General features: G+C 31.6%; 5 protein-coding genes across 7 annotated transcripts; 1 reads left to right on the top strand and 4 right to left on the bottom strand.

The window, feature by feature from the left end:
- Nucleotides 1-11,967: 11,967 nt before the first annotated feature.
- LOC134687644 (transmembrane protein 181-like) lies at nt 11,968-29,097 on the bottom strand. Of its 2 annotated transcripts, none has more exons than XM_063548096.1 (14): nt 28,775-29,097; nt 26,417-26,520; nt 24,388-24,458; nt 23,291-23,381; nt 22,823-22,962; nt 22,126-22,245; nt 21,606-21,686; nt 20,937-21,036; nt 19,879-20,006; nt 18,740-18,889; nt 14,808-14,910; nt 13,724-13,948; nt 12,930-12,996; nt 11,968-12,463 (listed from the first exon to the last, which is right to left on the bottom strand). In XM_063548096.1, exons 1-14 carry the CDS (start codon nt 28,909-28,911, stop codon nt 12,379-12,381), a joined length of 1,602 nt encoding a protein of 533 aa, XP_063404166.1. In that variant the 5' UTR covers nt 28,912-29,097; the 3' UTR covers nt 11,968-12,378. The 2 variants fall into 2 exon arrangements, with proteins under 2 accessions (XP_063404166.1, XP_063404167.1); XM_063548097.1 differs by lacking the exon at nt 28,775-29,097 and adding an exon at nt 27,785-27,845.
- On the top strand, nt 17,047-18,009 carry LOC134686403 (uncharacterized). The gene has a single exon (XM_063546075.1). The coding sequence runs from the start codon at nt 17,047-17,049 to the stop codon at nt 18,007-18,009; it is 963 nt and encodes a 320-aa protein (XP_063402145.1).
- A 2,015-nt stretch (nt 29,098-31,112) lies between the features above and the next one.
- LOC134687643 (uncharacterized) lies at nt 31,113-39,116 on the bottom strand. Of its 2 annotated transcripts, none has more exons than XM_063548095.1 (5): nt 38,844-39,116; nt 36,691-37,265; nt 35,933-36,302; nt 33,567-34,057; nt 31,113-32,028 (listed from the first exon to the last, which is right to left on the bottom strand). In XM_063548095.1, exons 1-5 carry the CDS (start codon nt 39,043-39,045, stop codon nt 31,177-31,179), a joined length of 2,490 nt encoding a protein of 829 aa, XP_063404165.1. In that variant the 5' UTR covers nt 39,046-39,116; the 3' UTR covers nt 31,113-31,176. The 2 variants fall into 2 exon arrangements, with proteins under 2 accessions (XP_063404165.1, XP_063404164.1); XM_063548094.1 differs by lacking the exon at nt 38,844-39,116 and adding an exon at nt 38,449-38,697.
- A 7,258-nt stretch (nt 39,117-46,374) lies between these two features.
- LOC134687642 (kelch-like ECH-associated protein 1B) lies at nt 46,375-55,785 on the bottom strand. The gene is made up of 8 exons (XM_063548093.1): nt 55,733-55,785; nt 53,678-53,781; nt 52,487-52,775; nt 51,708-51,857; nt 51,073-51,372; nt 50,143-50,344; nt 48,686-48,916; nt 46,375-47,439 (listed from the first exon to the last, which is right to left on the bottom strand). Exons 3-8 carry the CDS (start codon nt 52,763-52,765, stop codon nt 46,925-46,927), a joined length of 1,677 nt encoding a protein of 558 aa, XP_063404163.1. The 5' UTR covers nt 52,766-52,775; nt 53,678-53,781; nt 55,733-55,785; the 3' UTR covers nt 46,375-46,924.
- A 7,626-nt stretch (nt 55,786-63,411) lies between these two features.
- On the bottom strand, nt 63,412-66,951 carry LOC134687641 (uncharacterized). The gene is made up of 4 exons (XM_063548092.1): nt 66,812-66,951; nt 65,516-65,756; nt 64,470-64,834; nt 63,412-63,954 (listed from the first exon to the last, which is right to left on the bottom strand). Exons 2-4 carry the CDS (start codon nt 65,752-65,754, stop codon nt 63,599-63,601), a joined length of 960 nt encoding a protein of 319 aa, XP_063404162.1. The 5' UTR covers nt 65,755-65,756; nt 66,812-66,951; the 3' UTR covers nt 63,412-63,598.
- Nucleotides 66,952-72,089: the final 5,138 nt, after the last annotated feature.

Here is a 72,089-nt window from a genome sequence, read left to right as displayed (position 1 = left end):
CTGAGACAGTTAATTTATTGTAAAGTTCAAAATATGTACCAACTGCACAAAATTGTTAATATTGTAAAAATGTAATCAAAACAGGGTTCAATAATAATAAAGTAAAGTTTCATCACCAAAGTATGTATATACCAGAATACATATATGTATTTCTTACAAGCTAAGTCAAAAGTTATCATTTGCATACATTGTAGAAACTCATATACAGTAAAACCTGCTTTAGAGACCACATGTATTAAGACGGCTATTAAGCAAAAGCTGGTGTTATATGACCATTAATTGAGGTGGTACTCAACACTTTCATTAAAATTAATTTGGCTCGTTTAATTTTCATAAAATTTTGTCAAAGTATTTAATCTGACACTTAATCAAAAGCGTAAAAAGTTTAAAAACTTTGAACCAACCGTTTTGTCAAAAAATTATACTGGTTATATAGCAATTTGACAAACACCAATTTTGATCATTGAGAAGCTTAATATTCCTTTACAACACAACGTTATTAAAACATTAAGCTGACATTACAGAGTTATCTCCCTGTAGTGTTAGGTACCACCTTAAGTTCATCTGTAACACATTTTATATAAATTGCACACATGTTAGTTTTAATATACTTCATATATATATTTATATGTTTTCCACTATGTAATGTTAAATACAATGTTTTATATGTATATTGGAATGCATAATATCATACAAGTGGTGAAGCTTTAATATGATATTGAATCATATAAAAGAAAGCTTAACTGTCTCATGAGAACACTTTGTGCTCTTCTCCTTAAGGTGGTACCCAACACTTCAGGGGGATAACTCTGTAAAATCAGCTAAATATTTAATTAGGTTGTGTTGTTAAGGGAAAATTGAGCTTTTTAAAGATCAAAATAAGTTTTTGTCAAACTGCTAAATAACCAGTGTAATTTTTCTGATAAAACGGTTGGTTCAAATTTTTTGAAATTTTTATATTTTTGTCAAAGGGTTAAAGTAAATACTTTGTCAAAATTTTAAGAAAATAAAACAAGCCAAATTAATTTTAGTTAAAGTGTTAAGTACCACCTTAAGTAGTCTAAAAACAAGGTTTTACTGTATTATGTCGTGCTTATATCCTGTGATTATCTGAATGCTGAAGGATGATCATTACTTATGGATTACTTTTTTGTATAACTTCTATCTTTTACAATATTTAACAATAGGATAAAACAAAATAACCTATTCATATGTTGAATACAAAATCATAACATTGTAAATATGACTGAGAGACTAATAAAACATAACATTTCAATCTGCAAAATAAAAATAAACAATAAAAAAAAATCACAACAAAAATATCACAGTGAAGAAAATAGGATTTCACCTTGACCTTTTATCTTTGTTCATGTCTTGTTTAAGACTGATATTTATTTTTCCCTTATCAGTGGTGTATCAGGAAATTATCATAAGGGGGGCCCACTGACTGCTAAAGAAGGGACCCACTCCAGTCATGCTCAATTGATTCCTAAATAATCAACCATATTTTTCTCACAAAAGGGGGGGGGGTGCCTGGGTACCTCAGGAAAACCCACTTAATCTGCCTCTTCTTATCAAGTGGCATTTGTCTGATACATAGGTATCATTCTAGTATACTTTCTAAATTTAACTCATCCCTCATAACTTGAATGGTTTCATGGCAAGTTTACACAATCCAGTATATAATATAAATATGTGAATAAATGAATATGCTTATAGTCTTAAAAAAATTGGGTTTTTTTTGTTTGAAAGGAAATAAAACAATAGGATTCAGTTATTGTGAATAGCAAATCTTTCCTTGCTCCTATTTTTTTCCCCAAAAACTTAGCAACCAACCTATTAATTGACTATTTTGATCTCATACCTAAATTCTATTGTTTAGCTTACTAATGACATTGCTGTATTTGAGACATTGAGTGAGAAGTTGACTTCAACTCTTCACAAGAGACCAAATGACAAAAAATATAACATATATAGATCACTGTATGACCTTCAACAATGAGCAATGCCCATACCACATTGGCTCATTTAGTTGGGAAAAATAATTAAACAGCCAAGTAAAGATATATTGATAAAAAACATTTTCAAAGGATATAAATAATAAAAATAATAAAAATAATAAAAATGAAACAAAATTGTTAAAAAATGATACCATTACCCTTTATTCAATGAGTCAAATTAGAACAAATATTTCTAAATAAAAAGTGATTTTTTTTCTTTAGTCTGTTAGACTTTGAAAAAAACCACAGATAACATAAACCAAATAAATATTCTTCAAAAAACAATAAAGGCGACTAGCTTTGAGTATACAACTATCCTTTTTTGAACTAAAACATATGAAAGACCAGTAATTTTTTAAATTGTTTTAGTATTCATCATAACAGATTCTTGAGGCATGAATTCCAATGAATTATTTAAATATATATTTAACTTTGAAATATTGTGTATGATTTAATCCTGCAGTTAATCTTTCTACTTGACGAATACAAGTGGTAAACTACTTGAACTTAAAACTTAAACCCATGAATGTACTTGTTAATATTTTTGGTCTCTTACTTATATAATATGTACATGTATTTATCTATCATACATCGTTAAAATGAGTTACATTTTTAATTCTGCATATTTCTAAAAAGAATGCCAAGACAGAATGCTTTAAATGAGAAAATATAAAATTCCCAGTATGTACACATATTCAAAGACTTTGATAAAAGTTTTCATTGTAGAAATTCAGACTATGGATATTGGATTTAATCAGTAATAATTTAAAGCTGAAATTTTTAAAATACTGTTTCAACAAAGAAAGCAAAACATATTTTCTGTATAAAGCATGTTGCATTTTAAAGCTGCTCACAAGCCAATAAAGAAAAATTAAATCCATACAAATTGTAAATAAAAATGTGTAGAAGCATACCACAGAGGGGGTTCAATTTTTCTTAATCAAACCATTACAGTTCTTAACTGATCAAATTCTCTGTTTTGAACATTTAACTAGGTCAAGGGTCCATATTCCAAATCAATTTTGACTATGTAGCTGTAGGGTCCACACAGAGTGAGGAAAGTAAAAAAATAATTTCAAATGGGAAAACATTTGACCTTTGGTTATCTATTACTATATGTGTTCGGGATCTTCTTCACCCTTTATGGTACAAAAGGTCATTAAAATTTTATGAATCAATTAAGTTAAAAATGTGGTATATATGATTAATATTATATAATTCTTATATAAACCAGCTGTTTCTTTTTTGAATATATCTCGATATATATGACTTTAATTTTCAAAATGGCTTCACAGACATTATATAAACTATTTCTTAGCTACATAAACATTTCTTGATCATGAAGCATAAATGTAAAGTCTAAAAAATATTTAAACTTCTTTTTGCTTTAATACTTGTTATCACAGTGTAGATACTATTCTGTACGCTATCCGGAAGTCGCGATTTTCGAAGCGAGAACTTTTTGGATCACATTCTAAATTTGTTGGATATACTATATTAAACGGTAAGATGTTCATCTGTACATTGCTTAATGCTTAATTCAGCTGACATCGATATTCACAAATGGTTTATAATTAAATTTAGCACATTCATTATTCGTATCTTTGCCTTAATCAAGAGATTTTCAAGTGCATCACTAAGGAAAATCAGTCGGTGAACCTAAAAACAATCTTTTGGCACCCTTACTGTACAATTAACGTAAAACCCAGACTTAATTAACTAAATAAAGTATATTTTAAGTGGTGGTAAAAGTTTCAGCCAGATCTTTGAAGCCAGAAATAAGAAAATTACACTTGTTTGAATATCTCACTGTACGATCAGTCTCGCTTGTATATTTTGAAACTGTATGATCAGTCGTTATTTTACTGTATTCTAGTGGTGATTTCAAAGTTATTTACGATACATTAGAAGGGGGCAATTTTTATAAATAACACAAATATATTTCAATAAATTCACATCCTGAAAACTTATGAATCATGTTTAAGCTTGATAGGGTGTACTCGACTTACTTCATTAAGTATAAGGATGTTTGAATGTTGCTGAGATAAGAGGAAGTTTTGTTTGTTTATATAAGTTCCAGAAATGTCCTCCGTTATACTTAAAATTGTACAAACACACAGATTTAATTGTTATACAAACATTCGAGGCCGTACTGTAGCCTATAATTGATCACAGTTCCTTCACTTTGTTTTGGATGTAGATCTGTCTCTTTCACACGCAATTGTACACCTCTTTGTAAAGCGGTGGTTTATAGTGATAATGAAGTCCGTCTTTCCGTTCGTCCGTTGGACCAGTACAACATGTTTCGCGGTTTTGTAAGCGCATCTCCTATAAACCACTTAATATACATTGTGTTTCCAGACATTTTTAAATGGAGAGGGTGTCCAATCCAGGAGAATAGAGGATTACAAATATATGTTCACATACAAATGCATTGAAAGTTAAAAATGATTTTCAAACCGCCGGATCCCAATTGTCAATAAAAGACCCCGAAATGACAATGTTAAACAATTCAAACGAGAAAATTAACGGCCTTATTTATATAAAAAAAAGGAATGTATTTCGAATTTTATTAAAAATCTTTTATGGGGAGATTAAGATGGCCGCCGAGCTGAAAACACTGTAAAAAGTCAGCTCCCAGTTTTTTGCAGTTTTTTGTGTTTTATATGAATTGTTGCATGATGAAAAGTGGATAGACTGATAGATAACATTTTGCTGAATCATTGGATGCCAACTTATGAGAAAAATTTGGTGGAACTTTTGTGATATTTACAGATAACCATTTTTTTGGATTCAAGTGTTCACCTATTATTGATTATATTTACTTGATAACAAAGGATTTAATTCAACATGCCTGGAGGCAATAGCCTTACAAGTAACAAATCTGTGAAAAGTGGAAAATGTGGAAACACTGTTCAGACTTTACTAGCTGCCAAATTAGATAAAGTTGACAAAGAAAAAACTGAAAAACCTAATAAACAACCAAAAAGGACTCACTCTGAAGTGTCAAATGAATCAAATACAAGTGTTGATCTGACTGGTATAATTAGTATACAAAGGGACATAGAAGAAATTAAACAAAACCTGGAGGGTGGATTAAAAAAGATAGACCTTGAAAATGCAACAAAAGACCTTGTTAAGTCAAGTGATCTGGAAGTCATTGTAACTACTATAGTGAAGAATTTATTTAAAGAATTTACTTCATCCATAGAGACAAAAATTGATAAAAAAGTATCAGAAGTAATAGAGGAAATGCAAGAGAAAATAGATGCATTATCAATAGAAAATGAGAACTTGAGGGAGAAAGCGGAGGTAGCTATGAAAAGCCTATCTGCAACAAAGAAAGAACTACACCAAAATGAACAACTGACAAGAGAAGCTATTACCAGCAGCAACTACAATGAACAATATTCTCGCAAAAACAACATAAGAGTTATAAACTTTCCATGGCGAGAGCGACAAGATCTGCGTGCGGACTTTATTAGTAAAGTGAAAAGGGACATGAATGTTGAACTTGAGGAAAGAGATGTTGTCGCCATCCATAGAATTCCATCTGACAAATTAGGACCAAAACCTCTTATTGTGAGACTATTCAGTAGTGATGTCAAACGAAGAGTGATGCGAGAAAAGAAGAATTTACAAGACCATGTAAGATTTTATGATGACATTTCCAAAAGGAACATTGAACTGATGAAAAGACTAAATGAGACTGAATGGTTCAGCGACGTATGGTACTTCAACTGTGGTGTATATGGAAGGATATCTGATGGTCTACAGCTGAAGTTCAATATATTTGATGACATTTTTCTTAGATTGAGACAAAGGAAATAAGTAGTTAACTTAGTACTTGACTCTCATTGTTACATGTACATTATGTCTTGATGAACTTTGATCTATTTTTTAAACATGTTAAAAGTGCCATTCTTATTTTCATGGGACAAATCTTAATACTATAAAAGTTGTCTCCACTTTGTAAAATAGTTGACTATGTCATAACTGATAAATCATATACAGGATATATAAAATTGAAAGAACAATTATACTGCAAAAAACTAGAATTTTGTTTTGACATTAATTCAATCAAAAATGTCTGCCATTTTGATGCTAAATTCTTGTTTTTATCTCTTTCTTTTTCTTTCCAGTCCTTTATTCTTTTTATTAATTATTGCATTTCTGCAATATCATTCCATTACATTTTGTTTTGGTTTAGTTTATGGTGAGTTATCCTGTTTATCATTTTTATGCATCTTTATGTTGGTGAAATGTTTTTCTTTAGTATTTTTACACACATTGAGAATAATCAGATATTACTGTTAGATTTTTTTAAGGTCATATTATGTGCTAGTGTATTTACTGACATCATATCATGTGTGCCCTGAAGGTATTAACTGTTAATTGTCAAGGTTTAGGAGATAGTGTTAAAAGAAGAGATGTTTTTAACTATTTAAGAACAAAGAATTACAATATTTACTGTTTACAAGATACTCATTTCTTATGTGAAAATGAAAATAATATAAGAGCTATGTGGGGATATGATAGTTATTTTTCATCTTATAGCTCAAATTCAAGAGGTGTAGCAGTTATGTTTAATAACAACTTTGAGTTAAAGGTCCTAAAAGAAAAAAAAGATGTTGGTGGTAATTATTTAGTATTAGACTTAGTTGTTGATACTTTACATTTTACATTTGTAACTATTTATGGACCAAATATAGATACTCCTATTTTTTATGATCAAATTATGTCAATTATAGATGATTTTGGTAATGATAGCTATATGATATGTGGTGATTTTAATCTTGTTCTCAACCCTGATATAGACTATTATAATTATTTACATGTAAATAACCCAAATGCTCGGGAGAAAGTTTTAGAAATCATTCAGGAAAGGTGTCTCATTGACCCTTTCCGTGAACTTTACCCAGATTTGAAGCGTTTCACATGGAGAAAAAGAACCCCCTTTAAACAAGCAAGGCTAGATTTTTTTCTTTTATCTGAAGATTTACTATGCTGTTTGAAAAATTGTAATATCGAGCCTAGCTATCGCTCTGATCATTCTATGGTTGTATTAAATCTAGAATTTAATCCTTTTGATCGAGGTAGAGGATTGTGGAAATTTAATAATTCATTATTGTATGATCCAGAATATATAAAGATTGTTAAAGAAAAAATAGTAGAAGTTAAAAAACAATATGTAATTTATGATATAGATAGAATTGAAGACATGAATAATGAAGATCTCCATTTTAATATTAATAGTCACTTATTTCTTGAGACAATGTTGATGGAAATTAGAGGTAAAACTATATCTTATTCAAGTTATAAGAAAAAGGTAAAAGAAAAACAAGAGAAAGATCTTAGAAATGAAATTCTTATTTTGGAAGAAAAGGTAGATGAAGGTTCAATACAGATTTTGGAAAATAAAAAATGTGAATTAGAAAATATAAGAAAAGAAAAAATTAAAGGGAAGATAATTCGATCAAGAATACAATGGGTAGAAGAGGGTGAAAAACCTACTAGCTATTTTTGTGGGCTAGAATCAAAAAATTTTACAAATAAGATAATACCAAAAGTAGTAAAAGAAAATGGAGATGTAATTTCAAAACAAAAAGATATTTTAAAAGAAGTAAAATCTTTTTATGAAAATTTGTACAAGAATAAAGACAAGTCAAAGGGAGATAAATTCAGTAAACTTAAAGAAGGATTGAAAGATATAAAATTAAAAAAACTAACTGATGATGAGAAAAAAAATCTTGAAGGTGAAATAACAATTGAAGAAGCTGGTTTGATATTGAAAAATATGAAAAATAATAAAACACCAGGATCTGATGGTTTCTCCACAGAGTTCTTTAAATTTTTTTGGAAAGATTTGAAAATTTTTGTTGTAAACTCCTTGAACTACAGTACTGAGATTGGTGAACTATCTGTTACGCAAAAACAAGGAATCATTACATGCCTGCCGAAGGGAAATAAGCCTAGACATTTCTTAAAAAATTGGCGACCTATATCTTTATTAAATACAGTATATAAAATTGGCTCTGGAGTTATAGCAAAACGCTTTAAAACAGTTTTAGATAAACTGATAGATTTCGATCAAACTGGATTTATAAGTGGGAGATATATTGGAGAAAATCTTCGTTTAATTTATGATATTATGCAATTTACTGAGGAAAAAGATATTCCAGGACTTTTGCTGCTCATAGATTTCGAAAAGGCATTTGATTCGATTTCTTGGGAATTTTTAACCAGTGTCTTGAAGTTGTTCAATTTTGGAGAATCAATAATTAATTGGGTTAAAGTTTTTTATAACAATATCAAATCAGCTGTAAACCAGGGAGGACATCTATCAGAATTTTTTTCTATAGAACGAGGCTGTAGACAAGGTGATCCCTTGTCGCCTTATATTTTTATTCTCTGTGCTGAGATATTAGCATTAAAAATACGAAATAATGATAAAATAAATGGTATTACAATTACACAAGTTGAGCACAAACTTTCACAATTTGCTGATGACACATCTCTTATTTTAGATGGTAAAGAAGAATCTCTGAATGAAGCATTAAATGAATTAGATTGGTTTGGAAATATATCTGGTTTAAATATTAATTTTTCTAAAACACAAGTTATTTGGATAGGAAATAAAAAGTATAGTAATGAGGTATTATGCCAAAATAGAAACCTTACATGGGGAGAAACATGTTTTAAGGTACTAGGTATAAGCTTTGATGTTAATCTTGATAGAATTGTAAAAATTAATTATGATGAAAAAATTGTACAAATTAAATGTGTAATAAGACAATGGTCAAAACGAAATCTTACTGTTATTGGTAGAATTACTGTAGTAAAGACATTGATATTGCCTATTTTAAATCATTTGTTTATATCCTTACCAAATCCAAGTGATGATATTTTAAAAAATGTTATTCAACTTATGTACAATTTTATATGGAGTTCACCAATTGATAGAATTAAGAGAGATGTTTTACAAAATGATATTGAAGATGGTGGACTCAAAATGATAAATCTTAGTGCATTTATTTTAGCACTGAAGTGTACATGGATAAGGAGATTATTTAAAACAGACAACAAATGGCAGAATGTTTTTTTGTCAAATGTTCATGTAGAACTTGAAAAATTTTATGGTTGTGGAAGTGTTTATATCCAAAAATTACAGCAACATATCAAAAATAAATTTTGGCTAGATGTTCTGAAAGCATGGCAACTTCTTAGAGAAAAAGATGAATATGACAGTTGGGAATGCTTTCTTGCTAGTCCAATCTGGCTTAACAATAATATAAAGGTAGCAAATAAACCTATTTTTTATAAAGACTGTTTTGAAAATGGTATAAGATTTATAAATGATATTGTAAATGAAGATGGGACCTTTTTCTCTCATCAAAAGATAGAAGAAATGTATCAGATAAATGTGAATTTCATGAGATATAATAGTATTATATCTGCTATACATCAAGCATCAAAATCATTTGTGGGAAAAAATCACAAATTAGAACTACCTTTAATTCCATCTGCTATTAAAAGACTTGTTAAAAGTTCAAAAGGATCTAAAGATATGTATATTGTTTTGAATAAAAATGGAAGTGTTCCCACTAGTCAGTTAAGATGGACTGAAATTTTTGGCTTTGATCAAAATCATTGGAAAAAAATTTATAAACTGCCATTTGTTGTCACAAATAATACTAAGTTACAGTGGCTACAGTTTAGATTCAATCATCGAATCTTAGCTACAAACAAATTTCTTCATAAAATTAAGATTTATGATAATCCAAATTGTACATTTTGTAATAGAGAAATTGAAACATTAGAACATTTATTTTGGGAATGTGAACATACACAATTATTATTAGAACAGATTGAAAATTGGTTTCTAACCAATGGAATTAGTGTACTTTTTAAAAAAGAAGTTTTTTTGTTTGGTAACACTGCAAAAATATCAAAAGGCAATGCAGAAAATACTATTTTTCTTACCATAAAGCAATATATTTATAATTCCAGATGTTTTAAAAAACAACTGACAATAAACTCAGTAAAAGAAAAGATAAAATATGTGTATGCAATGGACAAAAATATTGCTATGAAAAACAAATGTGAACATCAGTTTCTCAGAGAATGGAATGCTTTTGATATATTACTTAGCATGCTTAGTTAAGTACAAAAATGTATATACATGTTATAAATGAAAATGCTGTATTTACTATACTAAAATAGAATTCAATTTCTAGATGAATTATATTGAAAACTCACCACACTATTCTCTCTCGCTCTCTTTCTCTTTCTATCTCTCTCTCTCCGGTGTTCAAACTGCTTTACTCTTTATCTTATATTTGTATATTTAAAAAAAAAATAAAAAAAAAATTGCTTCCTAATAGAAAGATGTATTGATTAGATAATATCTATAGATTTATATATTATATATTGCTATTATATTTGTGTATATTATGTTGTAAATTGGAAGTTATAAATAATAAAAATAAAAAATAAAAAATCTTTTATGGGGTTTCTTTGTATAAGATACGGACTTGAACATTGCATTCTATGGGGGCACCCAGCAGGTATTTCCAACCGTCACCCCAAAAACCAATTGTTAAACTATTCTAAAATTGCTCCATTTTTAATCAATTAATGTATTATGGACCTTCTATTTCGAATTTTTGGTTAAAATATTTTTGATGTTTCTATATCTAAAATACGGACTTTGTCATAACCTTATATTGGGCGTACCTATTTTATATCCACAACTTCCTTCAGACACTTGTCATAACTTAATTAATCTTTTTCAGTGTCCTTATCATTTAATTAAATTGTGCACCCCTTTTTTTTATTTTTCGAAAATTCAGCAGTTTTCTAGTTCCATGATAAGGACTTTTCCACTACTTTATTGGGTGATACCAATTTACTAAACGCAACTTTCAAAAACTTACCATATATTAATAAAACTTCCACATATTCGTTATTGAATGATGCCCCTGTGCACCTATAATTTAGTTTTTTTGGTGGTCTATTTTTTTTCCAAAACATGGACTATAGAAGTGGCGGGATATAATTTCGTCAATTCTTTGCTCAATACCCAAAGTTTTTAAACAAAGCTTTCTCTTTCTATTTTTTGTCATTTTAAAAGAGAAAAGCTTGATGGATGTTATCACCAATTGGTCAACGACAGACGGTGTCTTTAAAAATGTAATAGTTAAACAGATTACTGCAACGACACACTAATACAAAGTCCACAAGCGAATCATGTATCGCTTTTTATGTATTTGATTTTAAATAAGACTGACGGAACAAAATATAATTATTTTGCAGTCTACAAAAATCATCAGAAATATATTTGTATTGTCTGATGAAAGAAATTACACGTTATAGTTCCATGGACACAATCATAATATCACATAGACACGTATATACCTTCAAATTGCCGTTGTTTTTTTTCTTCAAAATCACGACTGGTCATACAGACAAAAAATATGAAATCGCTACTAGAATACAGTTACTTTTAGACTGATCGTACAGTTATTTATTTTGGGATCCTCACGGAAAGCATATTTTTTATTTGAAATACGAACATTCTACTTATATACGGTAAGAATATTGAAACAGTATATATTTAACTGTAAACTGATGCAAATATTTGCAATAAAAGATCATTTGATTTGTACTACGGGAGCAAAATTGTCCCTCGATTTCACTTTTTTCTATGAAGTTGGTGTGATGCACACGTATATTTTATATTCTACTGCATGTTTTTTGTTACAGTTACTAATATTAATGATGCTATACATACATTTAAGATGTGCAAAACACTTTATAGATATAGGAGTAAACAAATGATGAGAAAATGCACCAAAACAAAACCGTTCTGTTAGCCAGTTTGAAAGTCCTCGCTTCGAAAATCTCGACTTCCGGATAGCGTACAGAATAGTATCTACACTGTGGTTATGCCTGTTCCAGAAATTCGACTTTTTCCTATGATTGTTCAAGCCATCTTTATAACATAACTACCAACCCTCAAACTGTAAAAGAAGTGTCATCTGACCACTTAATACATTAATTCAGGAACAGCCCCATTACTATCAAACTTTAAACATAACATTTAACAACAAATTATAACAAACAAACAATTTCGGTCTGAAGACTTTTTGGCAGTTTTACTTTGAGATATAACTGGTCTTCACTGTAATAAAATCATTGTCATGTTGACTGAAAACTTGTTCAACATTCAATGTAAAATCACATTAATATAAGTAATCTATATTGCACTACTAATAAATGCCATCTTTTATCACAATCCCATCCAAAATGGCCTCTACAAGTACCCTTGACCACAGATCAGATCTACTGTCCCATAATTCTTCAGTATCTATGATAATCACCGTCGGAATATTTCTTCATCACTGTCATGGTAACGACTGACGTGTCGACTTGTTGTCAGTGTCGTTTCTTCTTGATCTGACCTACATTAGATATTGAAATGAGTTTGTCAAAATAATTTATTAACTAAAGAAAACTGTAGTTCTTCTTATGTTTATTACTTAAACTGCATTGCAATCTGGTTAATTTGAATTTATAAACTAGACTACGAAATCAAAACCAAATCCTCAACTCAACTCAAGTAAAACAAGAGTGCAAACGCTGAAATGTCTTGCCTGCTTCACCATGTCTATGACCGTTGATTTTAAGTTGAAAGTCATAAATATGAAGATGTAACTACAAGTATCACATAAACTTAACATTTATAAATACCAATGACAATGAGGTCAAAGTCAGATAAATTCTGTCAAACAGATGTTTACACCTTACAATTAAAAAATAATGAATTATTCCATACATGAACTGCATATCGTAATTAACAGAATTAAAAAATGATAAGGTAAAATAGCTGCAACTTTTTCACTAATCATAGTCAATTATAAAACCTACCCATAATGCACATCTTCATCAGAGTCGTTCAACATGCTCATACCAGGATTATCTTTAAAATTGCTCTCTGTAAAAGAAAGTTTTGTTATCATTAAAAAATGTCGAATGCAATATTTTGGGCTACTACTATTTCTTTCTCCATTAAAACCACAAATCAATAGTCATAAGCAACATTTCTTAACATGGAGACATTTTTTGTCTTCAAATTACCAGATCAAGAAAATGATTCTGCTCACCAATGATATCTTGCCCAAATACTTGACAGTAAACAGGAAGTTGTTGAGTGATGAATCTGAAAACGCATCACACTGTATAGCTAACTTATATAAATTCTGAAACCAAATTTCAGAAATCATTGTTATGAAGTTCCTGAGAAAAATATGACGTAAAATATTCATGGAAAGGACAGGCAAAAGAACGGATGGACGGACAGAGGTAAAACAGTACGCCCAACCTTTTTAAAGGGGTAGCATTATTATGGAATTTTCAAAATTTCTTCTGCTTGAAAATTTTAAATAAATTACATGTTTATTCTGTAATTTAATGTCTTGTGGGGCGCACAACACTTCTATTACAAAGAAGATAGCACATTTAAAATAGAATGTACTGTGCCGCGCACAACATTATCTATACAAAATACATTGTATGGAAAGTGGTGTGCACCGCTCAAAACATTATAGTACAGAATAAACATGGAATTTATTAAAAATTTCAAGCACAAGAAATTATGCAAATTCCATAACTAAAAATAATAGCCTGTTATATTTTATTCATAATCAGCGGAATATGCTTACCATATATAGCATTTTTGGAAGGCGAATACACAAATGCCATTGTGTACATATAGAAATTGAGCAGACCATAAATGGCAACAAATTCTGCTGAATTTTTGTAGTTTGTGGACAATTCTGCTACAAAATTATCTTGTAAAGCCGCAGCACCATATCTCATCACTGTTATTGTAATACTGATTGTCAACACAATTAACATTAAAAACGTCATGAACTTCAACCTCAAATCTGAAAATAAAACAATTTTAGTGAAAACGTGTAGAAACACAGATATAAAGTCACAGTTACAGGAACAAAAGCTTATTGTTTTAAAAACATTCACTTATTTTATTGTGTCTGTAACAAGCAAGCTATGCTACATTTTTCTGGACCATGTGTTTTTATTGTTTGTTGTTTGTCCTTTGTTCTTGGTAGGTCTGGATTCAGTTGTAGATGAGTTGATATGATCTGATATAATGTGCAGTATTTTTGGCTTTTTCTGGTGGTTATCTCTTTTAATAGAATACCAAAAAGTTTTGAATGTAAACTTAATCATTCACCATGGGTATACAGCCAATGATGTTATTTTTATTTTTGTGAACCAGAAATGAAGTTACACATGAACCAATATCTACTTTCTTAGATTCTGAAACAGTACATTTGATAGCATAGCTGATTAATTTGAAATTCATTTTAAGAAATCTCATTAGAACACAAGTCAATATAATGATTTTTTTTATAATTTTGAGGTCAAACTACATGAGGCATTGCAGCAAACAAACTAATGAGCTAAATATATACGAAATATGTCTGGATTTTCTAGCTCTTTAATTTTCTGATATATGATTTTTTCATCAATTTTTTTATTCACTTGTAGCCACGGCCTGACTATTATAACAACCTCTAACACTGTAATTATGACAGCAGCCAAGATAAAAACTGTAACATCTTTTGTGAGTATTGATATTCAACTGCCATATTAAACACAATATATGCATTCTCTGACACTTTCAATATAGTCATGCAATTTTACTCTTAATATCACAGAAATAACTTTCCCTGTCATGGTTTCATAAAATCCTGGATATGAACTCGGGCATGCTCTTACCAAAATATGGCATAGATCTCAGCTCTGCATACGCTCTGATTAACAGATACCCTAGATACAGAAGATACAGTCCTCCAACAATGAAGAAAAATATTTTAAAACCCTGCAAATAAAAAAAGATACATTGTAGCACATTGTAGAACTATATACACAAAAAGGCTGAAATAGACAAGAAAATTTTATTGTAAAAAACTTAAAAGAGAAAATTTTAGTGCAAGTATTTAGCAATTGTTCCTCCCTATTTTATCCAGGGAAAGACAACTATAAACAATAATACCTCATCTTAATAAAGAGACAAGAACAGTAAGTCTAGCACAATACTATTTTATGTTAATAAATCACCTATTTGTAGTTCAAGTCACATACAATCATTTGTACACGCACTGCTTATTATAATGTACAAGCACTTTTGATGTCAAGAAGTATGACTTTGCTGTGTTATTGGGTTGCTGTCTCATGGACATGTAAGCCACATCCCCTTATAGTTATACATGTATTGTATACGAAAACATCCTAAGTATCACCCAAAACAAGAAAAAGACCAATAATTTTAGATTATGTTTTTTAAAAGTTTAATATAGCAGTATCTATTGAGGACTTGATTGGATGTAGATCTTAATCATCTGATTTATACCGAACATGGAAGACTCTCAAGGGTATTCAAGGTTGTTTGAAACTCCTCTATTCGTTGTCTGATTTATTCCCAAAAGTTGTAAATAATGAAAGCTACTATTAGAACATAAGTGGGCAGATACAAGTTCTCATCTTGTAACTGATATTGTGAATTTGTTCAAATTCTGTATGGTCAAGGTCAAACAATATATATTATAATGTACAAGCACTTCTGATATAACGAATCATCACTTCACACAATTTTTTTCAATTTAAGTGTGCTGTTCAGTAACTATCTAAAGGACATGCATATCATATCATTTCCTTGATTCATAAATTTTCAATGATCTAATCTGGTGAAATATCAGGAGCTAAATGTAATATGATGTATTATTGCTATTTTACGAAACTTTACTTTGATCTTGCTGACAGATAATTTCCTTTCTCAGCAGAGTCAAGTGATATGAAAAATTGTCACTAGAAATTAAGGAGGCATGTGGCGTTGCTAATGAAATTGACATGAAATGGCCACGTCGTCATAGGTAAAATAGCAATTAACAGATTATTATTTGTCATCTCAACTAGATTGCTTTTTACACTTTCGCTGTACAGATACAAGTGGGAAAATCAATCTCTTTGAGATGATCAACAATTTATCTATTTATAAATATCTGCTGTTCAAAAACTTTATTTGATGAAATCTAAATCTGTGTTGGTTGAATTGATTGGCACAGCATTAAAAAAAAAGAAAAATAGAAAAGTCTTTTTTCTGTTGGCTTAATGTTGAATACATGCAGAAATGTTACATCCTTGCTTTTTGTCATCCTTGATTTATGAACACTTAACATCTTTTGACAGACAAGGCAATACATTTTTTCTTCTTCTCATACTATAAAATAGTAGAATATGACATGGAAGTTTGGAATGAGTGAAAATTGCAATAATTTCTTTAAATGAATCATATTATGGTAACAACTCGTTTCAGCCATAGAACTAAAATAACTCACTATTGACCCTCTTTCAATTGAATAAATTAAGGAATAAAAAGGTTTAAGTTAATAGTGATAAACCAAAATTTAATAACACTTTAAATGTATATATACAGTTTTTTAAAAGGAGTTTTATTTAAGAAGAACTGCACTGGACAGCAAGTGGCAATTGAATAGTACTCCCGATAGTAGTACAGAGGATCAGATTTTGTAACAGTCATGTGATGATGTTCTTCACTTCTTCCTTGTTCAGTTTAGATTGTCCTGTGGTTCCTATTACTCAAAGTTTATGCTTCCTTTACACACTGATATTACATAGTTATTGAGTTGATGTGCTTAAATAAAATGCTTATATGTTTCTTGTTGCAAGGATATTATAAGTATACCAAAGGGTCCATTAAAAATTATATGAAGAAGAATAAAAAGAAAACTGATAAAAATGCACAAAATTATTGTGTAAGTATTATACAAAAAAACCTTATATGTCACATGGAAAAGGACTCTACTTCAACTTATATATAAAGTATATACTTTGTAATAAGCAGAGATATTATTACTTTATAATTTAAAGTGAATCATACAGCTGGGTGTTAGAGTTTAATTTACTAAAAGTCAGTAGTATATTGAAACAGCTCAGAATGAAAAGATTATTTGTGACTTTCATTATTCATGTTATTCTAGTGGACACTATCTTGTCCTTATCTGAATCTGACTCCTGTGATGGAGAACACTGTGGTAGTGTTATATCTATGCCAATAATGGACAATATGAAAGCTTCTTTGAAAGCTGACTTGGATGTGTCTATAATGAATAAGCATATAAAGGCATACATTGAACAGGAGATTAAAAAGGGTGTGAAGACGGCCATGGAAAGCATGATGCAACAAATGATAGAAAACAAAACAGATAAGATGAATTCAGAAATAACAGAAAAGTTTAAAGATGCTGAGGAAAGACAAAAAGTAAAAGCAGATCAGATGGAATTGCTCATTAAAAACAAAAGTGAAGAAATGTTGACATTATTTCAAGACAATAAGGAAAAACAAACAATTGAAACAGTTCAGATGGAACTTCTCATTAAAAACAAAACTAAACAAATGTTAACAATAATTAAAGATAATGAGGACATAAGTATGGCAAACTTTGAGGTAAAAATGGAAGAATTAAAACAGAAATTTGAACAAAAGGATAGATTGAAGTATGCATTCTTCTCCCATTTGTCTTCTTCCAAGACAAACTTAACACCAAACACAATAGTTATATTTGATGTTGTACCACTGAACATTGGTAGTGCTTACGATGGTACCACAGGAAAGTTTACATGTAAAGAAGATGGGATATATACATTCTCCTGGACTACACTGTCTGGCTCTAATCAAGATTTCACCAGTGCTCTTGTAGTCGATGGAACACCAATAGCTAGTAATGTAGTAGACAATGAGTCAACTGGCGATGCTTTGACAGGATCTATGAGTGTAATTGTTAAAATGAGAAAGGGACAACAGGCATGGATTAAATGTGTCGGACCATCAAAGAATTATTTATATAGTTCATGGACTGGTAATGCACCATCTTCAGTGTTCTCAGGATTTAAAATTTAACTGCTGATGCTCTAGCAGTAGTAAGATAATATCAAGTGATCAGATCATAAAATTACATTTTCTTTTCCTTCAGATGTTTTATCAGATGGTTTAATGCACAGCATCTGATCAGGTTCATCTGAATGAATAAGGTTTTCTTACAAGTTTTATCGGACTGTTTACTTGCACCCGCAAAGTGGAAAGGGATTTATATAAGTTGCAAAACTTGTTTCCCAATCCACTATAAATAAATATGTTTTAACTAAACTTTCAGTTAGGCACTATTACAGACATCAGGCTCCACCTTGATTGGTAGCTTTAGTAAATAAATCAACTTCCTATCTGTCAATTTTTATTTTCAAAAGTAATATAAATTCACCTTGGATTTCTAACATTCATTTAATGTTAAGGCATTTTTTTCATTTTCATGTAAAGACATTTTAGGGCAGAAATAATTTATTAATTATGAACTGAAGTGAAGTGAAATCATTAATGTAGTAGAACGATCTAATAATTATTTAAGACTTTTTAGAGATTTTTTTTTGTTCAAAACAAACCATGCTTATTTTTATCCATCACTTAGCTTGATGCTCCATGAAAAGCTCAATTTTAGGGTATGATTACAGGTAAGAAGATAAATGAACCTTTCTATATTTTAAAATTGATACAACACTTGTTCTTATTTGCTTAAAATATTGGTTAATGAATGTTGAGAAATAAACAATGTTATGACAGCAGAGTAATTACATACCATAAAATTAGTAGTATCTAGTCTGTAATAATATGTAGGATCTTGTATTTCATTATACTCCTGCCAGGAGGATAAAGTTACTGCTGATATCCAAATCAGTCCTACTATAAATAACTTTGGTATGTAGAACTTCACAAATCTTCTGTCAGTCTGAAAATAAAATCATACAACAATTAAAAATGACACATCAATATGCAGACTGAAAGCATACTTGCAAACTTTCTTCAGATGGAACAAAGTAGATTTTATAAAAAAAGAAGATGTGGTATGATTGCCAATGAGACAACTATCCACAAAAGACCAAAATGACACAAACATTAACAACTATAGGTCACCGTACAGCCTTAACTATATTAAAATTTATCAACATACAAAAGATGGGATATTGTCTGATTTATATTTCATTTTTTTGTTTAAATCACAAAAGATGATTGGGGTGTATAAAATTATCTGTAGCATATTTTTTTATTAAGATATATCCATGATGAGAGGTGTGTGGGATGCATTAACCCACAACCACATTCAGTTGGGGCTGAGGGAGGGAAGTCACCTTCTAAAAAGGATAAGAATCAAAGCAAAGCCGAGTTCAATATAATTTTAGACTATTTTAGAGATTATTGGACAGTGTTTATAGGATAGATTTGTTTAATTATATAAATACAAAGTGTCTTCTCAACTATACTAATCTTCATACAAGACAGTTTAAAAAAAAATCCATGAATATGAAATATATTGTTAGAATTATTTGTCATTGGCTTATGCAAATACTGTTTCAACACTATTAAAAGAATACTTTTATGTTACTGCTCTTTATTGTGTAATATAAGGAGAGAAGAATAAAACAAATATATTTTGAAATATTCAATGATTTTTTTTTCCATTTTGCTGAAATAAACTACTTTACACATAATCATCAACCAGTTGTTTTTTGTCATTTAGGACATACAGTGTAACCTGCCTTATTATAAAATCTTGCTTAAACGAGCACGTTTTCATGGTCCCAAAAAATGCCTATCCTTGTAGAAAAAAAATCCGGAGTTTTCTGGCACCCTCCTAAATATGTCACTTTTTTCTGGCCCCCCAGTGTGTCTGATAACACAATTTACACTGTATCAACAAATATATAAATACATATTTACCTGTCTGACACCATGATATAAACACAACCAGAATAATAAGAGACCACATAAGAAAGAGGCTTGGAACAAGGCATCAAACATTCCAGGAACCCAACTGTTTACTAGGAATGTCAGTGGAAATATTGGATCTGAAAAATAAAACATTGAAAATACAACAAAGAAAAGCATCAGACATTCCTGGCACCCAACTGTTTACTAGGAATGTCAGCAGAAATATTAGATCTGAAAAATAAAACATTTCAAATACAACAGAGAAAACAATTGTATATTTCTCAGAAAATAAATAACCATAATGATTAGGGTTTTAAGAAAAAACAGCTCTTCTTGTTTCCCTCATGACTATCATTGATATTTAGATAAATAAAATTGAGAATGGAAATGGGGAATGTGTCAAAGAGACAACAACCCGTTTGCCTTAATGATTTTGAAGTGAATTGTTTTCTTATCACTACTTTTTTCAGTAATTTGAGAATTCTTTAGAGGTATCAAGCAACAATTCTGATTTTAGTTGGACATTCAAGAGGTGTTGTACTCTTGGTTCAATATCTAAATCATTGGTGTGTTTGGTAGACTTTTATCTTATACATGTATTTTTTATTGCCATTTCTTCAATAGTACTTGTATTTGTCCCTTTTATAAAATTGAGAATGGGAATGGGGAATGTGTCTAAGAGACAACAACCCGACTATAGAAAAAACAACAGCAGACGGTCACAAACAGGTCTTCAATGTAGCGAGAAATTCCAGCACTAGGAGGCGTTCTTTAGCTGGCCCCTAAACAAATATATACTAATTCAGTGATAATGAACGTATCAATTGAAACACATACATGTACAAATAAACATTTGTAGACATTCAAATTAACTATAAACCATTTTAAAATTAAGTTTAAGGTGTACTGACTGATAAAGAGAAAGATTTCAATTTTTGTTTATATAAAGAACAAGCTATGAATTGTAGTCACGACTGCAATATAAATGTATTACTGACAGATAGACACCAAGTGGTATTAAACCCATTACCCCCTCCTTGGGAACTGAGTTATAACAAACATCTTACCATTATACAATAACAGTAGAGGTAGAAGTAAAGACATCCATCTTTGTTCTATTGACCAATCTCGTATAGTAAACTTTCTCAAAGAATGACCAAATACACACTGAAAAGATAAAGTACTTTAAACTGAAACACAACAACACATTTATAGAGAGGCAGGTGTCAGAGAATATTTATAATAAAATGTGTGCATGTCTCTACAAGTGGAATCTCCCATGTGAGAGTTTGTGATTATTTGATTAAGAAATAATTCCTTCGTGTCATGCTCTATGCTCATTTTAACATGGGTAGGCATTATATTTGTCGATATTTTACACTGAGCGTTAGCAACTTTTGTATTAAAATAAACAATGAAATATATCAACATAAGTAGATGATGTCACCCTTAAAATTAATGATAACATCAAACCGTGATGTGACAAAAGTCAATGTGTTAGGGTTATAAAATATTTTTAAATGTTTACAGTTTAACTGCAGTAGCACAAAACTAATGATACTTTACACACTACATTTATATGTTTTCTGTATAGTGCTTTGGGGGTTGTTGTTGGTCGTTTTCTTTTGTTTTCTTTTGTGTGGCCATGGTATTGTCTGAATTTTGACTTATGGTATTTGATTGGCCCATAGTATCTTTTACCTCTCGAAGTTTACTTGATAATTGACAATACTTACTGTTGCTACAAACGTCATGAATAAAAACACAAATCTGATCCAGATTTCAATCTGTGTGAATGAAGAGTTATAAGTCTTAAACTGAAAAATAAAACAATAAAAGATAATTTTCCATATTTTCAGAAAATTAATCATAAGTAAACAACACTATGATATGATTAAAACATCAATTTCATTAGTAAAAAAAACGTGTTTTGTTGCTTTTAATGTTTATTCTGAACTTTAAAAAAAATCATAACTTTAGGTTGTTTTAGAATTGATTGTGGTGGAAGGAAATTGGGTCAGAACGCACTTATATCAAAATTTAACAGCTGGTGATTATTTAAGAAAGATAGCCTGAACAATTAAAGGAACAATGGAAGTAAAAATTTCATTGATGGCTGGATTAAATAAAAAAAATCATTTTGGCCCATCCTAATTTTGTTCCTGGAAAGGTCCTCATTTCCCCAGTAAAATAAAAAAAAATCTAATGCAAAATATTAACGATCAATTCCTATATATTTGTTGGCAAAATACTTACATAAAATACTATGTCTTTAAAATCAAACTTTGTGTTCTCTAGTCCATAGAAATTGATTTTAATTCTATAGTAGTTGTAATCTAAGTATCCAAGATGTAATAAGATCAAGTCATCACATTGCTGAAATTATATAACCAAATAATTAATGGTTCAACATCTAGATTGTATATTAATGAGGAGACTGAATGTACCAAGGATCATGCTAGTGGGCTTATACAAATATTTGTAAAACTTTAAATACATTTTCTTTCTTGGTGATGTAAACTTGCATTTTCATGGATATTTGATTTTCTGGTTTTGCTGATTTCTGTGTACAAAGACTATAGAAAATATGAATTGTGGTTCATCTGTACCAATGTAAATAGGTATCTAATGAATAATACTGAATCCATAGTAATAATGTCAGTTGTGAATACCTACCTGACAAAAACATCTTTAATTCAGAATAACCAAAATGAATTTAAGTCAGAAGAGAGATACAATCAAACTGCTTGTAAGCACTGAAGCGTAAATATTGCTTTAATTTATCAGTGGTAAGTAAAATTAAACATTATACTGTATCAAGCACTGTAGACGCTAATTCAGCTAAAATTCTTGACAAAGGAAGATAACTCCAATTGTAAATATTACTTCAATAAAGATAATTTGAGTGACTGTATTATAAGATCAAATTTTTATATTTTCTTTTGTAAACTACCTTTGAACACTTGAGAATTCTTGTTCTGTTATGTATTTGTGAACTTAGTTGGGGATTATCTGCCTGTATGACCCCCTCGTCGTCAGCTTTCATACCACGGATCTGTACACTCACTGTAAACTTTTCTTCAAACCTTGAGTCTAAAAAAATAATTATCTTATGTTTAGAATATTCATAACATTTAAAAACAACTATTGTAAATTCAGAAATTGTTGCTTGCATTGATTATTGCAATTTCATTATTTTAGATTGAATCACAATTTTAAATTTTGCGATATTGAGAACAATCCTATTTTAATTCATATATAAAATTTCAAAATAAAAGTTTGAATTATTGCGATTATAAATAACCCTGTTGCATTTTTCACATTAATAAAACCATTTTCAAATTTTTTGATAAACATAAAAATATGACGAGGATGATTATGCAGAAGATAACAAAATGGATAAGAAAATAAAATATATTACGTGTTTCTGAGTCTGTAGTTATTCTTGCTATAAGCCAGAGTTGTTGGTGATATGTCGTCAGTGGATCAGACTTCAGTATGAATGGTCCTGTCTATAAAATGTAAAACAAAACAACAATTGATTAAATTTTAAAAAGTTATTATATAAATACTCTTTAATGTAGCGGTTTAAGTCAGTTTTCATTGCATAACATTTATATGCAAAAATTATTTTTCGGGTCAAAACCTTTTCGGGTCAAAACCTTTTTTGGTCATGTTTTTTTTATTTCCTCATGTTATAAAGAACATTGTTAGTTTATGTCTGTCCTATTCATGGTTTGTTTGTAGATTTTAGACTATGAAAAATGCTGTTAGTTTTCTTTTTCCCTTTTTCAAATTATTTATATGGCATGTATCTTGCTAATTTTATATAATTGTTGAAGTCATTCAGTGCCCTAATTATTGCTTATATCCTTGATCTTTTGTCTCTGGTGGATAGTTGAGTCATTGATAAACATACCATATCTCTATGCTAAGATGACCACAACTTGGTCAAACTACACAAACACCACACCTTTTATTTGTCTTTCACTTGTTCTGTTGATCAATAGCATTGCTTTTGTAAGTAATTATGGACTTTCTATTTTTGAATTTGCTTTCGGTTTCGAAATTTTCGTAATGTTTTTAGTTCTGATAAAGAACAGTCAGTTGGATAATTATTCAAAAAACCATTCCCTTTTTTTTATAAATTTCGTTGGATTTGAGTACTGTGGATTCATTTAATTTCGAGGGTATCAATTTTCGTTGCTTGATGAAAAATTGTATTTTCATGGATATTTGATTTTAAGGTTTTACCAATCTGTGCTAACAAACCCTAAGAAAATTTGTTATTTCTTGAACATTTCAATTTGTGGTTCACCTGTATATATCAACGAAGATTGGTATCCAACGAATTATAATAATGAATCCACAGTATTTTCATTATACTTATTTTCTGATACAAAACAGACAGATGGACACATTATCGACACACACCTGAAACCATAATGATATCTTATATGATAGTCATATCATATGAAAACTATCATAAATAAATGCCAAAATAACTAATTTATTTACCTTTAAATCTTTAGGTTTATGTGGCCCAAATGATGACCCATTCTTCGAGACTGTTTCAATATTTGGTGGTCCTAAATATAAAACAGACAAATATCAATATATGCTGTTTAGAATATAAGGTAAAAAAAACGCCTAGACCACAATGAAGTTCAGGATTACGGTAGTCCAGTCAAACTTAGTTTTAACCTCAAACTAATTGCAACAGAAAATGATTTAGTTCTAATCTAAAGCATTAAGGCTAAATATTCACAGAAAAAAAGTCCCATAAGAACTTACTTGAGGAAAACTCAAAATCAGCATTTTAATTTCCTGTGGAAATTTACATTGAAAAGGGAGATAACTCGGCAAAAAATCGTCTTTTTTTGGTCAGTTTTTGACTGATTTTCTTAAAACTTATGTAAAAGTATATATGATACTTTGATTGGAGTATAAATTTGTATTGGACTATATTATATAATCATCTGCTCATACAATACACAAAACTAGGTGTTTTTATTTTTATTTGTGCAATTTTCATTATTAGAAGAAAGTGCAAATTTGTGGCTTTGTGACCGTTTTGAAAAAATAGTGAAAATTTGGTATTGTTTATATCTGTAAATAATATTTGTTCAGCATCTACCTTGTTTAATGAAGCTTTAAACCACAAAATGAAGAATAAATGCTTAATTATTTTAATTAAATTTGAAATTATTTACCTTGACATGTTGAAATTCAATAAAAGGTCAACTAATGAATTATGAAATGTAGATTGTTACTGATAAAAGATATGAAAACACCTTTAGAGTTGTTTGTTATATTCTAAAGATGGCTTAAATATCAAGAATCAATACATTCTGTTGAATAGAAGCGGTAAAGATATTATATTGTATCAATTTTTTTATTGACATTCCTACCTTTTTTTGAAAGTTATCTCCCTTTTTCAATGCAAATCTCCATAAGAATTCAAAATCATGATTTTTTAGTTTTTCTCAAGCAAGATTTTATGGGACTTTTTCCTGTGTATATTTGGGTTATAATGCTAAAGATTAAAACCTTAAAATCTTCTGTTGCAAGTACTTTAAGGTTAGGTTCAAATTTATGCTAGATTGACTGGACTAAGGTTATAGATCAGCGAGACAACCAAACAATGACTTAATAAAGCAAGACATTTTGAGGTCAACATTCAGTTGTAACATAATACGCCATTTTTCCTTTAAAATTTTTACGCGATAATCTGCTCAATAGTTTGGTTTCTGAAAAAAACATGGTTTAATATAAAGATTGATATGTTATTCCATTAACCCTTTCGCGGCGAGTGTATCTACATTTGTAAGTCATAAAATGACAGACTTGTTTCGGTCTATTCATGTTGATGAAAATCCTTAATTTTACTTGGTGGCCAAATTACACCACCTATGACAGTTCACAAGGACTTGAACTATCTATATTTTATTATCTAATTGAACATCCTTACTGAACACAGATGTTTTACCTCATTAAGTGTGGTTCCAGGTGGTTGCATTGTAAGGGTTATTAACATTATTTCTGATTTTTTAGACTCTCATTCATATTTTTCTTTAGAAGACACAGCATTGTCTTTCAATGCTGTCATTATTCAATTTAGATGCATGACATTTTTATAAATATGTGTGGGTCTTGAAGTTAACCAATTCTGATAACTTACAAATGTATCGACTTGTATGAGCCAATATTTGCACCTTTTTTATTCTGGTCAATTATTTCTTGCTTAACAATATTTGACTTATTAAATTCGTATTTTGTCTTGCATTAAAGGGAGACAAATCCTAAAACTTAAAAATTAAGACCTATGTGAGTCAAAAGCAGATTCAGACTTAATTATGTCTGAGCTCTGACTGTACAATGTATCATGAGTAGGACTTATGTAATTGTTACATTTTTTTGTAGTTCCAAGTTGTTTTTAACTTTGACTGAATATAATATTACAAAAGAAACTATCATGATTAGCCTACATGTAGCTGCATCTCAGAATACTGAAACCACCAAAATATATGAAGATTAATTAACTCACCTGCAATGCCAATCAATAAAGTAATACCAAAACAAATGAAGAAAGTCACAAAAACAAGTACAAATTGTCTTTTGTTCAATGCATACAATCTCATCTGGACTGACCTATAAAATAAAATTCACCAGAATAACAAATTTTGTCAATGTTTGTAAATTAAGAATGAATGCAATTTTTTTAAGTACCTATGTAAATATAAATCCCCTATACTATAGCTAATTTGTCACTAAATGTGTTGAAATATTTTAAATCTTAAATTTGTTTATATAGATCTATCATCATGAGCATGTTTATGCAATAATTTCTTGTCGTATAGCATGTCTTCTTTTGGTTTGATGTCATCAGCTCATCATCCACAGGTAGAAAACAATGTAGAAGGGTGTATCCTAACAATCTTTTGCATAGGAATGGCCCAATCTTATATCCAATGATTGCTAATTGATTGTGGTATGGCAGGAGTATATCAATGTAATTAAGAAGTTCTTTTTTCAGTTTGCTGTTACATTGTTCTACTGAGGAAGACTGACGAAAAACAGTGAAATATAGGAAGAACCTGAGTACATTTGTTTACAGACTCATGTTTTGTGTTGAAATTCTAAATTGCTGAAAATGTATCACTCAAACTGATTGAAATTACACTTTGGACCTTATTTTTGGGACATTTGTTACATAAATTATATATATCCAATAAATTCAGATTGGTGTCATGGTTACATCAAAAAGCGATCTTTTAAACTATAGGAAATAAAAGGAAGATGCTGTTTCTGTATACATGTACATGACACAGAAAGAGGCTGGTTAATTATCAAGTGATCTTCCTATCCATTAATTCAAATGCTACCAACAGGGAGTCGGTCCAGAGGATACATATTAAAGGGGGGATAGGAGGGGTGCTGATCCCGAAATCCCGGACTTAAAAAACAAAAACCCAAAGTCCTGAATTTAAATAAAGTAAATCCTGACGTCCCAAAATCCGGAAAAAGGATTCCTGGATCACAAAAGTGTCAATCCCAAAATCCCAAGCTTAAAAACTAAAAAAGACCTGATCTCGGAGTCCTGATAAAGGTCCTATCCCCCCTCATATTACCATAGTCCTAGACTTCCTTCCATACCCGTTATCCTTATCAAATCAAAACTATAGTGAGGTCTACAAAATTGAAAATGTATATGACGTTGTTTTGTATAAACAACGGTTCTCCAAGATAGTGGAGGAATACTACAAAAACAGAACAGAACAGAACGTCGAACCCTCTTAAGATGGGTGATATCAGATCTGCTCGCCATTTCTTGATTTTAAGTAAGTGTTTCCTTATTGACTCGGGACATTGGAAATGATCCAATGGTTAAATTTTTGGGTGAAAATTAGCTTACGACTCAATTTCTCTTGCCATGTTGGCAAGTCAATATTCGTGTTTGTTAAGCACCAAAAAGATTGAGATCAAAAATTATAAAAAGGAAAACAAAGCCGTATTTTAAAATTACGGATTTTTTAAATAGATCTTTGTTTCAGGTGGGTCTCATTGGGTTCTAAGCGTGACGCGGGATTGCCGATTTTTCTTAAGCGTGTAACGTGAAAGTCAAATTATTGTGTCGTGAAAACGGGAAATGAGGTCTTGCGGGACCCCGGAAATGACAAAAAAATGAGAATTGGTTTTGTACATAGTAAGCGGGATACGGGAATCTGACAAAACAGTAAGCGGGATCCGGGATCGGAACCCCCCTATGAGACCCCCTTTCAGTAATGATCCTTGGAAGTTTCGAACAGTAGCCTACATGTATATCAAAACATATGTCACGAAATAGAAATTCCATATCAAAAATCTTGTTCTAGAATATTATGTCTACAGGAATATATATAACAAAACTGGAACACCCTTTTTAACTGGCCCCTTTTTATCCTGTGTTGGGGCGGTCCCCCTTTTCAGTATAAATAATGGATGGATCCGCACATGTATAGTATGACATTGTTTGTAACAAAGTTTCCAGCCGAACTTTTTGTTTGACAGTTTAAGTAACGTGATGACTGAGTCATGGCATATAAAAGGATCATGATAATGAGGAAAACATGTGTATCCCCCCCCCCCTTTTTCAATCCGTCTTTCCAAACCTAGAACAGTTAATTTTCCTAGCATTTTGTCCTATGACACCACGAGTAATCGATGACCGACATGCAACAATTTTAGTATCATCATGTTTCCGATTAATCGGATAGTATTGAAAAGTCTCAATTGTTCTGCTGTTCATCATCATTCTGTCAGATTTTGTTATGTGTGCTTTTCACATTTTTTGGGGGAAGCAATTGCATTGTTAGTGCTTTAACCTCTGTTGTGTATGAAGAATTGCATGGAGGTTTTGACTCACCTTTCACATCGATCATGGTGATATGTCGGTGCTATGTGTTTAGAAAAAGCACTAAACATATCGGAAAATTGTGACAAAAATGCGCGTGCATTGTTAGTCCAAGACGGCGTAGAAAACGAATATGTATAAGAATCCATTTTGTCAACAAGGTCTGTTCTCTCCAGGAGCTGCTAACGATCAGATTTCAATAGTAACACATTAAAAATAAAAATCTCAATAAAACGGACAGTTACGTTGCCATTAATTGTATTTTCATGTCCATATTTTAAATATAACTAATTTCATTTCCATACAATATTGACTGGAACCGATAATGGTTTACTTCCATTTATGGCAAAAAATCGATTTAAGTGACTAAAGACGATAGCGGAAGTGAAAATCTCCATGAGAATTAATCGATAACCATTCTGTGTTCTACATGTCATTATCGCTTACGTCAACCTTGGCATACTGTGGTTAATCGATGACAATCAATTATTAGGAAAACATTTTAATTGTGATTTTTTTTTATAAACAATACAAGACAATTACACGAAATAAGTTGACAGGTGTCGTTAATTAATAAGGTAAAACACCTTTTGAAAGTTGAACAGTTTATACAAGGTTTTGTATAGCAGATCTTACTATATGCAAATCATTGGTTTATAGAAAAGACTATTTCATAAATATATAAAACGTGATAACATAAGAAAACTGTTTAGTAAAAGATATGAACTTATTATACAAAATGCGCCGGCTAGCTTTGAAATTTGACCAAGTTATTGTCAAACGAAGAGGAATTGTCTAATAATGAAAACATTTATTTACGACACCGATAAAAAAAATCTTGACAATTACGTGAATTTATATATAATGTTATGTTATATTTTGAAGTCTGGTTCCAAACGTTTTTTTTTATATGTAATAATGTGCATGCATATGATTTCGGTTAAACCTTTAATCCATTCCATATTGGTTTTGGTTTGAAACGAACAAACTTTAATCCCCCAAAACGAACTTAAGTATCGCATCTAGTAAGCTCGGTGCCAGGGATGGCCTTGATCTTGTCTTTAGACATGAGCATAGAAGACATTCTAACTAGATATAATATCAACTGGCAGAAATAAAACCCATATGCATGCGATACTGTTATATTGCTACTATGAAATGGAAAGTTCACAGTTAGCACGGTGAAATTGAGACTCTTTAGTTACTATATAGTTTGGATCACAACCAACCAATAAATTAATTATGCCCATTTATCGAAATATTCTTATTGTGCAAATTTAGTTCAACGTGGAGGGATTTTTTTTTACAGTGTTTATTTTGGAACTTTTTAAATCTCAACAAATTTTCTTAAGTCTCAATTTTCATGCGTAATATGTAATTTACAGTGCGTGTTTAAGATTCAAAGTCTTTTTATTTCGGTTTGTTATTTTTTTTCCCAATCTGCAACTACTGCCGCAAGTATCATGACTTATAACTAGAGGCTCTGAAGAGCTGTGTCGCTCACCTTCGTCTATATTCATAATTCACAATTGATAGCAAAAACTTTTTTTATTATCTTGTATAGCTGATCATCAAGTCTGTCTACTTTTTCTCTATCTTCTTTAGTTTTTTTCTCAGAACACAAAAGAGGATAAACATATAATTTAAGGACAATCATTTCTATATAGAATGGCAATATTCAATTACTATATCGACAAAATTTGACTTGTTAATTGTTGTTTTTTTCCCCTTGCTATTCGATTTTGCTTATTTATGTCTTCGTCCATCTTATTTATCAATTATAGTTTTCAAGATATGAGGCAAAAATGAAAACAAGAAAAAAATAATATCTAAGGGCAATAACTCCTAATAATAAGTCGTCTGACAGTTTTGACGTATATAAGAGGAATAGAATAACTTTCTGATCATTTTTGCCACTCTCAGATTTTCTCTATTCATTACAGATTTCAAAATAAAAGACACAACTTGCATTTGATCCCTATGTTTTATTTTTAGCCATATACGCCATATTTTTTGGCATGTGGGGTCATTTGACACATTATAAAAACTGAATAGTTACCCCAATGATGATTGTGGATAAGTTTGGTTAAATTTGACCCAGTAGTTTTAGAGAAGATTTTGTAAAAGTTAAATGACGACGACGACGGACGACGAGTGATGAGAAAAGCTCATTTAGCCCATCTGCATGGTCAGGTGAGCTAAAAACAAAAACAAAACAAAGACGAGCTTAAAAAACAACAACACAGTTTCCGTATTTTTGACTTGGAATATTATTTTTCAATTTACAGCTACTGGAACTATACATTTCCTCTACGAATGAACTCATGCGTTCGAACCTTATTCTGTTGCAAGTGCTCCTTTATAAAACGCCGATTGAGTATTTTATACTGCGCTCGATGTACAAAACATTTTGACTACACATTATCATCTGTAAATAAGTGGGTAAATACATCCAGTTCACTAACAGTCTGTTTTGTTTCGGCACTGCGATCCCCGTTCCCGTGAGACGTTGACGACGAGCTAGAAACAGACGCAACTTTAGTACACATTGTAGGTTCGCTTGATGAATCACCAACCCAAGCACATGACGTCGGTGTAGTATTGTGAACTTCTGCATTATGGTCTACAGAACTAGAAGTCCGTTTTTCAGACACAAAATGTTTTCCTGTCACGCCAGTTGCTTTTTCTTTCCTTGGGACGGGTATTTCTGGTATTGATTGTAGTTTAGGTGGCGACGAAATATAACAAGGAGATACACACGTATTATGAATATAATTGTTGTCAAAAGGAGATTGTTGTCCTGACGCGGTATATTCAGTCTGTGATTTTGATGTCTCCTTATCGTGTATCATGCTTGGACTGACCAGAGAAGTTATAAGCCGTGACATATGACCAGAAATGGTGGTATCATGCGGTGAGGTGACAGGGGTGTTGTCCTCGGCATGAGTGGTTACATTTTGCTTTTCCTCTGTACCTTCTGGTGACAGAAGATGGTGAATTTGATACACTTTGCTAGATACTGGACTAATCATATCTGAAGCTACTCGATATGGGTCGTCAAATGTCCTCGATCGCTGTGACGTGGCATCCGAAGTCTGAGTTTGCATTCGTTGGCTGTTTGGATTGATAAAAATGTTGGAACTTGAAGACTCTGACGGATACTGCGCAACGTTTCCACCAAACGTTCCAATAGCCACACCTCCGGGGACCGACATTATGCTAATCACATTATGAGGCGTTGGTCCACTGGTTCCAACGGACATATTCTACAAAATAACAGTCACTAGTTTTAACACTTACCGGAATTTTGATAAATGTTATATCTGAAATAATGTTTTGGCCTATACGCTTATTTTTTTTTATCGTTTTGTCATAAATCAGGCCGTTTTTTCCATTTGAATTGTTTCAAATTTTGTCATGTAAGGCCTTTTATATCCGTCTTTACGATTTGGGTTTTGCTCATTGTTGAATAAGTACCGTACGGTGACATATAGTTGATTAGATACGCTCTGTTGGAAAGTTGTTGCATTGGCAATCATCATGAAACATACAACATTCTCCATATTTTATATGACTTACAATAAACATGAATTATGCGAATGATTTCATGCATGGTAGAAATTCCGAATAACGAACGTAAGCCAGAATCATGAGAAAACAATTTATCGTGTACTAAGTCTTTTACTCGATTCATTATCTTTCTAAGTGAATAAGCTGACGAGAACACATGTTTTATGGATTTTGTATTGAAAGTCCTTCCGATCTTAAACTTTGGTCAGATTTTTTTCTCCCTGTACGATGTAGAATGTAACCAAAAAAGGTTAATAAATCCAAATAAAATAAATACATTGCAACCTCGACAAAAGATTGAGGACAAATAAACTTAAACAATAAAAGTTAATTAAGGTGTCTATTATATTTAAAAAAAATAAGCACATATTTGTTTATCGTTCATTTTTTGTACATAAAAAGGCCGTTAGTTTTCTCGTTTGAATTGTTTTTCATTGTCATTTCGGGGACTTTTATAGCTGACTATGTGGTATGGGCGCTGCTCATTGTTGAAGCTCGTACGGTGACCTATAGTTTTTTTCTGTGTAATTTTGGTCTCTGGTGGAGAGTTGTCTCATTGGCAAACATACCACATAGATCCTTCTTTTTTTATAATAAAAATTGAGAATAGAAATGGGGAACATGCCAAAGAGAAAACAACCCGACCAAAGAGACGACAACAGCCGAAGACCAATTGGGTCTTCAACGCAACGAGAACATCCCGTATCCGGGGGTGGTCTCCAGCTGGCCCCTAAATAAAATTGTGTACTATTCATGCTATTTCTGTAAAAACTCCAAAACACAAAAAATATTCATCATGTTATGGGAAAGATTTATATTTTGTATATACTCTAAAAAAAAACCTGTACATCTTTCCCCATATCCCCGAAAAACTCAAAAGGTAATTCTCTTACTCAATTTGTTCATTTCCCAACGCAAAACACAATTTTGTAGAAGAAAACATTAATGCTTTTTATTGCGATCTATATATGGAATGTTAAGTTTCAATGGTACAGGAAGGAGATAACATGCGGTGGTAATTCTTTACAATGACAACAACAGATATGATAGGGTGGGATGAGAATAACCTCGATAAGTAAAAATCTCCAAAATTTATTTTTGTGGTTGCATCGGCCTTTTGCTGGATTACCGAAAACAAAACATTTCGAATTAAATATTTTCTATTCTTTGAAATCATACTGGTAAAACCAGCTACAAATTACTGTAACATTTGTCTTTCGAAAATTAAACTAACCTGTATCATATCACTTCTGGACTTTTCTGAACTTTTAGCAGCAGACGTTTGGGAAATAAGATGACCTGAAGAAGTTTCCAGGAGTGTTGCTATCATCTGTGCATTCTCATGGAACATGGCTAAGGCTTCATTAATATCGATTGGGACATGGATAGATGTTGGCGATGTTGATGTTTCTTGGTCTTTGTATCGTTTTGTTTTAAACCTGGTTTGGCCTTTAGTCTTGAGATCTTTAGTGCGAACCAGATCGGTAAGCGTTGCTGACGAAGAATTTTCGCGATTGCGAAGTGCCCGTGACTCTAGAATAACGTCGTCACCGAAATCATAGTCGTCTGCCACGTTGTACTCACTAACAGCAATCATGACATTATTAGTTTCTGACGTACGCTGTGCCCAAGGTATCAGGAATAAAACCAACGCTCCGCCAATGATTGGGAGACCTGCCAAGTGGAATGCAAGGTCATATGATCCCATCATGTCGTACAAAGCACCTGTCGAAACGTGAAAAATAAGATAAGTATAAACTACAATAATTTTCAAAAAAGGGATTGGGATTATATGTACTTGCTCGTAAGCGGTGTTTTGCATTTGCGCCGATTTTTTCTTTCATTTGCGCCGATTATTTTTTCAATTGCGCCGATTTTTTTACAGGTAAATAACAGGTAAATTACAGGTGAAATGATATAAGAAGATGTGGTATGAGTGCCAATGAGACACCTCTCCATCCCAGTAATGTTATTTTCATTTATCATTATAGACCTATTCCGTTAGCCAGTTGTTCATATATTATGATACACTTTGTCTATCATAATATGTATATAACTGTTGTCTCCTGCTTAAAATCAAGAAGAAAAAACCTAAGATAAAAGCACTTTGTTCTACAATGACGAATTAAAATATATGTACAGCATTCAAATCCATAAAAACGGAATACATTCAAATCATAAATCTGTTCTTTCCGAGTATGTATAGGCAACACATCTAATATATTCCTTTCTTATGATTTCGTCTCTTCTATATTTCGCGTAATTGTCGATAACAAAGGCCACCTTTTCTTTGTCTGGCATACGCACTGGTGTGGGCATTTTTAGAGATCGCATTTTCTCCGAGGCACAAGGAAGCTATTAAAATAAGAGTTCCATATGGTGAAGTTGAATTCATCCCTTCGTTAATTTTATGGACTTCATTACGAATTGGTTGACCGTTATGCCGAATGTGTACTTGTATGTTGTCTAAGAATGTATGGCATTTGTCATCAGAAGGAGCGGAGTGTCAGGCAATGTCAAACGTGAAGCAGTCATTTAGGGATAGCCATTTACCAATTGCAATGTCACTTGATATGTGTTTATACTCTCTGCTCAGCCAATGTAAAAGTATGAACTTACCTGTAGCTTACCTGTAAATCCAATTAAGGAAAAAATATAAATCGGCGCAAATGAAAAAATGAAATCGGCGCAAATAAAAGAATGATTTTTTTTTTAAATCGGCGCAAATGTCATACGCCCCTCGTAAGACCAGACCCGACGACAAACGGAGAGATCAAATTAATAATATATATAATAAGCAGTTGCGCCATTAGCGCATGATACGCCTGTTGTCTTGTGTGAGAAGTTTTATGCAATAATCATTAATAGTTTCTAAGATACGGCGCGACAGGTGAACCCCCCTTTAAAAAAAAACCAAATCAATAACTCTGAAATAAATTTTTGAATCATCACCAAAAACTATACAGATCTTTAGATCAATATAACTAAGAAGTGTGTACAGTTTTAAACAATAATAATTAATGGTTTCTGAGACACGGCGCGACATGTGAACCCCCCCCCCCCTTTTTTTTTTTACCAAAAACTCAAAAACCCTAAAATAAAATTTAGAATCATCTCCAAATCATCTCCAAAAAGTATGCAGATCTCTAGATTAATATCGAAAAGAAGTAAAAGTTTTAAGCAATATTTATAAATAGTTTTTGAGATACAACGCGACATGAGTACACAACACACCCCTGTTTCAGTTTTAAAGTGCTGTGACTGTGTACTGTGACAATCGGCTAGATGAAGCTATTCAAAGGTCATTGCATGGATGTCATTTATGAATAAAGAAGTGTTCTGAATAAAAAAAAACTTGATTGACGGTAGGTAGCAATCGTATGTTTAGGTATTGAAAAAAAAAGAATTATGAATACAAAATTACCCATACATATGCATTACCATAAACTATCTACACAGTATTGTCCCCACACCGTGATATCGGCAAGATGCATAACAAAATATAAACTTGTGTGTTATTTTGTGTTATTTTAATTCTTCATTACTGCAGTCATAATTGAATTCACAGCTCAGTGATTAAACAACGTATAATCAAATTACCTGCTAAGGGTGGTCCTGCTGTAAATGTAACTGAACTGGTACCAACCAAGAAACCCCAGGCTAACACTGTGTTGTCAACACCCACCAAGGTTGCAGTAAGGACAGGTAATAAGACAACATAGCAGCCATCCACTAGTCCAATACAAATAACATAAGCTGAAATTCCAGTGAAGGATTTCAAATAAGGTAATAGCATTACCCCGGTCCCAGTTACAACCATCGAAAACTGGTGCATGGCAAGACGATTCAAATAGCCATACTGGATGATTTTTCCAAACAGTATCCGACCAAATGCTGTACAAGCTCCAAGCATCATGATAAATATGGCGCCCTTTTCGGGAGGAATACCACAGTCTTCTGCATACGCCACCTGAAATTAAGTTGCAAGAAGCATATTAATCATCCACATATATTTCTATACAGTTTTGTTTTGGGGCGTTTGAGTTTATGCTCGCAGCTTTAAAAAAAAAAGTTATAAATGTGAAAATTGATTCCATATTTTTTGTTGGTGATTTTGTGATACCAACTAAATCCGTTTGCAATTCATCCAAACTTGAACTAAGTAATAGATCACACATATGTATTTCTATTTTAGTGGTCAATGAGTAGGGTCAATAGTTTAAAAGATAGACATAAGAAGATGTGGTATGAGTGCCAATGAAACTCTCTATCAAAGTCACAATTTATAGAAGTAAACCATTATAGGTCAAAGTACGGTCTTTAACACGGAGCCCTGGCTAAAAAGATAGTATACTTACCAAATGAACGTACGGAATGTAGAATCCAAACATAACTAGGGTGATGGCTATTGTCCAAATTACAAACACACGATTCTTCCAGAGTTTTAGATCCTGAATTATCGAACGAATTGGTGATTGCTTCAACTTCTGCTCGTCAGTTTTCTTTTGGTTCGAAATTGGTTTGATGAACAATGAACAAATAGCACTAAGCGCACAGAGTCCGGAATAGCACCGGAATGTATTTCTCCAACCATAGGCATCAATGAAGGCTTGAGACATCGGCGCGTAAATGAGGGTTCCAAAGCTACTTCCGGCAGTCATGATACCGACAGCAATAGTCAGGTACTTGTCGAAGTATTGTGTGGCAATAGTCATAATGGGAGTTATACATAGGCATGTCCCAATACCATAGAAGACGGAAAATGTAACAAACAACATCTCTATTGAATGGACAAACGAAGCCGTTAAGATCGATGCCGAGCAAAGAAGTGCTCCAAATACCATTACCACTCTGTTGCCGAATCTGTTTACCAACATCGAAGCTATAGGTCCAAACGTCATAGACAATCCATATGCTAGAGAACCAATCCATGCTGAAATAGAAACACATTTAAGTCTTACTTTCTGTTCTGTTTAGTATCAATATTCTTGTTTAAGGTTACTTTTATAGTTAGTGATAGAGATCTAGACAACAGTAAAAGTTTTTTTTATTATTCATATAACAATTGTTTTCGTTTGCCCATTTTATGCAGCATACTTTCCTTTTTTCTTATTTATTTGGTGTACAGTAATTTCATATTCTAGTATGAGATCATATTTTTATATTTATCTATAAATGAAAGATGATATCGAGTATACATACGTAAATAAACGAGAGAAATATAACCCGTTAAAACAAACATTTTGAGGTCTTGCAACACATATTTTCGACAATTGCCATGTCATATATTAAAAAAACCACTCTTGCTGTACTGGGATGGAAAGTTGTCTCATTGGCTCAAATAACACATCTTCTTATATCTAGTATCCTATACAACAGTGCTTTACTTTTGCCATAGGCGGATCCAGGGAGGGGCGCCCCCCCCCTTTCGTTGGAAAAATTTGGTTGATTATATAGGGAATCATTGAAGCATGATTGGAGCGGGGCCCCCTCTTAGGTCAGTCAGCGCCCCCCTCCCTTAAGGAAAAGTTCTGGATCCGCCACTGTTTGCGCCAATTGGCATTTCATTTGCGCCATAAAAATCTCCCTTATGATTTTGTTAAAATTGGCGGAAATCCAATGCGCCTCAAAACAATATCTAGTCTATTCCTGCTATTATCATCTACCAATAATGATATAAAGGAACTAAAACAGCAAAAATAAAAAGAGGGTCAGTGGGCTTGTTATTCGTATATATGTAAGCCACTGAAATTTTGGCGGGAAATAATTATGATTTTTTTCCATACATGTAACATTAGCATCCTTTTTCTTTAAAAAAAAAAAATTTGAAAAAAAATTACGAAATTATAGGATTTTATAAAATATGCCTTTTTAAACTATATGTAATAATTTTATAAAAAGTAAATTATGATTTAGCAGGGAAATGTTTTGATAGTACTACAAGGATAAATGGAACAATGGATTCCCTGTTGAATATCTGGCAAAAATTCTGAACTCCGTCATTAAACTACGTTTAACTGTAGGTTTTATACCCTCTCTGTATTTGATAGTTTAGTTGTTAATTTGTTGTTTCATTATATTTTCCAAATCTTCTATTATTCATAGTTAAACTTTACCTGATTTTTCTTTTGTTATTTTGAATTCTTCAATAAATGCAATAAAGAAAGCTCCGAATCCATGCAAAACACCAACGATAATGACTCTGGCCACGAATCCACATGCACAAACAACCCATGAATAAGATGTATCTCTCTGATCATTTTCTTTGTCAAGAAGATCATTTGAAGATGAAAATTTCAAAGAAGATTCAGAGTCCGTCATGGCCGTATAGTGTGTTGTTGAAAGGGAATTCCTATGGGAACAATGGAGTTTCTATTATGACATCATTGCTTTTTGTGCACACAACATAACATATTTCGTTTTTTAAGATACCAGACTTATTTTTGCAATCACACTTATATTCTGTATACTTTTCAAGAACAAAAAAAGGTGGGTCAGACAGAAAACTTACCAGCTTTTGATTTTGAAGATTTGAAGTCCTTCGTAAATTCCACGAAGAACACGCCGAATCCATGTAAGACCCCCAAAATCAAGATTTGGGTCAACCATCCATTGAAACAAATAAACCAAGAGACTTTAGAATCTTTCTTGATAGTCTCAGATTTCTCTTCTATTAACTCAGTCTCTATGAGAGATTTTTCCACCGAAGACATCTAGCTAATTCATGAATTATCTATGCAAATGAAGCATCTACAACTCTCTTGGACTCTAACTTTCCTGTCTTTTCCATCACCTATAGTTTCGAAGGACGACGTTAACGTCATAAGCATGTGACGTTTGTAATGCGCAGGAATTGAAATTCGTGAAGACAAGGGAATCCAATAGTTATCAAAGGCAGTGGCGGATCCAGAACTTTTCCTAAGAGGGGGGGGGGCTGACTGACGTAAGGGGACCCCTCTCCAGTCATGCTTCAAAAATATTCCCTATATAATCAAGCATTTTTTTCCTACGAAAAGGGGGGGGGGGCCGGCCCTCCAAGCCCCCCCCCCCCTTGCATCCGCTTATGAAAGGTACCAGGATTATAATTTAGTACGCCAGATGCGCGTTTCGTCTACATAAGACTCATCAGTGACGCTCATTTCAAATCCAAAATCATCTAAAATTTAAACACAATGTATGATGTACAGTTTAGGTGTGGTTTGAACGGGTTTTAGCTGGGATTACTATACAAACGTTAGTATAATAGTCTCAGGTTTAACTTTTAGTAAAACTATCTAATCCAAGGGAAATATTTAATTCGAGGAAGCTATTTGTTTTTATCTTTGAAGACAATTGTTTTCAAAAATAGAAACATTTTTTTTTAAATAAAAGGCAAAGACTTGGAATGGTATGTTCTACTGTTCATGGATATATTTTACTAGTTTTTTGTCAGGGTTTTATTATGAATAAGCATACTATCATCCGCATAAAAAGAACATCTTGCATACACTTGGGTGGTCATAATGCTTATTCGTAATGTGGCATAAATGATGCAATATAAATTTATATGCTGATGAATACATTTTCATCTTGTTCGTTATGGCAATAATTGAAAATATACCAGAATTTAAATTATTTAAATGAAAAATGATGTAGAATCCTAGTGTTATAACAAAGTCATTTAATAGAACTGTATGCAATGTCTCTGGTTATAATAATAGTACGAAAAACAATGCACAAAACGAAGTGTATGTAAACAAAAACAAAACAAAAACTTGTACAACTATCGGATATATATATTGCAATGAGTGAAACTTATGTCGAGAATGTAATGCGTATTTTCTACCAAACATCCATTTTGTTCTTCTGTTTAGGAGAATTGTTTACAAAAAGATCGGATAGAATCAGAACACTATAGATCACTATAGAAAAGAATAGCAGGCAGGGATTATATTTTAGTGTTTTATTTCCGTTTCATTGAATTTTATGTTTTATTCTTTAAAATTCTGTGTAGAAAGAGAACACTTTCAACAATCTATTCTAATGTTATAAATTGTACATAGAATAACACCGGATTTGCGTATTTCATTGGAACTAATTTCTAATGTTTGTTACTAAGCTTAGGACTTTGATTGGCTTGCTTGTTTTGTTTGTAGTCTGTTATTATTTATGTATTATTGTCATTTTGTTTGTTTTCGTTTGTTACCTTTTTGACATCGGACTTGTACTTCTTTAAACTATATTTTACTGTGCGTATAATTGTGCGTTTGTTTTCTACATCGGCTAGAGGTATATGGGGAGGGTTGAGATTTAAAAAAAATATTCTTTACCCCGCCTGTCCCAAGCCAGGGGCCTCTGGCATTTGTTAGTCTTGTATGATTTTTTTATTTTAGTTTCTTGTGTATAAATCGGAGTTTAGTATGACGTCCATTATCACCGAACTAGTAACACATTTGTTTAGGGACCAACTGAAAGACTCCTCCGGGGGCTGGAGTTTCTCGTTGCATTGAAAACCTATTGATGGCCTTCGGTTGTTGTCTGCTCTATGGTTGGGTTGTTGTGTGTTCTGTGGTTGGGTTGTTGTCTCTTTGACACATTCCCCATTTCCATTCTCGATTTTATGGTTTTGAAGATTTGACAATTTATTACATTTTCCATTATGATCTGTTTTAGTCACAGTGGCAATTTTGATTGACAGACAGGATTAAAAAAGAAAATTCCTCGATAAAATCGAAAGAGTTATTCAGCCCAAACTTGGTTGAACAATTTTGCATTAAGGGACGACATCAATAGTTCAATGAAGGATAAAAAACTTAATTCACATAGTTTTTTCACTGACACTTCACTGACACCCCTCCCCACCCCCTCTTAACTTAATTTGGGAAATTGGTTGACCCATATGAATATATGTAACTAGAGGCTCTAAAGAGCCTGTGTCGCTCACTTGGTCTATGTGAATATTCAACAAAAGAAGCAGATGGATTCATGACAAAATTGTGTTTTAGTGATAGTGATGTGTTTGTACATCTTACTTATTACATTATTGCAGTTACAGTTTATCTCTTTCTATAATTGAATTGAAAAAAAAAAAATAATAATATTCAAGATACAAACATGTGTAATAACCAAAAACAGTTAAATTTCCTTAAAAATACCAATTCAGGGGCAGCAACCCAACAGCGAGTTGTCCAATTCATCTGAAAATTTCATGGCAGATTGATATTGATCTGATAAACAATTTTACCCCACGACAGATTTGCTCTAAATGCTTTGGTTTTTTAGTTATAAGCCAAAAACTGCATTTTACCCCTATTTTCTATTTTAAGCCATGTCAGCCATCTTGGTTGAAAGGCTGGGTCACCGGACACATTTTTAAACTTGATACCCAAAAGATAATTCTGGCCAAGTTTGGATTAATTTGGCCCAGTAGTTTCAGAGGAAAAGATTACTAAAATTTACGAAAAATGGTTAAAAATTGACTATAAAGGGCAATAGTTCCTAAAGGAGTCAACTGATCATTTCGGTCATGTTGACTTATTTGTAAATCTTACTTTGCTGAACATTATTGCAGTTTACAGTTTATCTCTATCTATAAGAAATATTCAAAATAATAACCAAAAAAAGCAAAATTTCCCTAAAATTACCAATTCAGGGACAGCAACCCAACAACAGAATGTCCGATTATCTGAAAATTACAGGGCAGATAGATCTTGACCTGATAAACAAGTTGAAAGAAAGTCAGTCAGATTTGCTCTCAAATGCTTTGGTTTTGGAGTTATAAGCCAAAAACTACATTTTACCCCTATGTTCTATTTTTAGCTGTGGCAGCCATCTTGGTTGGTTGGCCGGGTCATGCCACACATTTTTTAAACTAGATACCCCATAAAAGATTGTTGCCAAATTTGGATTAATTTGGCTCAGTAGTTTCAAAGGAGAAGATTTTTGTAAAAGATTATTTACTAAGATTTACGAAAAATGGTTAAAAATTGACTATAAAAGGGCAATAACTCCTAAAGGGGTCAACTGACCATTTTGGTCATGTTGACTTATTTGTAAATCTTACTTTGCTGAACATTATTGCTGTTTACTGTTTATCTCTATCTATAATAATATTCAAGATATTAACTGAGGCCTTCAACATAAAGCATAACTCAATACTCATTAAAAGTGTTAGATGATCATGCCCCCTAGACAGGTTGAAGCAGAATTCTTGACTGGATATCATGTGTTCTATATGTGTGTAATGTCAACACTACTCAGTCTCCGGCGCAGAGTTCATATCCGTTCCATACATGCTTTGCAATACTGCACATAATATTATTGAGTGTAGTGTTACAAAGTATTGAACGGAACGGATATGTGATCTCTGCACTGGAGATTGAACACTACTATAAACACTATGACTACCTTTCTAAGACTTGACTTGACACTGTATAAAAGTTTGAGCAGAATTCTTAACAGGATATGTGTGTCATGTCAACACTACTATAAACACTATGACTACCTTTCTAAGACTTGACTTGAAACTGCATAAAAGTTTGAGCAGAATTCTTAACAGGATATGTGTGTCATGTTGTCATAACTACTATAAACACTATGACTATCTTTCTAAGACTTGACTTGACACTGCATAAAAGTTTGAGCAGAATTCTTAACAGGATATGTGTGTCATGTTGTCATAACTACTATAAACAATATGACTATCTTTCTAAGACTTGACTTGACACTGCATAAAAGTTTGCGCAGAATTCTTAACAGGATTTGTGTGTCATGTCATAACTACTATAAACACTATGACTATCTTTCTAAGACTTGACTTGACACTGCATAAAAGTTTGAGCAGAATTCTCAACAGGATATGTGTGTCATGTCATAACTACTAGAAACATTGTGATCTCCATCTTTCTAAGACTTGACTTGACACTTTTTCAAGAGCATTAAATTCAGAACCTTGTTAATCACTTCATTCACAACTGTAGGCAAATATGCTTCAGTAAACTAATAAGATATCTGTTGTATAGGTATTAAAATAATTTTATTCTAAAATGTGAAAGCAATGATATAAAACAACCTAATTCCCTGATTTTTCTTCTTACATACTTTATACTCATGATCTAACAATTATAGAAAACTGGCACATAAATCTCTTTTCCTTTATCTCGTACACACATTCTCTTATACTCAATATTCAATAATAATAATGTAATGTATTTTTATTTTTGATTATAAACTAAGTTTCGTTTGGTAAATTTGAATAGATAAGTTGTTTCATATCTACATAGTTCTCATATGGTCATCCAAAGCAAAACATATAAGACTGATATACAGAAACAAGTTTGTGTTGTGCACATAGATTTGTTTATACAGCTCGATCTTGAATTCAGTGTAAAAAAGAGGACAAATCATTCAATATCAAAATGTAGTCCATTCTGTAAGTTCAACCATCTTGGTTGAATTGTTAATTAAGCAGTGAGGTAGCATATTTTTCTTTGACCAATATTAAAGGGACTCTGACAGCATACACACTGGATATGACTATTTCTATACAAATATATCATGCTTTATACAAGGGGTATTTGCCAAAAATACTGGTTGAGAGGTACAAATTTCCAGAGCTGTTAGGCGAGGGAAATTTGATTACCTCGAAACCGGTATTTTTGGCAAATAACCCTTGTAAGCATTGTTCCACCTTAGAAAGTTTATTATAATCAGGTATCATACAAAATTGCGACTTGAATGTATAATTTTTGTATACACTGCAGCTGTGGTATTTGCGCAGTCAAATTGGATTGATAATAAGATATGATAATAAGCTGGTTCTCGGCTGACTACTACACTTTGTTCATCAGTGACCAGTTGACAATTCGTTTCCGTTGAGTTTTATTCATGACGTCATTCCCGGAATTTTTACGTCATTTGGTCCAAATTCAATAATGATGCATTTGTATTCTAAATATTTCATCTGGAACCATATATTTTGAATGACCATGAATTTGTCGTATTAGAATAGAAATAATTCATTGAGTTATTTTTAGACATGGTATTACCCATCTACCATGGTATTTGCTAGGGTATTTCCCATCTGCCATGGTATTTGCTAGCAAATACCCCAGCACATGGAATTCCCTAATGGCAAATACCCCGGCAGAGAAAAGAAAATCTCAATATATAGAAATTGGTGAAAAATACCATGTTTCTCATCCAATCAAAATACAGCATTATTACATAAGGTGGAATTAATTAAAAAAAAATTATGTGTGGTCTGGGTGCCGTCATAGAAAAAGTTATAATAATTTTAATGATTTCATTAATTTATATATGAATCTCTACAATTTGTTTTTAATGTAGATACATTACAAACAACCTTTAATATGTTATATTCAATTTGAAAACAGTTTTACCCCTTTAGAACATGAAAGGGCCTTCTTTGGACAGAAATAAAAAAAAACGTATTGGACTAGCAATAGAGACAACAACCCATCACATTTAACAGTTACAATTTATATGAAGATAAATATCTAGCTATTAAATTTGTTTATACTTTATTACAATCAACAATGAGCAATAGCCAAACACCAAAATATATAGTAAAAAGCTCCTTTTGTCCTGACAGCAAGCAGACATGTTTGTTTAAAGACAAACAAAACAACCTTATTATGCACTTGAGAATACAAAAGTAACATGCTGAGAACAGACCCTAATGAATTGGAAAGTTGAGAACTTAAAATATGTTTAAAAAGCATGTTTTTGTTAGTAATTATTCAAAGTAAAAAGTACATGAAAACCTGACTTTAACATTATTTTTAATGTTCAAGCTTGAAGTTTAAATCTTTTGATAACAGTCTTTTTAAGTTGTAACATTTTTGTGAAATTTAAAGAAATTTGAAAAAAGTCTGTTGAACATTACTGAAATACCATAAAATTTATACTATTAGTTATGAATTCTACCTAGATTAACTCTCTCCTGACTATTTGTAACTTGAAAACGTAAACCTCTTTCCAAATCTGCTAGTCATCTTAACAAAGTGAACTTATATTTAATGTGAAACGCAAAGATACATGAAGGTCAAAACTGCTGCATATGTCATTTACAATGAAAAAGTATAAAAATTATGTAAACTGTGCTTTAAAGTTCTACAATATTTAAAATAGAGAGCAGTACACAATGTAATAAAGACATAAAGTTTGATTAAGATAACTTTGATTACCATATATTGTTTTAAGTAGCAGCTATAAACATAAAGAAGAGTGGAAATATGATGGCAATTGAAAAAAAATTTGAATAAGAAAAGCAAAAACATCAAATTGCAATTTTTTACTTCAACTTTTTAGCATCATCATTCCAAAACATTATTAGGAAATGATCTGGAGTTAGTTTCACAACAAAACTTAGGACTAAGATTGAGTCATGAACAAATCAGTATATTTTGGATCAATTCTTTAGTTATTATAAAGTTTTTCTCCTGCAGTTCTTCACCCAAAATGTCCTTTAAGATGTGGTAGCATAGGAATAAAAAAAATTGAAAAGCAGGAAGCTAAGCATGACACAAACATCAGTAGATGTACAGCAAAAAAAATTATCAGTACAAATCATCTCTAATTTAAATTTCTGATTTTATGTATCTAATCCAGACACAATCTGCAATTTGTTCATATATTTTCAAATACTTACTCAACAGGAGTCTGGAAGCACTTTCCATAATTTCACAACCATAAAATATAAGTAAATAAGATCTACAACCATAGCTAACAATATGGTATATTCTACAGACCTCCATTCAATGGTTAACATTATTTTTTCACATATACCGGTAAGTTTTAATATAAAAACATTCAGAGGCAGCTTTGTGTAATAGAACACATTTTTTATAATCATGATAATACTGCATTATAAAATGTATCAACTAAAATATACATAGAGCTATAATCTATGGACAATTATATTCAGATATAACTGGTGTGAAAAAAGACAAATTCTTCTACTGAATTTCTTAAAATTGATGAAATTTCCATAATTTTACAGACTGTCAGAACATTTACTTTTTTACATATTAAGAGATTAATTATCTGCAAAATTCTGTTATTTTAAATCTCCAAAATTGCAGAGATGTTTTAAATTGTAAATAATTTCCCAATTATGTTTATTATATCTTTTAATGTCTAATAAACATGCTGTTTTTGCTGTTATTGTCTCTGAAAAGACTTTCTCTCAGAAATCTGTACTATGGATTTGCTTATGTATAAAACATAATGTATCCTTTAATATCATATTGTATGCATAAGGTGATCATGAGATGTAAATAAGATATTGAATTGAATTTTGTTTATTGCAATTGAAATAAATCATTGTACTGAAAAATAATTTCTTCGTCTACATGAGGAAAAAACATATCCCTGTGAACAAGCCTCTAAATTTCATACTCAACATTTTGTTAATAATTGGAATGTTAAAATTTCATATTTTTAAATTGTAGTTTTTATCACTCTTTAAGTAAATGATACTCTTTTTATGTTTTTTTTCTTTTCATTTTTATAAAAAACCGGTAAAAATATAAAAAATATTAAAATCAAACCTATTAATGAAGACATTGTAGAAAATGAAGTAAGATTTATCTAATAAACAGGTACAGCCACTAAGTCTAACTGATGCTGCATCAGTATTTGTACATCTACAACCTTAGAATTACCATTCTCCTTAGCACCATCAAGTAAATTAACATACAACAAGTCTGTTGTAAAACCGGTTTCATCGTCAGTTTTGAAACAATACATTATATCATTGCATATAGTTATACCAAATACATATCCTCCAATTTCTTCATTATTCTTCTTGGTAAAATGTGTATATGTATTTGTTACTTCCAGAGATTTTTCATCAGAGTGTTCCAGCACATGTACCAAGTCTCGACTCGCTCTCACATATATTGCATCATTGTAGGTACATGCTCCAAGAAATGCCAGTCCACTTTGTATATCACTCGACATGAGTAATTTTGTCCATGAATCTTGTACGGGAGAATAACAAAACATTGCACTACTACAGAACAAAGCATATATTTTATTGTGTAAAACTGTCAAAGCTTTGTGGTACCCATGAGTTGGTGATGGGGCCAATGAACACCACTTATCTGTAAACACAAAATAATTGAAATTGAAATTTCACATGTTATTTAACTTATTGTAATTATAATATACAAAATAATAGAAAAGTAACTGAACATATTTAAAAACAAATGTTATTATGTTATTTAACTTATTGTAATTATAAAGTACAAAATAATAGAAAAGTAACTGAACATATTTAAAAACATTATATACGAGGGGATGGGGTTAAATGATTAAAGAATAATGCCTTTAAAAAATGAAGATTAGAAAATAACAGGCAAAAAAATGAAGATTAGATAACGGGCAAAAAAAATGAAGATTAGAGAAAAAAGGGTAAATTTTTTGAAGATTATAGAAAAAAGAGGTTAATTTTTTAAAGATTAGAGAGAAAAAAAGGGTGAAAATTAAAAGTTTACAGAATAACAGACACCTGTTTAAATGAGTATTTCTGAAATAGGACCTTATTTATATGGACTATGCATAATAAGTACTAAAAAAAAACTACCTGTACAAATATTTAGTAAGTTCTAAAATAATTATTAATAAGATGTCATGTTTATACTGTTATTAGGCTTACTAAAGAACCCACCATATTCTTAAATCTCAGAGGATAAGACCAAATTGTTCATCTATTACCAAATTCAAAGAAGCCATGTCAGACTGCCCAACAGAGACTTGTGATATCACTTTGAACAAGAGTTCCATCAGTATCATTCAACACAATTTGTAAGATATAGATAGCTATCATTGTAAGATATAGATAGCTATCATTTTAAAATATAGATAGCTATCATTGTAAGATATAGATAGCTATCATTTTAAAATATAGATAGCTATCATTGTAATATATAGATAGCTATCATTGTAAGATATAGATAGCTATCATTGTAAAATATAGATAGCTATCATTGTAAAATATAGATAGCTATCATTGTAAAATATAGATAGCTATCATTGTAAAATATAGATAGCTATCATTGTAAAATATAGATAGCTATTATTGTAAAATATAGATAGCTATCCCAGGCCTCACGGTCATAAAACTTTTGAGCATGATTTTAACTCAGACTAGAAAAATCAACGAATCAAATTGCTGGATTTCATGTTTCGAGCATGATTTTTGTGCTCCGAGCACTGAGCAAAGTTTTATGCCTTCAAGGCAAGGGCAAACATTTTAAATAAAAGTATGAAGCTCCAGATTGATGTGTGAATACTGAGATAATAGACAAGGAATCCTAAAAGTGACTTTTCTGTTATAATTAACCTTACCTTCATCACAATCATACTTTTCCATAGAATTAAGTTTAACTCTAAATCGTCCATATCCACCAATCACATATAAGCAATTATTTATAGCACATGATGCATGGTGTCGCCTCGGACTCTGTAAATCTGTCAACTTCCGCCACTTGTTTGTAAAGGTATTATAGCAATAAATGCCAAGGTTCCATGTGTTTTTACCTAACTTTGGTTCCCCACCTGATACTATTATGTCTTGTCCTATAATGTAATACTAATTATTAAACCAAGTATCATTTATACATTACAAAATATAATTGATTAAAATTATTTCTCTAATTCTTCGTCAATTTATCCCTTCTGCACCCATTGTATAAAAAAAAATTTAATCAGCATGTGGTTCGTTTGATCTCAAAATTCTTCATTGGTTAAAATCCTATCGTCTGAATTTCCTATTGTGACAGCATGAAAAAAGACACCATGCCTGATGACGTCACATAGAAAGAACACATCTTTTTGCAGATCAGTCGCAAAAAGAAGGAATTAGTTTGCCTGCGCATTGTTTGAAATCATTAGAGAAACGGATTCCACACTCAATGCAGTGGTAGAATCTATATGTATATATTTGATGCTTGATTAGAAATGTATAACTGATGACAGTATACAACAACAAATCTTTTTTGTGATGTTTCAGTTTTAAGTACATGTAAGATGAAATGATCTGCAGTACCCTTTGATATTAAAATTGACATAGATGCTTCATGTGCATTGAATATAAAGGGATGGAAGTAATATTTCTCCACTGTTGGTAGTTCAAATATCAAATCTTAAATATTTCCGAAATTAACAGTTGAGAGTGAAGAATTTCATGTTATGAGTGTTATGTATGTAGTGGAAGAATTGTACAGAGCAAACTTATAGCCGATTGCGTTTAGTGTGTAGGTAAAGGTAATATCTTAGGTTAGCTTGCTTGCTAGCTTCAACATGAAGTCATTATTAAGTTAGATAAACTACCCTCCTTTAAAAGTAGACTAGTTTGACAGATAACCAATCTATCTGTCGGTAGGACTAAGCTACTCCAAAAGAAGGTTAGTATACCTATTATGGTTTACCTTTTTTAAAAGTTGTTATTTGGATGGAGAGTTGCCTCATTGGCACTCACACCACATCTTCCTATATCTACTTACGTTATAATGACTTTACGGCTCAGCTAGTAAGCAAGCTAACCAAAGATATTACCTTTACCTACACACTCAATGCAATTAGCTGTAAAAATGATATAAAAATAAATTTTGGCATTCCTCTGCTGAACTACTTAAATTATAAATAGATTTGTATGATGATCTCATTGTAACCTTTTTATTCACTGTAACAATGAAAAACTAGAGAATGATAGATACAAAAGAGTTCATCAAAACAGAACAGAGAAAAACAGAACCACCTTGACCTTACGATTGACACAGAAACTATAACCAATATAATCTTACCATTGACACAGACACTATAACCACCATGACCCTCCACATTTGGTAGAACATCTTCCATTGTAGCTATAACATTATCCTTCAGTATACTACATTCCTTTGCCATATCAATCTTGTAGATCACAGGATCAAACCAGAAACTTTGGGAAGCTTCATCAAATCTCTGTAAACCTACACAAAACAGGTCTTCTGGGACTTGTCGATACTGTAATTAGAAACATTATTTTTTTTTCAATATGCTGAAATAAAAAAATAAAAAAATTTGTATTAAAATAATAAAAGGTGAGAATGAACTGTTTATAAATCTATAGACACTAATATTTCATTGAAGGGGCATAGGTTGCAGAGTGGACTAAGTATCTCAACTACTGTATCACAAGTTTGTCAACATTGAGGTTCCATCCCTGCAAGTGGCAGCTCTGTTTGTCATAAATAAAAAAAGAAAATCATTGTCAATTTTGTTGCCAAAGATTGTTGTTCTTTCTGGTCACTCTAGGTCCTTCTCCAATAATAAAAACTGACTGCCTGAAATAGCCACTAGTGCAGAAAGTGGTGTTTAACACCAATCAATCAATATGTCATTGATAGAAATCTTTATTATAATTCTTTTAAACAGGAACACTTTCAGGTAATGACGTTGATTACACTGGGCAACCCTCATAGCAGATTATTTGAACTAAGTGTGAACCACATTTTAGAAGTCTATTCACAACAAGATATATTAGTCAGTGCTTACAGTTCTTAATTCCATTTTCAACCATATTTAGTAAATCATGAAACAACATTGATGACCTCACAGTCACATGACAAAATTTTGCTACATGATCTATAAGATGATAGACAAAAAACTTGCAGCCAATCATGAGATGTGCTACATCCAAAATTGAATTATAACATCTTTTTTTACATGTATGACATGACTTAAATTAATACCTTTCTTCTAATTTGATCTTTGTTATTTTCAAGTCTTTGTAAAATTCCATTTTTTGTTGTGTGAAGATATTTGAATTGTGACAGCATGTTGAGTTCTATGGAAGGATTAATCATATCTTCAATGTGAATGTATTTCGACAGTTCTTTTATATACTGTTGTCTATTCTCTACATCAGCATCTATCCATCGTTCAAATGCATAATACACATCAATTTCTGATTTCACATTCAAGGCTTTCTCAAGTAATAAGCTTCTTAATGTTGCAACTTGGATGGATAGAAAATCATCTGTCTGACATACCTATAAAATGAAAATTTTACATGTAAATAAGTTGTTTTAGTATCTTTCATTTATTTACATGGCAACAATTGCAAATGCCAAAGACATTAAAATCAATCTCATGTTAATACATCAGGAGCAATTTGTGAGAGAAAATTATGCTTTTTGTGTCTTATGTATAAGGTCAAAAACTAAAAATCAACTAGACTTCAATTATTCCATTTCACATTTGGTAGAACAATTCAATATCAATATTTATATTCAGTGTAATGTTTAATAAATTATGATAAAAAGTAGACTTTAAATTAAATTCAACATATAAAAGAAATAACACTCTTTTGTAACAGTTGACTTACCTTTGTGAAGTAATGCTGCATGTGCCTTTTAGTTAATTTAAGTACACTTTTAAGATGATACAAAGTAGAACACTCCAATGTACTTGAACAGGTATTATGGCACAGATTATCACTTAAAAATTCACAACACAATTCTATGGCACTAGATATCTGTAAAAAAAAAAACAGGACTAGCAAGTTAAGAGCAAAAACAAAACATAGGTTCCCAAAAAGGCATTGGCATTTAACTAAAGGTTGGCTTTAGTTTCACAATTGCTGTCTTTACAAAAACTGTAAACAATATTCTGTCTGATTTCCATGCTAGGTGAGACCATGCACTTTCTTGTCAGGATCTATGTAACTTTTTAATGTATAACACAGATGTAAAATCTTGAGAAACAAATTTCTCCAGATTTTAGAATTTCTAATATTATTCAATTCTCATAAATAAATATTTTCCATTTTTGATTGGTCCTTTTTTTTTTTTTTTTTTTTTTATCTTTTTTGCAAACTATTAATTTAAAGAATTTTTTTTGTAGCTTTATACATGTATCTCAATATTGGAAATGATTGTTTCTCTCTTACATCAATTATGCAATTTGAAGTTTTTATGATATATTTTGTATACAAGGCCGTACCGTGACCTATAATTGTTAATGTTTGTGTCATTTTGGTCTTTTGTGGATAGTTGTCTCATTGGCAATCATACCACATCTTCTTTTTTATAAGTCATGTAGGACTATTAATACATATTTATTGTCACCACATGTTTTTCAAATTCTTAAACATCATATGCATACCTGAAACCTACAAGCCCCTGCTGTGATACAATACACTGATTCATTTGTTAGGTGTAGTACATCAGAAGATATATAGCTGATCAGCTCCCTCATGACATCTGCTTCCATGTCTTTTATTTCTACCATATTATGATGGCTTTCTTTCATACCAGAGGAAAACATGGCATTAAAGTAATCACTTTTCTTCATCAGAAGACATTTAGAACAGTTAATTTTTTCTTCCTCTCCAAATGTAATGGTAACATTTTCATCCTCTGGATTATCAGAATCGTCCTCCATCTTTGTTTCCCTATTAAAATGAATTTAAATGGTTATTTTCTTCATTTGACAGACCAGTCCAACTTCCACCTCAGCCAGCTTAACAATACATTGGACCCGACCTATCTACTACAGTGAATGGTTTGACAATCAAGTGTTATTTTCGTTACTAAAAATTAATATCTTTAATTTAATTTTATTCAATCAAATGATCTCATAGTTGGCCTGTACATGTACGTGTTCATGACTATGCATATTGATAATACTAAATTTGTACATTAAAGAACACAGATGTATGGTACATTGTACATGTATACATTATATTCTGTTCAAGAAAAAAAATACAGGCTTACTTGACAGGAAATAATGAATTAAAGGAACAATTAAATTATTGGTATAAATTGAAAATAATTTCAATATACATTCAGCATAATCAGTATTACCTTGATAATTAAAATGAAACAGGTGAAGTAGCCCACAAGAGAGAGATAATAATGTACATGGAAATTAATAGGCCACAACTTTATATCTTAATTAGATTAAGCATGCTTTCTACAAATGAATGTCAGAAATGTGTTCAAACAGTTTTGTATTGTTGGATTGCTGTCTTCTTGATATAAATGTACAAATTCCTTGGCTGTTGTCTGCTCTAACAGCTCTATGGATGGGTTGTTGTTGCTTTGAAACATTACCCATTTCCTTTCCCAATTCTAAATGTCCAGTATGGTCACTACTATCAGACAAGACTACATACATTGTACATGTACACATTTCCATTTTTCTTGTTTATATATATTTTAATGGTACATTTGTAAATAATGTTAATATGTTGAAGGCCGTACTTTAACCTATAATGGTTTTTTTTTATTTGGATGGAGAGTTGTCTCATTGGCACTCACACCACATCTTCCTATATCTAAATAAGTTTTATACCTCAGTTTATAAACTTAATCCAGGGTAGATCAAATCAAAATCCTATACAACATGGAATACCAATTTTGCATATAAAACTTGAATTACATGATGAAATCATCTACCTATAAATACAAAATTTACATGTATAATGATACAAAATAAATGAATTTATTACAAATGAGTAAATAGATAAAGAAAGATGTGGTATGAGTGCAACTGAGACAACTCTCCATCCAAATAACAATTCATAAAAGTAAACCATTATAAGTCAAGGTATGGCCTTCAACACAGAGCCTTGACTCACACCAAACAGCAAGTTATAAAGGGCCCCAAAAATTACTTGTGTAAAACCATTCAAACAGGAAAACCAATGGTCTAATCTATTATTATTCAAACAAATCTGTACATTGCAAACAGGAAATACAAATAACCATCAAATTAACAGCTAAAAATCAATCATGTTACAAACTATTAGATTTTTTAGCTCATAAATTTTGCTTCATAACTTAAACAGAGTTCTAATGTCCCCATCATGGCACATACCTAAATAATATCTCAAAAAATAATCTTTTTTTTTTATAAATCGAGTAGAAAGAGAACAAGAATGTGTCCAAAGTACATGGATGCCCTACTTGCACTATCATTTTCTATGTTCAGTGGACAATGAAATTGGGGTAAATACAACTCTTATTTGGCATAAAAATCGGAAAGATCATATCAACATGATCAAAGGGAACATTTGTACTAAGTTTCAAGTTGATTAAACTTCAACTTCATCAAAGCTACCTCAACCAAAAACTTTAACCTGATACGGGACAGACAGAGGGACAAACGAACGCACAGACCAGAAAACATATATTAATGCCCCTTTACTATTGTAGGTGGGGCATAAAAATCAAGGTACATTCATGATTGTAGCAAACAAAAACTGAGTTATCAAAAGTAATATAAATCACTAAAAATAGAAATTTTAATAGGGATGGTGACTTTAAAGGCTTCAGAAGCATTAGAAACTGTAGAAAATTATAAACATATATATAGGAATTGATAGAGACTCTCGTGAAGTAGAGGCAACAAGAACAATTATTGGAAATCGTCTAAAAACTGCAAGACAGACATCATAGATATAGGAAGATGTGGTGTGAGTGCCAATGAGACAACTCTCCATCCAAATAACAATTTAAAAAATCATACACACTTATGGGCTCAGGACTGTATGGTTTAAATTAATGGACTTAACCCAGAGGTGTCATGTAAACTATGGTTTCTTTTGGATACATATATTCTACAGTATCACCGTTCAAAATTTTCAAATGGTAAAAAAAACTTCAATTTGTCAGCTGTGTGAGGAAGGAACTGAAAATTTAGAACATTTTCTTGTTGAATGCTCTGCCTTAACAAGTATTAAATCTTTTTGTAATATTTACATGTATATCTATATCTTGTTATATCCATATGACTTAATTGATTTATCAAGTATTACTTTATTTTTAAAATGTGTATCGAATACTGTAGTATGTAATTTCATATGTTTCATCATCAAAAATAAAATAATTACAAAAAAAAACCCAAGTATTAGAGACATCTTTATCTCAAAGCTTTATACAGTTGTTGTACCAAAGATTGGGACTGCTGCATGGACTGACATATGCGTTAGCAACTTGAAAATGATACAATTAATATTGGACTGTAGTCTTTTTGAGTAGTACTATGTGTTTGAGAAAAAATGACATAAATTTGGTGGAATCAATCACTAGAAGCCTGTGTTCACAGTAACTTGCTCCATGAAAAGCGTAGTGTGCACCTTGAAAGAAAATAAACATTTAAAAGTTGTAAGGTTGACCAAACTCATAGGCTGTAAATAGATAAAATTTGTTTAAAGATAATGCATAGTGACTGGAAACAGATGTAAATAAAAAGTAACAAAATTTTACTGGATGAACTCCAGGTTCTCCTGATAGAGGAGGGATTTTCAGAAGGTAACAAGGTTCAGACTTCAGGTGACGACTTACTAAACCAATGCCTTGCTTTGAAATGAAATTAAAATATCAAACCAGAAAGATTTACACTTACAATGTAGAAGTTAGCTATGGGTCAATCCTTTTTATTTTGGCGGATAGTCCTAGGACAGGGGAAAGAAACATATTTACAATTTCAGAAAAGTGTATCTAATTACAAGATTTTAATCCCGAACCCGTAACTAAACTAAATCATCAATTTGTAAACACACGAATGCAGTCCGATGCTGTCTGAAGTTAAAGATTTACAAATTAAATCTAGAATAATAATGTTAATTTGGAAATTATGACAAAAAAGTTACGAAAAATGCAGAATGTTGTTTTTACATTTTTAAATAGGCACTGGCTACGGTTACATGGAAATGCAACAGTTATTAAAATATTATTGTTACATTGGAGACTAATTGCCGGAATACAAGGTTGAGTAAGGTGTCATACCACCAATTAAAAGTCCCTATCTGTTCAACCAAATTTTACAATTTTCACAGCTTTCTAAATATTTTACCTTAAGTTTAACTTCATAGAAGCCAGGCCGTATATCCTGAATCCTACATGTATCAGCTTTCTACACGCCAATTTTCAACAGGTGTTTAAAATCATATTACAAAGAAAAGAATTATTAATTAGGGATACCGGGAATGAATGAGAAACTTCACGTTTTTGTCTAAACTTACAAATCGCGTGAACAAAGTTTTCTCAATAGATCTAGGAAACAAAAACAACAACGCTTGCACATTTTAAAAAGGGTTTTAATCCATGCACGATCTTTAACCAGAGGCAAATTTAAGGAGGCAGGGGTCCCGGTAGAGGTTTTCGTCTGTCATTTGCCCATAGTCCTAGACCTCATTCGTATGTCATACCTTGTATGCAGATGCCATGTGTTACGAATTTAGTTTCCTTCTGTCATTTGTCCATTATCCTTGACCTCATTTTTATGGATCAGCAACTACACAAAAGTGTTTTCTTCGAGTTCATCAGACCGGATTCATCTGACCTCGACCTTACTTTATGGATGATTGGCCAGGTCTGTGTCACAGAAAAAAAGTCAACTATATTTTTTGATTGGAATGATTGTAAGGTGTACATGTATGTCTAGACGGAAATCCGCTTGTAATACGCTACACTGAAACAATGAACAAAGTGTAGTAGCCATTGGTTCATTGTTTAAGAAATAATTCATGGAAGCCATAGATTTGTTGGAAATTTACACATGGCCTGGGTCGTGATATTCGAATTTTATCCTGAGCGTTATTCTAATAGGACAAATAAGTTGGTTGAAATACTGAAGCGAGGGTTGGTGTGTCGTGTGTGGAGCTGTTCTTTTTTACTCCTTGTTAGATAAAGCTCAAATATTCGCATACATCTTTAACAGTGGCGGATCCAGAGGGGGGGTTCCGGGGGTGCGCACCCCCCCCCCCTTTATTTTTGCCGATCAATGCATATGTATCGGGACATATGTTTTGCACCCCCCCCCCCCCTCGCCCTGGGTTAGCACCCCCCTTTCGAAAATTCCTGCATCCGCCCCTGTTTAACTTGCATTAATTATTTCGTTAATAACCGCTAGAAAAAATATGTTTAATTCTCAAACCCAATATTTCCGATTTTTAATTTACATGTTTTCTCGTAAGCTACCGTCAAATCCAAAATTGACATTTCGTAAAAAAGGAGCTGCCATGTTGACTCGCTGAAATCAAATGCAATAGAATAGAAAACCTCAGAATTCCATTTTTATACAATATTATACGAACTTCGTTGGTTACAAAAAAAATTGTAATTTTGTGATATTGACTTAATATTGTTTTTATACTGCAACTTAAATTAGTATATTGATATTTTTTTATACTGCAACTTAAATTAGTATATTGATATTTTTTTAATCGTAACATAAATACCAAGCTTATTTCCATCCCTTAATGAACCCCTGATTGTAGAGAAAGTGTTCCATGATGCAATTGACATTGCACAAAATATACAGTGTTACTATTTTTAGGAAAAAAAACAAAACTATTTGCAATACATTAATTCTTTTTATTATGCATCTGAATAAGAATAAAAGTTCTATATTGTCGTTTGTTTAATTAAAATTAGTAATACAATAAAATTGGCAAAGCGTTTGCAATGTAGGTTCAAATACATGTGGATTTACGTGGGAGGTATATTGTAACATCCATTATTATGTATATCTCTGAGTCTGCGCTAAGTATAGATATATCGAGAATTTTCACACGGTGTTGTTTACAAAGCGAAAGAAGCACGTCATATTAGAATTAGTATTAGGTTCATGGTTTATGTTATCATATACTATACGCAATATGTCAACTATATTTCGTGAATAGAATGATTGTTAAGTGATCATGTCTGTCTTGCAGGGCTCTTCGGATCTGACCTTGGCCTTTCTTTCATGGTTTGTTAGAAGTTATAAGAATACGGTCTACTATATTCGGTGTATAGATTGATTGCATGGCTAGCGAAGATGGGGTTCATCTGACTTTAACCTCATTTTGATGTATTGGCAAATGTTAAAATTGGAAAATTATAGTCTCCCTATATCAGGTGTATGGTAGGAAATTGAATCATTTTAAGTAAAGCAGGCGAGACATTTCAGCGTGTTCAGTCATGGTTCAAATTCAGACCATGCCGATCCCACACTTTAGTGGTCATTTATAATACAGCTTTTTTGTGTTTTGTATGTCGCACAATTTCATAATCCCTCACCTCCAACTATATATCTAATTGTGTATTTGACTGATTATTTTCCCCTAAAATTTTAAAAGTGTTTTTAGTTAGGTGTTGTACACAATATGCAAGCTTGATACTGTCTAAATTTGGATAATGCTATTTTTTTTGGCGTAACATATGTTTATGACATAAAACAAATGTGGTCATAGATTTAAAAAAAAAATGAAATGTGACATTTACGTTAACTCGAATGGCCTGATATCCTTAATCAAGCAACATGGTTAGATTTAGCATATAAAAATTAAACAGCTGCGTCTTTAGCGCATGATACGCCAGTCGCTTTTCAACGAATAAAGTTCAATAACTTCTCAATGTCATATGAGAAAAATCACAAAAGGGAGGTTATCTTAATAGATATAAACTATTCACTAAAGTTTCATGATAACTGTTCAAAACATTGACCGAAAACTGAAAAAAAAAAAATACTCTTTTTTATCAGTACAATCACATTTCTTCGAAACGTAAAATCTAAAATTTATAAAAATCGAAAAGGAGCTTTAATACGTCAATAGATATTAACAATACACCAAAGTTTCATGAAAAGTGCTGGACGCATATATGAATTATTGTCCGAAAACTGGAAAATTCCCCTTTTTAATGAAAAAACCCACTACAAAACAAGGAAATTCAAAATCTTAAATTTATAAAAAAAAAAAATGCTCCGCAGGGCGCAAATTTATACTTCGCAGAGATCGAACCCTGAACAGTTTGGGGCAAGTATTGACACAACATGTAAGCTTGATCATACAGCTCTGAATTTTGATTGTGATTAAATAGTTGACACAACATAGGTTTCTGACACAGAATGAATATGGTCTAAGAACTTAAACTTAAAAACTTAATTTTTTTAAATTGGACATTTACCTATTATGGTCCAATATCCAAAATCTAAATACATGGTTAGATTCAGCATATCATAGAACCCCAAGAATTAATTTTTTGATCAAATCAAATAATGTTCAATTTTAGACCCTTTAGACCTCAATGTGGACCAATTTGATAACCAGGCCCAAATATTAAAATTTTAAATACATGGTTAGATTCAGCATATTGCAAAACCAGATGCTCCGCAGGGCGCAGCTTTATACGACCGCAGAGGTTGAACCCTGAGCGGTTGGGGCAAGTATGGACACAACATTCAAGCTTGATTCAGCTCTTAATTTGGATTGTGATTAAATGGTTGACCCAGCAAAGGTTTCTGACAAAGAATGAATGTGGTCTAATGAACTTAATTTTTTTTTGCCTTTGAGCAATTCACTATGCTGTTGAATATTAATCCTCTCAAAAAAATGTTTGAAGAAATTTTCTTTTAAAAATTTAAAATGAGATAAATTGCCACCCCCCCCCCCTATATTTTTTTCACATCCCCCTTTCCTTTATTCCAAAACCGATCTCAATTTAAGTTTCCAATGGAGTTTGCAACAATAATTACTCATTTAAATGCATCATAAAAAATTAAAATGTAAAAAAAAGTGCTTGTTATCACTGAATGGTAAAGATTGTTTTAATTTATCAGTTGGAAGTAAAAGTGAATATACATTGTATTTTGTATAAAAAAATGATTTAAGTTGATTCAACTACCATTCTGGACAAAGAAAGATAACTCCAATTGAAATTTCTTGCTATTGCACAATATTGTGCAATTAAATATTTCTTGCTATTGCGCAATACTGTGCAATTGAAAATTCTTGCTATTGTATAATAATGTGCAATTGAAGATTTCTTGCTATTGCGCAATACTGTGCAATTGAAAATTTCTTGCTATTGTACAATACTGTGCAATTGAAGATTTCTTGTTATTGCTGAGTACTGTGCAATTGAAAATTTCTTACTATTGCACGATACTTAATATAATATTTGGATCCTGATTTGGACCAACTTGAAAACTGGGCCCATAATCAAAAATCTAAGTACATGTTTGGATTCAGCATATCAAAGAACCCCAATAATTCATTTTTTGTTAAAATCAAACTAAGTTTAATTTTCGACCCTATGGACTTTAATGTACACCAATTTGAAAACAGGACCAAAAATTAAGAATCTACATACACAGTTAGATTTGGCATATAAAAGAACCCCATTTTTTTTATTTTTGATGAAATCAAACAAAGTTTAATTTTGGACCCTGATTTGGACCAATTTGAAAACTGGGCCAATAATAAAAAAATCTAAGTACATTTTTAGATTCAGCATATCATAGAACACCAAGGATTCATTTTTTTTCAAAAATCAAACTAAGTTTAATTTTGGACCCTTTCGACCTTAATGTAGACCAATTTGAAAATGGGACAAAAAATTAAGAATCTACATACACAGTAAGATTCGGCATATCAAAGAACCCCAATTATTCAATTTTTGATGAAATCAAACAAAGTTTAATTTTGGGCCCCTTATTCCTAAACTGTTAGGACCAAAACTCCCAAAATCAATACCAACCTCCCTTTTGTGGTCATAAACCTGGTGTTTAAATTTCATTGATTTCTATTTACTTATACTAAAGTTAGAGTGCGAAAACTAAATGTATTCGAACGACGACGACGACGACGATGACGACGCCAACGTGATAGCAATATACGACGAAATTTTTTTCAATTTTTTGCGGTCGTATAAAAATCTAAGTTCATTTTTAGATTCAGCATATCAAAGAACTCCAAGGATTCAATTTTGGTCAACATCAAACTAAGTTTAATTTTGAACCCTTTGAACATTAATGTAGACCAATTTGAAAACCGGACCAAAAATTAGGAATCTACATACACAGTTAGATTCGGCATATCAAAGAACCCCAATATTCAATTTTTGATGAAATCAAACAAAGTTCAATTTTGGACCCTTTATTCCTAAACTGTTGCGACCAAACCTCCCAAAATCAATACCAACCTTCCTTTTATGATCATAAACCTTGTTTTTAAATTTCATTGCTTTCTTTATAACTTTAACTAAAGTTATTGTGCAAAAACAAAGAATAATGCTTACTTGGGCCCTTTTTTTGCCCCTAATTCCTAAACTGTTGGAACCAAAACTCCCAAAATCAATCCCAACCTTCATTTAGTGGTCATAAACCTTGTATCAAAATTTCATTGCTTTCTTTTAACTTTAACTAGAGTTATTGTGCAAAAACAAAGAATAATGCTTATTTGGGCCCTTTTTTGGCCCCTAATTTCTAAACTGTTGGAACCAAAACTCCCAAAATCAATCCCAACCTTCCTTTAGTGGTCATAAACCTTGTATCAAAATTTCATAGATTTCTGTTTACTTAAACTAAATAGTTTTATTTAATGTTATTAATAAAACTAAAGCTTAACATCTTTTATCTAAGAAAAAAATCCTTTCTTAGGAAAAAAAATCAATCCTTTAAAATTTATTGTAAAAAGCCATCTGAACAACATGCATTCAAACGTTTTTATTTTGTCTTACGTCTTTGAGTGTGTAACGTTAGGTGACACCAGTATCGTGCGACGTTTCAAAGTTATTGTGCGAAAACCAAGAAAATGCTTCTTTGGACCTGTTTTTGGCCCCTAATTCCTAACCTGTTGGGACTAAAACTCCACTGAAAAATCTATTCCAACCTTCCTTTTGTAGTCATAGACATTATGTTTAAATTTCATAGATTTCTGTTTACTTATCCTAAAATTATTGTGCGAAAATCAAGAAAATTGCTTATTTTGGCACTTTTTGGCCCCTTATTCCTAAACTGTTGGGACCAAAACACCCCAATTCAATCCCAACCTTCCTTTAATGGTCATAAACCTTGTGTTTAAATTTCATCGATTTCTATTTACTGTTACTTAAGTTAGAGTGCGAAATCCAAATGTCTTCAGACGACGACGAGGCCGCCAACGTGATACCAATATACGACAAAAAAAAAATCAATTTTTGCGGTCGTATAAAAACGAAAGAGAGCTCACGTCAATAGTTACAGACAATTCACAAACGTTGAATGCGTATTGGTTCAAGCATTTTTAAATTATTGTCCGACTTGTTGACGACAGATGGACACACAACGGTATACCATAATACAAATTATTAGAACACCAAAAATTTGATTTTAGTAATTAGTTAAAATCAAACAAAGTTTAATTGTATACCCTTCAAACCTTAATATGGACTTATTTGATAACAGGGCCCAAAATAAAAAATTACTATAATTTCTAAATAGCATTCAGTGGTATGTATAGTTACCAAATGTATTTGATTGACGACAACATCGCCATCGCATCTTTTTAGCGGTTTGTATCAAAGTTTCCCAAAAACTGATTAAGTTTGATAACTTGCAATTTTGCGGAAACTTGAAGAAGATAAAAGCTATCCAGATTTACATCGTCATTATATGCCCAACTGATCTCGCACTTTTAAACAATAAGAAAAGTATAACAGACAAATCACGTACCAATCATGTAGCTGAACGCACGGACGGACAGCCTATCAGGGGCAAATGATGCCCGAAATATAAAAATAAAATCTAAATGTTGTTCTGGTCATATAAGTAATGACAGGAGTCTACAACAAAAAGGTAAAAAAAAACACATCTTTAACTTGATAGGTGTTCCGGAGTTTTCTGTTTCATGTAGAACTGATTACCGACGACCAGCTATCATTTCATACTTCCACATATTACACAAATCAATACTTAAAAAGTTTATACGTTCATTTTTTTACATAAATAAGGCCGTTAGTTTTATCGTTTGAATTGTTTTACATTGTCTTATCGGGGCCTTTTATAGCTGACTATGCGGTATGAGCTTTGCTCATTGTTGAAGGCCGTACGATGACCTATAGTTGTTAATGTTTGTGTCATGTTGGTCTTTTGTGGATAGTTGTCTCATTGGCAATCATACCGCATCTTCTTTTTTATATTTAATAGTTTTAAATAATCAACCAAATAAATACCATTCTTACTGGTGCTGTCTCAATTCTTCTTCAATATGAAACCTTTTTTTTTTTTTTAGTTTATTGTATTTTTATTAAAAAACATACATAAATATAATAAATAATAATAAATTAAAGGCTACAACAGTATTTTGTCACAAATTCTAAAAAACAAAATATATTTAAACATTACATTGGTCAAATGCGTAAAAAGGGAATAGAGACCTTGAATTATGTTGTGCAACTTGAGCACATTCGCGCCATCCACCAATTTGCACCAGTCCACGGATAAACTGTTATCATGTGTTTCGGATCACTTCCAGTTTCCGAAAGTCAGTGATAATGAGGGTGAGAAATAACAATAAGCTATTGCAACACAAAGAACTGTAACAGACATGAAGAAAATAGGATGTTCAATAAATGAGTCTAACAGATAACCACATACACTTCTTTGATCTAAAACAATCCGTACATCCGGGGACAACAACTTAGAAAGAAAAAGAAGATGGCTGCTCGTATATTCTCCATCGACGTCATTCTTCCATCGAGCATAACAAGATGCTGAATCAATTCCAAGGAATTCTAAAAATTCGTCTTCACGTTCTAGGATCTTAGCATCCTTCCAGTCAACTAAGTCTGTCTTCGTCAATATTCCAAATATAGGGATATCTGAAACAAGAGTAAAATACTGTATGTTTTACAGGCTCATTACAGAAATTGTTAGTATTTTTATTTTAAACCATTATATTTGCAGAATTTGGCACCTTAGACAGCTTTGCGTAAGAGTGAAATACATAAAATACACATCACTGAGTTTAATTACATATATACAATTCTTGGTTTCTATTGTAAATAAAAATAACATTTTATAAATTTATTGCTTCTGATGCGCTTTTTCTTGATTTAACTTCCAACAGGAACACTCATATCCCAAAATATCGGAAGCTAAGGATGTGTTACTACCTAAACACACGAATAGCTATATAGAGCAAAAACCAAATTAATCTAAGGTCAACTTTGCCTTAGGGAGTTGAAACCTTAGATTTTTTTTAATAAATACACAGGTATCTCATTAAATTATAATGTAATTCAGTACATGTAATTTTTTTTCTATTTCTGTCTATATTTCTTGTATCTGGGATGTCCATGTTAATTGATGGTTTAATTTACAATATACAACTTACATCTTGGGTTCATGTTTCTTCTACTTCCATCAGGTTGTGCCACATTTTTCACAGACTGAATTAAATGTTTCGGTATAGGTTCATCAGCACTGGCAACAAACAATATTTTATGAATTTTTCGACTATTCATCGAAAATGGAAAATCTCTTTTCATTTGCCACCATGATCCATTTGCGTTCTGAATGTCTTGTAAGGCAGGAATAGAAGTCTGGTCAGGTATTCTTCCAGTTACTACCATTTCTAACAATTCTTGTTGATCTTTGGTACACGTGTCTCCTAAACCAGTCATATCAACCAGATGAGGAAAGGCTTTTGGGACAGTCATATCTTTCTGCTTTGCACCGTCGATGCCACATTTGTTGTACCTAGTAATGCACATTGATAAAATTTATAAATACATTTGTGTATATATGTGCTGTACAATTTCAAATAAACTTTGTGTGAATCATCTGTAAGACTAGCAATACGTTACAAAAATTCTGTTTATGTAATATATTTGCAGAGCTCCAGATAAGCTGCGTATAAGTGTTTTATTATACTTTTTATCAAAAGTGCCAGTTAAAAAAAATCATATTCGTCATTGAATAACATAAATAACATATCACACAAGTTCTTGCACGCGATAAGATCGAGAAATCTTACATGAAGGTTTTTTTCCCCATTTGTTTCTTATACTTGAATCGCAAAAAAAAAGAAAAAGAAAAAAAAGATCTTCTTAAATGGGAATACAAACTTCTTACCTTTTTATGATGAAAACGATGAATTAATGGATGACAAATTTCATCAAAGTTTGTTGTTACATCGATTATAGAGCTTTCGCCTGACTTTTGTTGAAGACTACTGATTTGGGTAACTCTTATTGACGTTTGCCTCGCGTATCATTTTATTCATATTTTTTAACGATATTACCTCTGCATATTGAATTTGTAGGTAAACAAGCAGAATAAGCATTCATATGTGTTTCATTGACCAAGGGAACAGTTGAGCTGGAATACAGTTAACTACATGAACTTCAGATCCGACTAAAATCATTCATATTTTATTACCAAATCAAATGTGTCGTTGTTCTTCTTCGTCCATCTTTATGCATGTGTGTTCCCTTGCTTCCAGTGGGAGCTTTGTACGATCTTTCGCCCGACAAGGTTGCTGTAATTGTATTAATTGTCGCAGATTTACCAGCTCCTATCGTACCAATGAGAAGTATATTTTCCTGTCGTCCAGTTCTCTTGTAGCATTCAAATATTTTTCTTTGCGATGGTATTATAAGCTGGTCTCGTTTCTTCATTTCTGTTGGAAAATTAAATCAGTTTCAATTATTCGCAACACGTTTGGGTGTCATAATCAGTTTTGAAGACACAAATGGAATTATATAGTTAAACGAAATTTTAATTGAAGTTTAATTAAAATTCCGCGAAACAATAGTGGTACATAGGTGTTACGTGACCACCTGTCCCACCCTTATATTGCATCTATTTACTCTGAAGTCTGCCATCATGACGAGGCTGCATGTTCATCTTGATATATTCCCCAGGTCACATGCTACTTTGTTGACAAAAGCACCGTAGATTTGATTTTCAATGCTATTTTTTTACACCAAATTCAAGGTCCATGATAGACCTAAGTCTTCCCAAGTTTTTGTGGGGTTACTCAGTCTTTATTTGTTTACATTGCGTTTTGTATACTGTTTGCCATGGCGTTGTCAGTTTAGTTTCTACTTTGATTTAGTTAGACTCTATGGTAACTTTCGCCTCTCTTCCAGCCTAAAGGCACGTGTTTCACACGGTGTTTCACATGGTGTTTCACACGGTGTTTCACACGGTGTTTCACACGGTGTTTCACATGGTGTTTCACGTTTTCTTTGATATGATTTGAGATATAAGTCCTCAAACCAATACCATGCAATTATATGTGTATAAAATGGAATTAAAGCTCATTCATATAAACAAAATGTAATGTAGTACTATATATATTAATATACAACTGTTATCTATAATTATATCTATATAACTTACTATAAATATTTTAACTTGTTTTAATGTCATCTTATTAAAAGAAGTTGGTAGAAAATGAATAGTCAACTATTTTAGTCATATAATAATTTCCTATAATTAATTAAGCTGACTCAGCACTAAACTTCTCAGTAATACCAATGTATAATGATCTATCATGTCTGACAGGCACTTGTTTCTATCCATTGGAAGAACCACTATCAACGTATATTTACGTTGATAGTGGTTCTTCCAATGGATAGAAACAAGTGCCTGTGATCATGTCTACATGAAATAATATAAATTAACGTGTTTTAGTGAAAAAGGTTATGCAATTCATGTAAAACTAAATACCGTTATAGAATTATGTCTGTTCGTCTACTCTGTTTAAGTAATGTTGTTCCTTGTAGCAACAAAATGATTTCTCAGTGTCGTTACACATACATATACAAAAAGATCAATGTCAGTTACTCCCCTTGTGTTTATATTGTGAAATAACAAACTACGGCTAAACTTGTTTCAACAATAACGGTGTAATTACTGCATTTACAAGTTAAAAGCTTTACATTATATAAAGATTAGAATAAACTGATAGTATAGACGTATATATGTCTTTCTCTGATAGTAAATTCTTTAATTCCATCAATAACAAAAAAAAACATAAATAGGAGATAACAGTTTAATAAAACAATAATATATTCTGCTGTGGCTGTCGTTTTGAATCAAGTAAGCCCTTTCGACATAGTTTTTTGGAATAACCCGAACTATTTATAGAAATGATTGCCAAACACGTGTAGCTAATTTGTTGTGTAGCAAGATGAAAACTTTTAAAAAAGTTAAAAAATAATCAGGACAGTTAAATGAAAGCAGCTTTATTCAGCTATTTTCATTTAATTCATCATTTGAACTTTTTGTCTGCTTTCTTTTAGTCTGGAAAGGTTTTTAATTTAAATGTGCGAATTAAATTTTACTTTAATAATCGTTATAGAGTGGAATGCGAGGTAACGGGTTTTCAAAACGCATGCAATTTAAAAAGCAAGCTATCACCATATACGATACCTCTAATGTACATAAATCAAAACTTAAAGCAGAAGATATGAGTACACACACAACTAGATGCAAAATCGAGTGAGTGAAAGAAACGGTAGCGCATGATGCAAATCTTAAAGAATTATACTCATAGGTCTGGAGCAATAAAACGGGTGTCCGATGTTTAACAACATTGACTACCAATGAGGGTCTCGGTCGGAAAGGGGAAAAGGAGTAGAGCTTATTTATTTTGACAAAAGAATAATAAATCATTATGTAAAACAAGCTTTATAAAGACTAATAACAAAATATAAGTAAAGCTCAACAAACAGCAGGCTTTAATAATAAGCTCATTGGGAGCAAGGGATGTCATTATTTGACCCAGCTACAGGTGCAATGTACAGAAAAAGTTGATATGATAAGCAAAGTAAGAGGAATTTTACATTCTTGCTGCCTCATAACAAATAAATCCGATTGCTCGTTCTTGTATTTTTTGTATTTTTGGGGGGTGTCACTGATTTTGTTCACTGCAAAAGCGACATGTAAGTCGACGGTTGCTGAGGTAAACAAGCCAACTGTATAGTAAATGATAAGTTTAGATATGGTCTAGTGAGAGGGGTATCAATTCTTTTCAAAACATTAGATATAGTACTAGCCGTGCAGCTTTTTACAAATGTTTGAGATTTCAGATGTGTGTATCAAATCAGTTTAAAATCTTTCTTTGGTTTCAACAAAAACTTTAACCCTATCATCGATCACACTTTGCATTGATTCCTGGTATGTGCGTTCGGTGGTGGTGGTGGTTGGGTGTGTGGATGCGTGTATAAATTGCAATTACATCATGGACTTTGTCATGTGTGCCTCTTTTTTGTTTGACGAGAACCATGATGATATTGAGTTAATACTATTTTCTACAAGAGTTAGATAATACATTATTCCGAGAAATTGACAGATTCAGAGATGGTGCTATCATTGGCATGGTGATATGTCTTTAATTACGAAAAGTAAGATGTCAATATAAAGACATTAAATAATACAGGGACAAGTAGATATCACACAGAAAAATCTTTATAGATGTATATATCAAGCAATAAACTTATATATATGCTTTGTCTTATGTTTAAACACGTGACTGTTTCATTTTAGATGATTTTAACAATTCTAAAGAAGAAGTACTTATAGACCATATTATTTTTGCAAGGTAAAGACAAAGATCATTTGGTAATTTGTCTTAATATGCTTAAACACTGTTTCATATTATATGATAGGTTTTCATACGCCCGTTTACGGGACGTATAATATTATGATATACCGTTGTCCGTCCGTCCGTCCTTCGTCAACAAGTCGGACAATCACTCAAAAACGCTTGAACTAATTATTATTTGCATGAAACTTTGGTGAATTGTTCAAATCTATTGATTTTCAAGAGCTCCCTTAGACCATATTTTGAAGATAAAGAAGAAGATTATGTGAAAGACAGCCAAACACTTTCATATTAAGGTCCACATTTATTGCTGCTTGCTATGTACCGGTTTTAATTATTCAGTTACTTTTTCCAGTTTTCTAACATTTGGCGTAATGTTAGACTGCCAGCAAAAGCTTGATCGCAGTCGCAAGGAAATATCATTCCGGAAAAAATACAAAATAGCAATATTCCATGTAGATTCCTTCATAAAATGCACTATTTCAGAGTTACCTCCGCTTAAAATGTTAATTTGAAAACATTGAAAAATCCAGCAAAATTAATCAACACTTGTAAAAAATATTATCAGTTATACGTTATAATCTTATAATTTATTCTTATATAATGCAGTTTTTCATTTGTTATCTGCATTCGTGGATATTTTGCTAACTTGATTGAAAATCTTGACCTTATGTTCTCTGTTTTTTCAATCCACGATGGCGACTTCTTACACCCATACCACATTAATCTCATCAAACGAAATGATAAAAAAAAACTGAAACAGTTTTATTCAAGTAATAAGAAAATAGAGTTTCAATGGCTTTTTCATATTTTAGCCATATAAACTCTTATTTTATTGATAGAAATACAACAGATTTATTACACTTTTTTGAGGATAGATGCCACTTTCAAGTTTGTCCAAAATGAGTTTTGGACGTCGAGTTTATGTATACGAAATCCTTAGGCTAGCCAACACAACTTTTGTTGTAGGCTTCGCTAGGTCTGATATTATGTATTTATTCACATAAATGGTTGAAATATATTTGAACTTAGGGACGACATCAAAAGTTCAATGAAGGATAAAAAAAATGTTTAAGGATAAAATCAATGTTGACCCTCGTCCCCAAACTATTTGATTTAATTTTTTTTTTTATCCTACATCGATCTTTTGATGTCGTCCCTTAAATTCATACTATATTTGGAATTGATGTTTTTTCTTAATATATGAGAAATTCCACATAACATTTGTCATTCTCTGTCTTCATGTTTTGTTGCAAATATAACTTCTATATCGTGTTAAAACCAGTGAGCTGTCAAAGCTTAAGGTAATGAAATCTTCCAGTTTATTGCAGTGTAGTCTAATATTACTACATTATAACATGTACTTTCTTTATTACATTTTACGTTGTTTCATTGTTATTTATTGGTTTCTCTTTTAGGAATTTTGGTCCTCAATGCTCTTCAACTTTGTACTTTATTTGGCCTTTTTAACTTTTTTGGATTCGAGCGTCACTGATGAGTCTTTTGTAGACGAAACGCGCGTCTGGCGTATATACTAAATTTTGTCCTGGTATCTATGACGAATTTATTTTCTTTATCATATTATGTACTTACTTCATTATAACATGTGTACTCTTTTTTTTACACTATGTGTTTTTTTTTTTTTTTTTTTTTTTATCTTATACAGTTTCATTTGTTTATCTTATACGGTATTTCTATTACATTTTATTGTTTCATTGTTACATTATGTGGCTTCATTATAACATTATGTGGTTTATGTATTGTGCGATGTATTTGCTTCATAATAAAATGTTACTTTAAATTTTTACTATTTTACTTCTTTACAAAAATTTGTTGTTATTTTTTTTTCTCTCAAACATTTCTTGCACATGGAGCAATCCAACTTTCCGAAAAACTTTCAACATTTCTGATTCTGCCATTTTTCTTTTTGTTTGATCTTAATTCTCTTAATTTTCCATGAGTCCCTTCTTACAGCTCATCATAACAGAGAAAAACCTCATCAAAATAGAGAAAAAGAGAGTCATCATAATAAAGAAAAAAATCATCATGATGAAGAAAAAGCCCATCATAATCGAGAAAAGCTCCCCATAATAAAGAGAAAGCTCCCAATAATAAAGAAAAAGCCCATCATAATAGAGAAAAGCTCCCCATAATAAAAAGAAAGCTCCCAATAATAAAGAAAAAGCTCATCATTATAGAGAAAAGCTCCCCATAATAAAGAGAAAGCTCCCAATAATAAAGAAAAAGCCCATCATAATAGAGAAAAGCTCCCCATAATAAAGAGAAAGCTCCCTATAATAAAGAAAAAGCTCATCTTAATAGAGAAAAGCTCCCCATAATAAAGAGAAAGCTCCCAATAATAAAGAAAAAGCTCATCATAATAGAGAAAAGCTCCCCATAATAAAGAGAAAGCTCCCAATAATAAAGAAAAAGCCCATCATAATAGAGAAAAGCTCCCCATAATAAAGAGAAAGCTCCCTATAATAATGAAAAAGCTAATCATAATAGAGAAAAGCTCCCCATAGTAAAGAGAAAGCTCCAAATATCAAAGAAAAAGCTCATCATTATAGAGAAAAGCTCCCCATAATAAAGAGAAAGCTCCCAATAATAAAGAAAAAGCTCATCATAATAGAGAAAAGCTCCCCATAATAAAGAGAAAGCTCCCAATAATAAAGAAAAAGCCCATCATAATAGAGAAAAGCTCCCCATAATAAAGAGAAAGCTCCCAATAATAAAGAAAAAGCTCATCATAATAGAGAAAAGCTCCCTATAATAAAGAGAAAGCTCCCTATAATAAAGAAAAAGCTCATGATAATATAGAAAAGCTCCCCATAATAAAGAGAAAGCTCACAATAATAAAGCAAAAGCTCATAATAATAGAAAAAAACTCCCCATAATAAAGAGAAAGCTCCCAATAATAAAGAAAAAGCCCATCATAATAGAGAACAGCTCCCCATAATAAAGAGAAAGCTCCCTATAATAAAGAAAAAGCTCATGATAATATAGAAAAGCTCCCCATAATAAAGAGAAAGCTCCCAATAATAAAGAAAAAGCCCATCATTATAGAGAAAAGCTCCCCATTATAAAGAGAAAGCTCCCAATAATAAAGAAAATGCTCATCATAATAGAGAAAAGCTCCCCATAATAAAGAGAAAGCTCCCAATAATAAAGAAAAAGCTTATCATAATAGAGAAAAGCCTCCAATAATAAAGAGAAAGCTCCCAATAATAAAGAAAAAGCTCATCATAATAGAGAAAAGCTCCCCATAATAAAGAGAAAGCTCCCAATAATAAAGAAAAAGCCCATCATAATAGAGAAAAGCTCCCCATAATAAAGAGAAAGCTCCCAATAATAAAGAAAATGCTCATCATAATAGAGAAAAGCTCCCCATAATAAAGA

This window comes from Mytilus trossulus, chromosome 10 (assembly GCF_036588685.1).
Source record: "Mytilus trossulus isolate FHL-02 chromosome 10, PNRI_Mtr1.1.1.hap1, whole genome shotgun sequence".
NCBI lineage: Eukaryota > Metazoa > Mollusca > Bivalvia > Mytilida > Mytilidae > Mytilus > Mytilus trossulus.
The sequence above is the reverse complement of the archived record's forward strand: the minus strand, read 5'-3'. Positions and strand labels throughout refer to the sequence as shown.

Coding starts and splice junctions, on each gene's coding strand:
- LOC134686403 (XM_063546075.1), top strand. CDS start 17,047: ATGAAAAGATTATTTGTGACTTTCATTATTCATGTTATTCTAGTGGAC.
- LOC134687644 (XM_063548096.1), bottom strand. CDS start 28,911: ATGGATTCTTATACATATTCGTTTTCTACGCCGTCTTGGACTAACAAT. Junction 26,521..28,774: donor CACCATGATCGATGTGAAAG/GTGAGTCAAAAC, acceptor TTTATTTTATAG/GTCAGTCCAGATGAGATTGT. Junction 12,997..13,723: donor TTCCAAAAATGCTATATATG/GTAAGCATATTC, acceptor TTTCTTTTACAG/AGAGCAATTTTAAAGATAAT.
- LOC134687643 (XM_063548094.1), bottom strand. CDS start 38,653: ATGACGGACTCTGAATCTTCTTTGAAATTTTCATCTTCAAATGATCTT. Junction 36,303..36,690: donor ACATTCCGTACGTTCATTTG/GTAAGTATACTA, acceptor ACTTAATTTCAG/GTGGCGTATGCAGAAGACTG. Junction 32,029..33,566: donor CCAGAAGTGATATGATACAG/GTTAGTTTAATT, acceptor GTTATTTTGTAG/AATATGTCCGTTGGAACCAG.
- LOC134687642 (XM_063548093.1), bottom strand. CDS start 52,765: ATGGAGGACGATTCTGATAATCCAGAGGATGAAAATGTTACCATTACA. Junction 50,345..51,072: donor AAGATCAAATTAGAAGAAAG/GTATTAATTTAA, acceptor TTCTAATTACAG/TATCGACAAGTCCCAGAAGA. Junction 48,917..50,142: donor TTATAGTGTCTGTGTCAATG/GTAAGATTATAT, acceptor ATTACATTATAG/GACAAGACATAATAGTATCA.
- LOC134687641 (XM_063548092.1), bottom strand. CDS start 65,754: ATGAAGAAACGAGACCAGCTTATAATACCATCGCAAAGAAAAATATTT. Junction 64,835..65,515: donor ACAACGACACATTTGATTTG/GTAATAAAATAT, acceptor GTGCATTACTAG/GTACAACAAATGTGGCATCG. Junction 63,955..64,469: donor AAGAAACATGAACCCAAGAT/GTAAGTTGTATA, acceptor CTCTTGTTTCAG/ATATCCCTATATTTGGAATA.